Source organism: Populus euphratica, unplaced genomic scaffold, assembly GCF_000495115.2.
Source record: "Populus euphratica unplaced genomic scaffold, PopEup_1.0 scaffold385.1, whole genome shotgun sequence".
In the NCBI taxonomy this organism is placed as follows: Eukaryota; Viridiplantae; Streptophyta; class Magnoliopsida; order Malpighiales; family Salicaceae; genus Populus; species Populus euphratica.
Genome location: NW_011500276.1, coordinates 18,144 through 78,207, shown reverse-complemented (window position 1 = coordinate 78,207; position 60,064 = coordinate 18,144). Strand labels below are relative to the sequence as shown.

At 34.9% G+C, this 60,064-nt stretch overlaps 9 protein-coding genes across 16 annotated transcripts; 4 read left to right on the top strand and 5 right to left on the bottom strand.

Moving 5' to 3' along the window:
- The first annotated feature begins 9,778 nt into the window (after window positions 1-9,778).
- LOC105113049 (cytochrome P450 87A3-like) lies at window positions 9,779-12,509 on the top strand. The gene is made up of 9 exons (XM_011009048.1): window positions 9,779-10,181; window positions 10,290-10,620; window positions 10,727-10,876; window positions 10,977-11,225; window positions 11,321-11,410; window positions 11,534-11,612; window positions 11,704-11,810; window positions 11,935-12,062; window positions 12,185-12,509. The coding sequence occupies exons 1-9, from the start codon at window positions 9,982-9,984 to the stop codon at window positions 12,273-12,275; spliced, it is 1,425 nt and encodes a 474-aa protein (XP_011007350.1). The 5' UTR covers window positions 9,779-9,981; the 3' UTR covers window positions 12,276-12,509.
- A 3,794-nt stretch (window positions 12,510-16,303) lies between these two features.
- On the bottom strand, window positions 16,304-19,612 carry LOC105113048 (transcription factor bHLH130-like). Of its 2 annotated transcripts, XM_011009046.1 has the most exons (8): window positions 19,457-19,612; window positions 19,023-19,128; window positions 18,271-18,868; window positions 17,298-17,602; window positions 17,032-17,205; window positions 16,853-16,918; window positions 16,691-16,759; window positions 16,304-16,586 (listed from the first exon to the last, which is right to left on the bottom strand). In XM_011009046.1, the coding sequence occupies exons 3-8, from the start codon at window positions 18,848-18,850 to the stop codon at window positions 16,515-16,517; spliced, it is 1,266 nt and encodes a 421-aa protein (XP_011007348.1). In that variant the 5' UTR covers window positions 18,851-18,868; window positions 19,023-19,128; window positions 19,457-19,612; the 3' UTR covers window positions 16,304-16,514. The 2 variants fall into 2 exon arrangements, with proteins under 2 accessions (XP_011007348.1, XP_011007349.1); XM_011009047.1 differs by lacking the exon at window positions 19,023-19,128.
- Window positions 19,613-26,999: 7,387 nt separating this feature from the next.
- On the bottom strand, window positions 27,000-32,839 carry LOC105113047 (SURP and G-patch domain-containing protein 1-like protein). Of its 3 annotated transcripts, none has more exons than XM_011009043.1 (9): window positions 32,644-32,839; window positions 31,435-32,257; window positions 30,510-30,636; window positions 30,267-30,373; window positions 29,766-29,912; window positions 28,955-29,089; window positions 28,688-28,870; window positions 27,492-27,670; window positions 27,000-27,339 (listed from the first exon to the last, which is right to left on the bottom strand). In XM_011009043.1, exons 2-9 carry the CDS (start codon window positions 31,853-31,855, stop codon window positions 27,313-27,315), a joined length of 1,326 nt encoding a protein of 441 aa, XP_011007345.1. In that variant the 5' UTR covers window positions 31,856-32,257; window positions 32,644-32,839; the 3' UTR covers window positions 27,000-27,312. The 3 variants fall into 3 exon arrangements, with proteins under 3 accessions (XP_011007345.1, XP_011007346.1, XP_011007347.1); XM_011009044.1 differs by having other exon boundaries at window positions 31,435-31,902; XM_011009045.1 differs by having other exon boundaries at window positions 28,688-28,867; window positions 32,644-32,838.
- A 1,041-nt stretch (window positions 32,840-33,880) lies between these two features.
- AGL26 (tRNA (cytidine(34)-2'-O)-methyltransferase) lies at window positions 33,881-37,247 on the top strand. Its single transcript, XM_011009042.1, has 7 exons — window positions 33,881-34,224; window positions 34,321-34,424; window positions 35,801-35,869; window positions 35,944-36,002; window positions 36,413-36,473; window positions 36,558-36,611; window positions 36,771-37,247. Exons 1-7 carry the CDS (start codon window positions 34,059-34,061, stop codon window positions 37,050-37,052), a joined length of 795 nt encoding a protein of 264 aa, XP_011007344.1. The 5' UTR covers window positions 33,881-34,058; the 3' UTR covers window positions 37,053-37,247.
- A 4,460-nt stretch (window positions 37,248-41,707) lies between these two features.
- Window positions 41,708-43,168, top strand: LOC105113045 (DNA-damage-repair/toleration protein DRT100-like). Its single transcript, XM_011009041.1, has one exon. It carries the CDS (start codon window positions 41,855-41,857, stop codon window positions 42,950-42,952), a length of 1,098 nt encoding a protein of 365 aa, XP_011007343.1. The 5' UTR covers window positions 41,708-41,854; the 3' UTR covers window positions 42,953-43,168.
- Window positions 43,169-44,151: 983 nt separating this feature from the next.
- On the bottom strand, window positions 44,152-48,036 carry LOC105113044 (protein gamma response 1-like). 5 transcript variants are annotated; one of them, XM_011009039.1, is made up of 4 exons: window positions 47,866-48,036; window positions 46,444-47,657; window positions 45,572-46,150; window positions 44,152-44,389 (listed from the first exon to the last, which is right to left on the bottom strand). In XM_011009039.1, exons 2-4 carry the CDS (start codon window positions 47,651-47,653, stop codon window positions 44,331-44,333), a joined length of 1,848 nt encoding a protein of 615 aa, XP_011007341.1. In that variant the 5' UTR covers window positions 47,654-47,657; window positions 47,866-48,036; the 3' UTR covers window positions 44,152-44,330. The 5 variants fall into 5 exon arrangements, with proteins under 5 accessions (XP_011007341.1, XP_011007342.1, XP_011007338.1 ...); XM_011009040.1 differs by lacking the exon at window positions 44,152-44,389 and adding an exon at window positions 44,602-44,739; XM_011009036.1 differs by lacking the exon at window positions 44,152-44,389 and having other exon boundaries at window positions 45,330-46,150.
- A 990-nt stretch (window positions 48,037-49,026) lies between these two features.
- Window positions 49,027-50,457, bottom strand: LOC105113043 (60S ribosomal protein L31). Its single transcript, XM_011009035.1, has 2 exons — window positions 50,293-50,457; window positions 49,027-49,507 (listed from the first exon to the last, which is right to left on the bottom strand). Exons 1-2 carry the CDS (start codon window positions 50,376-50,378, stop codon window positions 49,225-49,227), a joined length of 369 nt encoding a protein of 122 aa, XP_011007337.1. The 5' UTR covers window positions 50,379-50,457; the 3' UTR covers window positions 49,027-49,224.
- Window positions 50,458-50,695: 238 nt separating this feature from the next.
- Window positions 50,696-53,774, top strand: LOC105113042 (U6 snRNA-associated Sm-like protein LSm7). Its single transcript, XM_011009034.1, has 6 exons — window positions 50,696-50,817; window positions 50,929-50,981; window positions 51,056-51,137; window positions 51,924-51,995; window positions 52,480-52,532; window positions 53,317-53,774. Exons 2-6 carry the CDS (start codon window positions 50,979-50,981, stop codon window positions 53,404-53,406), a joined length of 300 nt encoding a protein of 99 aa, XP_011007336.1. The 5' UTR covers window positions 50,696-50,817; window positions 50,929-50,978; the 3' UTR covers window positions 53,407-53,774.
- Window positions 53,775-57,361: 3,587 nt separating this feature from the next.
- LOC105113041 (zinc finger A20 and AN1 domain-containing stress-associated protein 5-like) lies at window positions 57,362-58,547 on the bottom strand. Its single transcript, XM_011009033.1, has one exon. The coding sequence runs from the start codon at window positions 58,393-58,395 to the stop codon at window positions 57,856-57,858; it is 540 nt and encodes a 179-aa protein (XP_011007335.1). The 5' UTR covers window positions 58,396-58,547; the 3' UTR covers window positions 57,362-57,855.
- Between the last annotated feature and the right edge of the window lie 1,517 nt (window positions 58,548-60,064).

Below are 60,064 nucleotides of genomic sequence, written 5' to 3'. Positions count from 1 at the left end.
CTATCTATCAATCTATATGAAACGGAAGCAAGTTCCTAATTTAATTCCATAAGTGTTCTCCACGTGTTACTAAAATATTGCTTTAATTTATTTATAAATACTTTCTTAAATAACAAAAAAGAGTAAAAATTTAAATTCAAATCATAAACGTTTTAATACTTTGTTGTCTAAAAAAATAAAAATAAAATATATTCTAGAATATGTAAAGGGTAATTTTTTTTCCATCGTTAATTATATATGTACATAGAGGGTATTTATGTTGAGATTAAGAGTGTGTTTGGTATTGTGGTAGCTATTATAGTTATGGTTTGAAAAAAGTTGTTTTATAAAAAGTACTTTTAGTTGAGATTAGTTTGAAAAAATAGGTATTTGGTTAAAACTGTGGTTGAAATCGAGGTTGAAGAGAAAAATAATTTAATGTGTTTAGTTAAAAAGGGAAAAATAATTTAATGTGTTTAGTTAAAAATGCTTTTAAAATTGAGGTTATAAAATAATTTAAAATAATATATATTAATATTGATGATTTTTAATTTAAATATTATGGATTTAACTATTGTTATTATATACATATGACAAGAACTACAATTTTTATAATTTTTTAGCGTATAATAAAATTAGATAAAATATTATCATTAATAAAATTCACCCTAAATTAGTTTTTTTTAACAAAAACTATTAAAAAAATTAATAACACACACACACATATATATCCACGCAGTGCAAGTGAATAGTGCAAAAAAATTGCACTATTCACTATTTTTAAGTGAATAATGCAATTCTCTTGCACTGTTTCACGTAATTATATATATATCCACACAGTGCAAGTGAATAGTTCAAAAAAATTGCACCGTTCACTATTTTTAAGTGAATAATGTAATTCTCTTGCACTGTTTCACGTAATTATACTTGTTAATGAACAATGCAATTAAATAAACAGTAAAAAAATAAGTAATTTTTGCTTTTTAAATCTTACATTTTTAACACAAAAAAAAATAAAACTCAATAAATAATATATCTTTATTTTTTTAACTAAACAACTGCAATTGTATTTTAAATAAAAATGCACCCGCAGCTGCAGAGTCAAACGGGCTCTAAAGTAGTCTTCGGCACATTGATCAGCAGGCCAGACCTGACTGTTTTGTAACTGCAAAGTCAAACGGGTTCTAAAGTAGTCTTCGGCGCATTGATCAGCAGGCCAGACCTGACTGTTTACTTTATGAAGGAAAAAAAAAAAAATCATGTTATGGGACTCAAGGTCGTGTGGTCTACCAGCCAGCTTGACGTTCATGTTATTTAATTCAATTATTCATTCTTTGTCCCGAGGCTACTTTTTTATTAATGAATTTTAAAGTTTTCAAACTTTATGTCTTGAAGAGCTAGCGGCGTAGATTATTAGATTTTTCCGCAACATGTTAAAAAAAAATGGGAAAGGAACATTTTGGTCCCTGAAGTATATAATTACTCAAGATTAGGCTCTTAAAGTGGATATAAATTAACACGGCAGATTTTGAACAAGGCGTCAATTAACGTCTGAGTTCCCAATAGGTTTGAATATTTCATATACATCGTAGCAGCGAGAATTTTAGATGAAAACGACATAAAAAAAGGAGATTGATTGATGAATGTGATTAACGCAGCAAGAAGGGTTTTGTATAAGTTATTAACACATAATTACTACTGATTAACGGTATAATTAATGAAACATGAAAGATTTATATTGATTAGTGGGATATATAGGGAAACATGGGGGAAAAATAAGTTGTAAATTATCTTTGATTTAGAAAAAAGATGTTAATTAGAAGAGTACTGTAATGCTTTATATCCATAGTCTAAACTAATTTTAGCTTTGTATGACTCCTCCTTTCTACGGACCAATAAGATACTAAGAAACCATATAATTCAGCTGAGAGAGGAATTAAGTGCATATGATATTAATGTCATAAGAAAACATAACCCACAATATTCATTAATTTAGTTTTTTTTTTTCATGTAGTTCCTCATTTTTCTAGTGCCGAGAGAGATAAAAGAGGTTTGGATGGTGGTCGGAGTCGTTCCTTGGCTAGGACTGATCATCACCTTCAATTATCTAGGCATCAATCTTCTTCCACCACATATTTCTCTTTAATTCTCCATCCTGAAAATATTCATTACCAAGGAATTTAGGTAAGAGAGAGATATATGTGAGCCTAGAGGATTATTGCGCGCGGTTTGTATAGAGAAAGAGAACAAAGCATTCTATTGCTTCAGCCCTGACTATAGAGGGGCTATCTGATCTTAGAAATGCTAATATCCCGCCGCTATCCAGCTTCTACGTTGTGCCTTCGTCATCACTAGATTATTGATCTGATCAATACTAGCTAAAGAAGTCCTTATGGTCTCTTAAATGCCACGTAAAAAGGTTTCATATGGCTCCCCCGATCCATTATGATGGGGCCTTCTACGCCTCATCTCCACTTCTTTAACAAATACGAGTGAGTTTCGTGGCTATTTTAGCGTCTAACCTAGTTTCCAAGAGATATGGATTCATAGGTCGAGTGTCACACTTCTAGAAAGTTACAAATTAAGGGTCATGCAACTAACATTAAATGTTGGTATTTACCCTGTCAAATTAATGAGGTAGCTGCGAGGATCCTCTGATTAATACGGGCGCGCGCACCGGCACATGTAAACTCGATAACGCACGTCGCCTGAGAAAGTAGCAGATGCGCGCGCGAGCGCACCGGCACATGTAAACTCGAAAACGCACGTCGCCTGAGAAAGTAGCAGATCGATGCTCTAGTTTATTATCCAGCAGCCAGAGTTGATCGAAGGGCAGTTTTACTTTTGTTTATCATCCAATGAGGACGGGTTTTGCTGGCTCGTAATGGTAGCTCCGGTCGACAGAACAGCCGAAAGACGAAATATAAAGTGGATCTGGTTGGTTTCTTGCATGGAAATAGGGGTCCGTTCAAATATCTTCAGCAGCGGAGCTCTTACGCAGAACGTGTAGAATGCTTCCAAGACCACTAGTTGCATTGCTGACATTAGAATCTCCCTTTCATCGTCTAATAAGTTCTCTGGGGCCTCATTAATTAATAATAGTTTTATCTTTACGCATATCGTCTTGTGTGCATGCCATGTGGCATGACACCCACCCACCCAAAACGATTAACATTTGGAGGATATAAAATGATTTTTAATACACGTTTCTGATTTTTTTTTTTACCCTCATCAATATCAAAGGCAATATTAATGTGTGTGTGTGTATTCCATAATTCTGTGCATTCTAAAATCGTGCATCTTTATGACGCGTTTTATAAATTATAAATTATTTCCATAAACTAAGGAAGTATATTTAATATAAATTATAAATTGTGAAAGACAATAATTAAGATTTTGACGGCCACTGTATTTTTTTGTCAAAATTATCTTCTGTCATTAATGTAATTTTTCTTTTGGCAATAACATATTTATATTATAAACAACATAGTTTATTGAAAACAAACTAATAACAATTAAAATAAAGACTCGTGAAGATTCTAATAACTTCAATTAAAGAGGAAAAAATATATTTCTCTTTAGTTAAGAATTTTATTTTTCTATTCATGTATTTCTTTTTCTTATGAAAATATGTTTTATGAAAGGATTGAAGTTTTAATTAAAAAAAATACGAAATCATTTTCCAGCACCTGAATAAATAAATCTAAGAACATATATGAGAAACTCATATAAAAAATAAAAATATAAAATAGATTTTCAATTCAATCATATAAAAAATAATAATAATAAAAATATAAAATAGATTTTCAATTCCGTTGAGGAGATTAAAAAAAATCATTCTTAGATAAATATATAATTAATCATAAAGTAATTATTAATATTATCATATGACAATATCTAATACTTTTAAGAACAATTGCATAATTAAATAATTTTTTTAATAAATTGATTTAAAGATAATTAATTTATTCTAGATTAAAAGGGGAAAAAAGGGCTAATGGTTGTTAAGAACAGGTCAAGGGTGCATGAGCCTAGAAGACGAGGCATGTGCATCTCATTTCTTTTTAAACACATTGTCTTCCTAAGTTATTTTTTTTAATAGATCAGACCACATTTTAATACTGGATAAATGATGTATCGTCTTAGACTCTCATGTGCAAATTCTAACCCCCTCTTTGGATTGAAATTTTTTTAAAATTAATTTTTTTATTTATAAATCATTTTAATATTTAGATATAAAAATATTTTTAAATATTTTTATATTTATCAAATTTGTTGGAATGGTTGTAATCCGGCCCTTTGGGGAAGTGGACGAGTGGTATATTAGGGCGAATCCATGATGGAAATTGAGGGGGTTTTTAATTTTATTTTATGTTTTTTATTCTTCGTTGGAAAAATTATGGAGGCTAAATTCCAAAAGCGTAGTCAAAGAAACATGCATTGGTAAAACATTTTCATGGAAATAATTAACTTAGAAGCCATAATTAGAGATAATTAGAGCATAACTGATGAAACAGCCGTTGAACGGAGGAGAGTAAGCTTTCGCATGTTTGTCAATGAATATTATTTATGTATCACAGTGAAAAAAGCACCAGCTATTTTTGGTATTACATTTCAAATAGAAGTTGGATAAATTTTAATTTTTTTTATATGTATTGATGTAAAAAATAATTTTTTTAAAATAAAAAACATTATTTTAATATAATATTAAATAAAAATGTTTTAAAAAACTAACGAATATTATATTTTTAAACAACGATAACATTACATTTCAGATATTTGTACCTGGATAGGACTTGTGGGCCGCCCATGACGAGGGGATGCATAAATCATTGTCTACTATTAATTACCTTGTGGACTGGGGTTCTGAGCAAGATGCATCACGGCTTTTTCAACCTTTTGTTAAGTCAATGACCGAAACAACCCTTTTCTTGTCCGTTTATGAAGCCTTTTTCTCCGGTACCCAAGTTTCTCCTGTCCACCTCTCTGAACCTCTTCTCCGTTGCCTCCACAAATCTTGAATTACCGCCGCTGCTGCGGTTGTATGGGAACTGCAATTGAGGTCAATGCGAAGGGGGAGAGGAGGGAAGAAGATGGGAGGGGCAGAGGAGAGAGACCGTGGCAGGTGTGTTTTAAAACAGCAACCAAAGCAAATCCTTTAATCAACCTTACAATTTCTTTTTCTTGAATAAAGACCTTTTTTATATATTTTTTTCAACAAAAAGAATTTATGTTAATTCTTATATTTTCATGGAGTGAATTTGATTCTTGTACAAGGCAATTATTGATTCAGGGCAACTCATCCAACATTTCATCAATTTTGATTTTAATGGATCAAAATCAAGAACACAAAGAGTAAAACCAAAAAGCATTGCTTTACATGTTTTTTACCTTTTATTTTGTTTTTCATTGGTAGAGAGAAAAAAACAACCTCTTATGAGAATTCTGATTGGTAATGTACTGATAGTTACTTATTAAAAGCTAAATAAATTAATACAATATTTAACATGATTTGACAAACCACCTCCATCTATAGAAAAAACCAATATTATTAGAGATAGATAGAGAAAGGGTTACAATATACGTGAAAAAAAAAATCACTTCACTCAAACTCTACTCTCATTGCTCACACACATTGTAACAAGGTTGTTGCCCTTGGCAGCTCTTCTTTCTCTCTTAGTCTCTCACATTATGCACTCTCACTCTCTTTCATTTTGTGCTGCTCTCTTGGTGCCTATTTATAGGTAATAATAGTGTCACCAACTCCAACTCATCTTTAATAATGGTGGTCAGTAATAATAGTGTCACCAGCTCCAACTCATCTTTAATAATGGTGGTCACCTAACTTTTTTCTACTTTGTAACTTTTGGTTGTTGCACCAACAACTCTCTTTGACAATGACAACTATCTTTTTTTAAAAATGGTGGGGTATTTGCCATAGTAATGATAATTTTCTAACAATCATCCCCTTTCACCATTTATGTGGGCAATTATACTCTTACTTTCTCAGCACAAGCTTGCATCTTGCAACTCTTCCAAGCTTACCATTTGGAAAGCATCTTTGCCCAAATTTACAGGTACTCGCCAACCCTTTCAATCATCAAAATCACCAAAACACACCCTTACTCACACTAAAGGATCACTTTAACCAGATAGTCTCTCACATCACATCTGAAGAGTGTTAACGCTTGTCTATGGGACATAACTTTTCCCTTCCAGCGTATCAACCATGCTCGATCTGGAATGATTTTTCAAACCTCACACTAAAGCTTATAACACCCCCTCAAATAGAAATTTCTATTTCCAAGTGCGATAGTCATTATTTGAGTATTTTAATATGATCATGAGCTCACCACTCTTCCAATAGTCTACTCATCTAGGAGTTGCGTCTGCCCTCTGTTCCACCCTAGAAACCACGCTTTACTTTTCCGTGAGTCTCCCGCTCTTAGTCTCAAGAATCTAAGTAGCTCTCCATCTTTAACCATGAGGGCAGCCCATTAAATGTTGATCCATATCTATCTTCATACTCTGAGTATTATAATGTCATTACCAAACTCACCACATTGACAAAAGTCAACTTGTTCCAGGAACCTGTGCTTGCCTCTGCTCATTCCTAGCAGTCGCGTCTTAATGCTCCACAAGTCACCCATTTATTGTCCAAGACAAATGTCTTTTAGCTTATTGACCTTTAGCATGAGAGCAATATCCATGAAAGTCAATCCAATATTTGTTTTCATACTCATCATAACCATTACATTGGCTATCCACATGTCCACTTATATCCATCCATCATATTAGCTCTAGGTGTTCTGTAATTAGGCTTCTATCATGGCCCTCACACCTTCTCCCGAGGTGTCTCTGCTCGTCGTCATGCGACGGTCTGAACCTAGGCTCATATTATGGCTCGCACACCTTCTCTCCAAAGTGCCTTTGCTTTTTATAAGCAGTCGCATCCTTCTTTAGCTGGGATGCTTCATCAATTCTCTATCACCATGTGAACTTAGGAGAGATTATAGCCACTAATCACATAGAAAGAGAGAGTTGCGATACACTTCTCGTAATCCTACATCTCGATTTCTATGTTTGGAGCTTCTACGCCTTTCTACTTGATAGCTCCATCCACACCAACTCTCTTTTGGTTTCTTCACCTTTTATAGACGACCATCTTTTATCACAGACATTTGCATCCCCTCAATTAGATGCTTCTGTAACAGCTCATCTTTCTATCCTCGGATACATTGGAAAGGTGTTCGCCTGTTGCCTTTAACAAGAGCACAAAAGACTTCCTATTGTATATCCTTCACACAATCTCTGCTTTAAGCTTCATCTAGGAACTCTTCTTCTCCTTACACTTGTTGTCTCATTACAGTACCTCGTTGGATCCTATAGGTATTCCTGCACAATCTTCGTGTGCCCTCGTGCAATTTCTGTTCTCCAGATTTCACCTTATTCCTTGCTTTCATGTTTGGCAGCAGTTAATCTTGTCACAACATTTATCCAAGTCAAAATAGGGTGTCAATCTTTATCCCCTTGCTGTATTTTTCTTCCATTATCAGGGTCTTTATCAATTCTCTCTTTCTCAATCACAGTCACCGAATCTACCTCTTTAGAGAAATCACCACTCCATCAGATCCTTGACCATACAGAACCCAACTGTTCCCTTGTGTCATCATCTTGCTAGTCTTCAATAGTTTCATTACAAATGGTTACATATACGAAAATAGTACCGTATGGATAATCCTTCAATTAAGCAAGTTCCCATGGAAGATTGGAAAGCTTACACCGGTCCCGCTTAAAACCCAATCTCCTAACCTGAACTTCTTAGGCTATATTTATCCATCGTTCTATCTTTTCGTATATACAACCATTTGCTACATCTGTTGCAGCTTTCCTTTACAAGTGATCTAGAATATCTTAGTTTTATACCTGATTTCTCAATATCTGGCAAAACTATCAGTGCTTAGATTTGTCAAGATTAGTCTTCATCAATTTCCACTATCTACCTCAAATTGTTCACATGATCGGATGTCCAGAGTGTCCCAATTTTACCTTCCTTTAAGGTAATTAAAATTTTCCCACATAGCAGTTCATCATATATAATTGGACAAACATGTGCACCTTCTTATTCTTCATATCCATCGACCACCATGATGACTTTCAGATGCCTCATGATCGGACAATCTCTTTTAATGATTCACCACCATAACTTCTAGTCCAAATCTCAAGGTTTGGATTGTATCATTGCATCTGGAATGATTAAATTAGCTGGAAACAAGTTTGAAATTGTTTAAATCGCATTTCATATGGCTAAGATTTGATCAAAACAATTCTGGCATGATGAGTGGCCCAGATTCAATCTCAGATCTGGTTGCACGTAGGATCAACTACATTGGATCCTATCCCTCAACTCGCAGCTCGGCTCGCTGCTGATGATGTGGCAGGTGGGTCCCACTGTGCTGACATGTCAGCTGACTGATCGCTGACATGCCAGTTGTGCATGTGGACGCCATGCTTACATCATGATGATGTCATCCTACATCTAGGTCAGCCATGTGAGTCCGGTCATTTGGTATTCGAATCGGGTCAACCCATCCGGGCGATGAAGACTCGTGGGGCACGTCTGCGGGCGTGGGCAACCACTTTGTCGATGTGTAGGGGCGCGTACAACCATATCTAACATCTGATTTTGATCCTGTTTTCACCAGTGTAATCGTCTCTTCCTCCTCTGCACGGTGGTATGATTAAAACATACTTTTAACAACTTTCAATTTTTTAGTAAAAATCAAACACTACTTTAAACCATATGCTCTGATACCAATTATTGGGGATTCCAACTGGTGATTTAGTGATAGTTGTTCATTGAAGGATTCCAACTAGTGATTTAGTGATAGTTGTTCATTGAAGGCTTAACATGCTAATACAATATTTAACGTGGTTTGACAAACTACCTACATCCACAGGAGAAGCCAATATTATTAGAGATAGATAGAAAAAGGGTTGTAACACACGTAGAGAAAGAGGATCACTTCACTCAAACTCTACGCCTATTGTTCACACACTGCTGCATATTGTAGTAGGGTTGCTGCCTTTGATATCCTCTCTTTCTCTCTTAGTCTCTCACATTCGGTATCCTCTCTTTCTCTCTTTCTCTCTTAGTCTCTCACATTCTACACTCTCACCTTTTCTTATCTTGTGGTGCTATTTTGGTGTTTATTTATAGGCAATAATAGTACCACCGGTTCTAGCTCATCTTCGATAATAATTATCGCCTAATTTTTATCTACTTTGTAATTTTTAGTTGATATACCTACAACTCTTTTTGACAATAGCAGCTATTTTTTTCAGAAATGAGGTATTTGCTACAATAATAAAAATTTCCTAATAGCCTCTGCCACCAGCTACTTTTTTTTGTTTACGGGGAAAACTGAAATAGCTACCGATGGGTAAGGGACGTATCTCTCCCTTGGCCTTTGAAGAAGACGATCATTTGCTATAAACAAAGAGGGCAAAAGGATGGTTGTTGCCTCTCTTTTATTTTCATTTCGATTTCATGACTGCTTTTTCTCTTTTTCTTTTTTTCCTACAACGCCTGGTGCAAGTTTACATTTACTAGAATTGGTGCAAAAAAGTCAAGAATTCAACATCACACCTAACTGCATTTTTGTCCTCCTACAGGACTTGAACTTTTATATATATATTTTTATTTTATGTTGGTCAAATTAATTTAGTTTCAACGAACATCCTCAGTTGCCTTAATTAAAATAAAGCACCTGAGGATTTAATCCGTTGATAATAGATATTTTCTTTCACCAGTTCTTTAATTTTAAACCAAGTCTGTTGTCGCTGTTTTGAACACGACTAAAGCTGACTACAGAACTGGTGTTGTATTTAAGGCTTGTGGTGACCCAACTCTCCATTCACCTCTTCACTTCTAGCACTGTCTCTTTATCTTTCCTTCTCTAGCTTACATCCATTGCCTCAAGGGGGAGAGAGAGCAAAAGCATGTGGGCAATTGGATTGGTTGTTGTAGCATTGGTTGTGGTGTACTATAGTCATTTGATTAGCAAATGGAAGAATCCTAAGATTGATGGGGTTCTCCCTCCAGGCTCCATGGGCTGGCCCCTCATCGGAGAAACTCTGCAGTTCATTATTCCTGGAAGATCTCTAGACCTCCATCCATTCGTCAAGAAAAGGATGCAAAAGTACGTAATATTCTAGGGGATTGCGAGGAAGAAACAAAGTCCATGCGTTACTTGCTTGCTTATTAATTTCACTACCATCGAATTGATATATGAATTCCCTTGTTTCAGGTATGGACCGATCTTTAAAACCAGCTTAGTTGGTAGGCCTATCATCGTGTCTACTGACTATGAAATGAACAAGTACATCTTGCAACATGAAGGAACTCTGGTTGAGCTATGGTATTTGGATTCATTTGCCAAGTTTTTCGCTCTTGAGGGAGAAACCAGGGTGAACGCCATCGGCAAAGTTCACCGATACTTGAGAAGCATAACTTTGAACCACTTCGGCGTTGAGAGCCTGAAGGAATCATTGCTTCCTAAAATAGAAGACATGCTCCACACCAACTTAGCAAAGTGGGCTACTCAAGGACCTGTTGACGTCAAACAAGTTATTTCAGTTGTGAGTACACCTTCTTCAGCTGGTACACTAGTATTAATTAACATTTTCTACATCTAATGCACGCGTCTGCTTAATTATAACCTGCTTCTTCTTTTTCTGGCTGTAGATGGTTTTCAATTTTACCGCGAACAAAATATTTGGTTATGATGCTGAAAACTCAAGAGAGAAGCTAAGTGAGAATTACACAAGGATCTTGAACAGTTTCATCTCCTTGCCCTTGAATATCCCTGGCACTTCCTTCCACCAGTGCATGCAGGTAAACAGAGGAGTCCCTCAAACATCCCTAGAAGTTTTTATTTTGATTTCTACTCATCAGGAATTGGGATTCATCGATGACATGTCTTCTTTTGATTCAGGACCGAGAGAAGATGTTGAAAATGTTGAAGAATACGCTGATGGAGAGGCTCAACGATCCATCAAAGCGTCGGGGAGATTTTCTTGATCAAACCATTGATGATATGGAGACAGAGAAGTTCTTGACAGTGGATTTCATCCCCCAACTCATGTTCGGGATCTTATTTGCCAGCTTCGAATCTATGTCAACCACTCTAACTCTAACATTCAAGTTTCTTTCAGAGAACCCTCGAGTAGTTGAGGAATTAGCAGTATGTGTTCACTCACCTATTATCAAAAAAAATTTTAAGCTTCCAAATTAAAAATGCCACTCTGTTCACACCCGCACACACTAATTGTTTATCAGGCTGAGCACGACGCAATTGTGAAGAAAAGAGAAAATCCAACATCCCGCCTCACTTGGGAAGAGTACAGATCAATGACTTTTACCCAAATGGTTAGCTTCCACGTTCTTGAAAATGGTCCTTTTGTGTTCCAATTTTACATCAATATTTCGACTCCCTTTTTCTTAAGATGAATCTTTTTTATCCTCATGGAATATGTGGTCAATCATCCACAGGTCGTCAATGAAACACTTAGAATTTCCAACATCCCACCTGGTCTGTTCCGAAAGGCATTGAAAGATTTCCAGGTCAAAGGTATGCCACCAAAACCAATTCTTAATTCAATATTTCTATGCTTTCTTTTTCCAGACTGTTCAATCTAATGGATTGCTTGTGAAATTTCCAGGATACACTGTTCCAGCTGGTTGGACAGTAATGATTGTTACTCCTGCTATTCAATTAAATCCTGAGACATTCAAGGATCCCGTTACATTCAACCCATGGCGGTGGAAGGTGAGAAATTCTACCTTCACAAGATCTCTGGGAGGATCAAAATCGATTCACTGTCACAATCATATATACGCTTGCCATTCCTGCTCTTAATTGATGTACACTTTTATTTTTTAATTCCTTACAGGAACTTGACCAAGTTACCATTTCCAAAAACTTCATGCCATTCGGTGGCGGCACAAGGCAATGCGCCGGGGCGGAGTACAGCAAGCTGGTCTTGTCAACTTTTCTTCATATCTTGGTCACCAAATACAGGTAGATTTGATTTTTCTCTTGATAGGCGTCATACTCGAACGTTGAGGTGACTACATGGAATATATTTTTTATCACGGAGTTTTTTTTGTTAACTGTTAGGGTTTTATTTTTTGCAATGCCAGGTTTACCAAGGTCAAGGGAGGAGACGTATCTCGCACTCCTATCATTTCATTTGGCGATGGCATCCAGATTAAGTTTACAGCCAAGAACTGAAGTAGTTTTTTCCCCTTACCTATGGAAGTGCATGTTCTTAATAACCTTTTCTTATACATGCACTTGCTTATAAGCAAATAGAAAATAATAATGATCCTTCCTCGTCAATGAAAGAGTCTCAAACCTCACACCGTGAGGAGGACGAAGTTAACCTTTTTTATGTAGAATATTACATGAACTTTCTTGTATAAGCAGAAAGTGTTCAAGAACTGCAATAAAGAATCTCTTTCCCATTTGATCCAGCCTTTTTTTTATATTTGCAAGTTATGTTAATATTTAAATAGAGCATGCAAATTCTTTAGGGTTTCTCTTACTTCATTAGCATCAGTAAAAACCGAGGCAAAGTACGTGGTTATGCCTAAGGTGTTTTTATATTTTAAAAATATTTTTAAAAATTTAAATTTTTTTATTTTTTATTTTAAATTAATTTTTATAATATATATTTAGATTTCTATGATATGTTAATATTAAAAATAAATTTTATGCTATGATATATTAATTTTAAAAATTAAAAATTATTATTTTAATATATTTTTAAATAAACAATATTTTTAAAAAATAATTATTACTACTCTCTTAAATCTTCCTCAAAAAAATATTTTAAAGATTTTTCTAGATGTAAAAATGGATGGATTGATTTGATATTTTTTAAAAATTATTTCTGTTTGTTTTTGTATTTTAAAAATATTTTTGAAAAATTTAAATTTTTTTTATTTTTTTATTATAAATTAATATTGTTTTAATATTTTTAAATAATTTTAATATGCTAATGTTAAAAATAATTTTTTAAAAATAAAATAATATTATCTTAATATATTTTTTAATAAAAAATATTTGAAAAAATAATTACAAAACAAACGGGTTGGAGGTATCATTTAACTTACCAGCAGAGGAATCACTGCTACAGTAAAAAACAAATACCACCAAAACGTGAAACACAAAATAGAGCTAAAGGAGTGTTTCTCTATGTATAAAATAAAAATAATTAAATATTTTTAAAAATATTTTTGATATAAAGGCGTCAGAAATAATAATAAAAATATAAAAAAAATTATTTAATAATTTTCAATAAAAAATAATAAATATATTATAAACAAATCATTGCAGAGCCTAAGCAAGCTAATGCTTGACAAATAGCAATGGCTTTTTTTTTTTTGAGAAGTGATGATTTTTACTTGTTTTTTTATTTTAAAAGTATTTTTAAAAATATTTTATTTTTATTTTATTTTTTAAAATTAATATTTTTTATGTTTTTAGATTATTTTAATGAACTAATAGCAAAAATAATTTTAAAAAATAAAAATATATTATTTTAATATATATAAAAATAAAAAATACTTTTAAAAAATAAACTCATTTCAATCTATTCGCGGGGCAGGTTAGATTAAATTACACTATTACAGAGTAGGGACTTCGTGCCACCTAAGGATTTCCCGTTTGCTTACGAGTCCAGCAGGAATCCTGCATTAAAAAAAGCTACAAACAATGATATTAAGTATCACTTTATTATTCAGTCCAGCGATGTAAGGAGTTTATTCTTTTTCTTTATATTTGGGTTTGAATTTTATTTTGTGTATATATATCATCCCTATGATGTCTTACTTATTTATTGGGCTTGCAGAATGTTCAGTGGACCACGAAGATTAATCATGATGCACGTAAACTGACCCAAACACCCCACATAAATAAAAATAAAATCACTTTATTATTAAATTATATTAACAAAAACAAAAATACATGGTGTCATCACTGGAAACCAACACACTCTAACACCGTACACAAGGCATTGTGATGGCAACAATATGATGTGAAAGGTCATAAAATAACCATCCCATGAATAAAAGAAATGTATGCTTTTATTGAACAAAAAATACATAAACAAAGAAAGTTAATTTTAACGGAAGAGATTTTTGGCAAATATTCATAGACAAACTATTTGCCCAACTGATTGTGTCCCGTTTGCTTACGAGTCCGGCAGGAATCCTGCATTAAAAAAAGCTACCAAAAAAAAAAGTATCACTTTATTATTAAATTATATTAACAAAAACAAAAATGCATGGTGTCATCACTAGAAACCCAACACACTCTAACACCGTACACAAGGCATTGTGAATGGCAACAATATGATGTGAAAGGTCATAAAATAACCATCCCATGAATAAAAGAAATGTATGCTTTTATTGAACAAAAAATACATAAACAAAGAAAGTTAATTTTAACGGAAGAGATTTTTGGCAAATATTCATAGACAAACTATTTGCCCAACTGATTGTGTCTTCATGATTTTTTTAATACAAAACTCTCTTTTATATATATATTAATTATACATTATTTAATTTTTTTTATTATTAATATAGGTATTCAGACAATTTATGCACATCTTAATTAATTTCAGTTTCTAAATTTTATAATTATATAAGTTTTTAGTAGATTTAAAATTGGTAAGATTTAAATTGATAATTTCTTAAAAATTGATTTAAAATTTGATCAATTAAACTATATTTTATAATTATATTATTCAATACTTTATTAATTATGAAAGTAAGTTGCTCTTATGCATCATAATGTAATCTCTATATAGAGTAAGTAAGACGGATTATGGATATGTATTAATTTTTTGTTTTTTGTTGGATAAAAAATCTTAAAATTTGAAAATTGAAATAAAAACAGCGCGAACAATTCAGCTAATAGTGACTATAAAGGCTCTGGACAATGATAAATGTATAGAAATATCATTCTATTGACGGACACCACCAGGTTAGTGGACGTGGCCTACAGAGCATTTGTCACACTGACAACGACAATGAAACATTGTCTTCTATTTCATAGATGACTTAGCTTGTGTTTCTCATGGGAGCGTCTCCCATCTGGATTTTTGTCTTTCACGTTCAACTCGAACGGAACTAGAGTTTCTAAACCATATCATTACAAGGAAGAAAAAAAGTGTGTGCTGTAGTTTCTTTGACGCAGGACATCGAGAGACAATGCATGCGAGACCCACTTAAAATGGTTGTGTACTGTTTGTTAGACATGAGCACATAAAATTGTTTGTTTTATTTTTGTGGGTTTATTTTGTCTAGTTTATCTTTTGTACTCTGTTTTTTCTTTCTTCATATAGATTTTTCACTCTTTATTAATAGTTGGAGGGAGGATGAGGAGATCGTGTAATTTATTTACTTTTAAGAGTTGGAATACAGTTTAATTAGTTAATAGGCATTAAAACTCATTAAGAAAAGATAATTCAATGTGGTTTCCATGATGATTAATAATAAATTAACTTTGTTTAAATGGAAGAGGAATGAAAAATATGATAGGCTTGCTACTATAATTGATTTTAAGGAAATTTAATTCCTTATATTTTTCGACCTCAGATTGATAAAAGGTTTTTTCTTATTGAAAAAAAAAATAGCTATGGTGAAATGGATTCACGAGTCATGACAAGGCCGAAGTCCTACCATCACTGAAGTCCACCAGAGACCACAACTAGATAGCGAAACGATAGAGGGAAGAGAAAGGGTGGCAATTAGCCCAAACCTGCAATATAAAATTAGAGAACACTACATCCGGCCGATTTACAAGAATTAGCCCAAGCTACGTGATAAGTTTTTATCTTTTGTTTTGGGTAAATGACGGGGCTTCAGGCCCTAACACCAACCCAGAGAACTAATTGCAGTTTCTAGGCTCGATAAAGTTCAGTATCATTTTAGATGAGCAGAAACTGGCTGCAAAGTTCATATTCAAAGAAGTTGCCGGTCTCGAATTTGCCCTCTCTAATTTTAAAATCTTAAATTTAATGGTTGGATAACTTCAAACCCAGTCTAGTCTTCTTAGATCACCAAATGGAACCTTGGGACTTTAAGACCGGTATGATTTCAGATTAAGAAACTAGGTGGTGTTTTTTAGACCGAAGGCTAAAAGCTGACAGAGTTGTAAGAGCAAATGCAACTCTACTGGCGTTTTGTTTTGAGAAATTGACAGATAATGCAAGAACAATGGCCCAGCTCAACAGATCAAAAGTTACAGGAAAATGCAAACAGAAGAAATTTTGAAAGGGCATTGCTTTCGGTAGAATGCCGAGATCAGCACTACAAAATATTACAGAGAAAAGTGTATCTTAAATTATCCTTAAAGCTCACTGTCTCCTGATACCTATTATTTTACGGTAGATCAAAACTAGGTAGCTATGTGCTTGTTTTTTGTCTTGCCATTGTCCTAGTGCTATCTGTACAGAAACTAAAATCAAGCTGAGGGACTTGAATATTGCTTCTGTTTACTAGAACACGTGCACTTCGCTTTAGTATCCGTGAGGGTCTGCCCAAAAATAAAAAGAGATTTTTGGTAAAGAAAGATAGAGGTACTTGAAACATGAAAGATCATGTGAATTTGATTGATGATTAGTATCTTTTGTATGTTACCTTTACTTGTTTCTGTAGATCTTTAATGTGCTCAACTGCCAAATCTAACATATCTGCCGTGTTTGTTTGCTGTCCAAGAAGAAATGGATAATTGTTTAGCATATATCTCTAATGTCAATTTGAATTACTGTTTGAGAATGACATATCTAGAGTCAGAACTACCTTGTCCATGTTTGGGAAAAGTTCTTGCAATTTTCTCATTCTTTCACTAATCCGAGTTCTTCTTACCTGCAATATACACCCAAGAAAAGCCTTTTATTAGTTGATTACGGGTTTCCTACATAACAAGGAAAGGCCATTGATACCATGGCTAAATCAACTAATTGCCATCAGGGACATACCCTCTCTGCTATGCTTCGTGGATGGGTAGCGAAACCTCTTTTGGCTCGAATCTTACATGGAACAGAATTGCCTTGAAAATCCAAAAACTTCTCGATGGTAGCCGTTTCTGAAAGAGTCTTGGGCAAGCTCAAGTGGTGAGTCAAACCAGTCACACGGTTTCCAGAATTTCCATCCTAATGGAGAATTATAATACCATTATCATTTTAACAAAGCATAAGCAGAATGAAGAAAAGCTACAAATTTATCTGCATACTGCAAATGATACCTGATTGTCCAGTGTGTTTAGGCCAGAAAACATGTTCCCATCATTATCCCTCTGTCTCTTAAGACCACTCAGAGAAGCACCGTCCCAAGAATCACTAGTGAACCTAGACATGTACCTTGCCTCGCTAACATCGCCTTCTGGACTCCTCCCACCAATACATTCTTCTCCAATTTCAGCAATCTGAGGCAACATCCTTTGCCCTGATGAGAAGTTCACATGCCTTCTTAACTTATTAGTTGGACTCGCTTCTCCATTCGTACCATTTCCAGCTCTGAAGCTGCCACCTTCTCTCATTACAACAAAGCCTGTTAACCGTTAAGAGTTGTTCAGCAAAGAATCAATCTTGAAGAGATGAACATAAGATAATTAATTAGTCGTAGAGATTGAACTAAAGATTAAAAGGAAACATGTTCAATAACCAAATTATAAGTAGACCTACTTAATTTGTCATCAAAATTAATGGTTTGGGACGGATCATTTAACATAATTCATTTGCAATGACCAATTTCGTTCCAGAACTCTGCTCGGTTCTCTGTTTCTTTCACCGACAACATGAGTGATTCAATTAGAAGAAAAGAAATGGGAAACATTTCAAAAGTCAACCTTGTATAAAGTAAAACTTTTGAGATCCCTTCAACTTTCCGGCCAAAGAAAGTGCAACAAATCCAGGAAGAGACCACAACATGTTTGGTTACTGAGAAAGTGAAGAAAAAGGTAGAATGTCTATTCTCCTTTCTTCAAAAATTTGATCTTTTTCATTTTTTCAACTTGACAAAACAAAACGCCATTTAACAGACTCCTTCAATTTTTAGACAATTTTCTTTTCCAGAAATTGATGAGACCGATCAACATAAAAAACACAACACAAGGTTCTGACTACATTTCCCAAATTTAATAAGGCGATTTTCATGGAAAAAATTCATTAATTAGAAATATAGAAATTCAAGAGAGAGAGAGGGGAAAAGAGCCACACCATTGTCAACGCCAAGGTCGGAGAAAAGTCCAGCTGGAGAGCTGTTTTGCCTAGCAAGATTAGATCCGTTCGCGGTACTCATCTTAGTTGCTTGCATAGAATTCTCTAAAGCCATTGAACTCATTACATTGAATGCGCTATCCATAGAATTCCCAACACTCACTGAATTGTCAGTAACCAAATTATGCCCCGGTAAACTTTGATAAACCATCTCCGAATCTCCTCCTTCTTGCTTTATCGCTGGTCTCTCTCCAAATTCTTGCAGATTTTGAGAACTGGAATCACCAGAACCATTACATGATGACATAAACCTCGCCAACACGGTATCCATTTCAGGGCTTGAAGATCGAAGATACCGATAATCCCCGCTTTCGATGCCACCACCATCATGGCCACTTGTACCATTCACAAGGCTCTCCAGGATTGAGCTTGGTGCAGAGCGATAACGCATCAGACCAGAATTTTGCTGGATTTGTTGTTGTTGTTGATGGTAGTGATAGGGATTTAAATCCATGAATTCTTGACTCCTTCTCAACTCTCCATCTGAATACTTGAAACTGGAACTGTACAAAAGATTCATGTCTTCTTTTGAAGATCCCTGAAAGCCACCAATACCATACATCATTGATCAACTTAATCGCTAATTGATTTCTTTTTGGCCCAGCTTAATTAAATTGCTGATAAAAAAACACGGGAACCAGATTTAAGCACTTCTAAGTAGTGAATTGCTTTGCTTGCAGCAGTACTCAGACCTCTAAACTTGGCTTAAACTTCAGAGTTGCTTGTCCTTCAATATATGGAATATAAAACCCAAGAAAAAATCAACTTTTCCTTCAAAGTAAGTCCAACCCGAAAGATCTACAGAAAAAAATCAACAAAAATTACGTCTCAGAAAAAACCCAGAGCTTGCATCTACACAGCTATAAATGGTCAACTCTTGCTTAACATACAATTCAGGAACCCAAAAAGGCAGCTTTTTAAGTGTTGGGTAATACTAGGACAGTAAATATGACACGAACAAAAAACCAAGTTTGCTTTAGCTCAGAATATTTCTTTGATTTAGGTTCACGTGCATTGAAAGTGGCATCAAAGCAAAAGAAGCCACAAGAGGGAAAAGACAGGCAGTATACATAGTGCAGTCTTGACTCAAATTAAACACCGCTTTTGAGCACTATCAGGAAAGTACCTCGGCTTTTTTTCTGGGTCTTTATACAAAATCACAGTCGTTTCGTTTTTACCTGCAAAACACAGAAATTAACAGCAACAAAAGAAACTAAAGACAGACTCCGAGAGAGAGAGTGTCTTGCAGGAGTAGAGCAATCTTGTAGCCTTCGTTCCTGTCTCTCCACATGGTATATTTATGAACCATTTTGCTATATCATAGCACTCACTTTTTTATATTATTTCATTAATGCCATTCGGTGATGTCATCTGATCCTGGATTCATGACATGGATTCATGGCCGTTGACCAAACTAGCCTGATGGTTATTGAAATTATTAATATTTAGGTTTGTTTGTCGATTTATTGGTTAAGGATTTTATTTTTTTTCAAATCTTGAAATTAGCATTTCGAATAATTAATTAAATCCTTTTAATGTTTCAATCATTTACAAAATAAATAAAAAAAGGTTAATCTTGATTAATGTTTAAACTTATCTAAAGCTGTCTCTTACCTTTAAAAAAAGTTTCAGTGATTTTTTATTTTTTTTTGGTTTTAGGGTTTTTGACAATGTTATCCAATAAGGCTTAAAAAAGGTGTCGCGTGCTTTCGACTCTAGTATGGCATGAAGAGACAAGTCAGTGTATGTGGGCTGCCGTGACTGTGGGGGCATGAAACGTGGCGTGGCAGATGGCGTGGCTGCCTTTTGGCTATGGAGCAAGGGAAGAGGCAAGTGGCTTGGCTAAGCTAGATGTGTCCACCCCTTTTGGAGGCCTAGATGTGAGAGCTGTTTAGTTTAATTAGCCAGCTAATGGGATAAAGAAATAAAGAAATACAAGTTGATAATTTCTTTTTTCCATGAAATATTATTGGTTTTTATTTTATAAATAAACAGTTTAGTTGCTAACAATGTATGAAAATGAAAATATTAGTTAAATAAAGCAGCTAATATTAGTTGCTTTGCACGATGATGAAGCTATCAAGTCGAAGGAGTTGAAATTAAATTTTATTTTAAAATATCCAATCATTGAAAATAATAAAATAGTCCATTTTACACACTAAAAAAAAAGCTGTGAGCAGTTGATTAATTCGGTAAAATATTCAGCTCATTATCATTATTTTTCAAAATATGTTTAATTAAAAATATATTTAAATAATATTTTTGATGTTAACATATAATACGTTGAGGATGAAAGTTTCCGAGTCACGTCAATACGTTGACTCATCCTTCAGCCGCAACTGCAACAGTGGCCGCTCCGGAGAAATGTAAAGTTAAAGGACCAATTTGTCCTCCAACTGTAACAGTGGCTGCAACAGTGGAATGCTAGGTCTCCAAACAAATATATATTTCCAATTACATCACTAGTCTATCGGAGAATACCCAATTAACCCCTAGCATTCCGATTTATAACAAAAACCACGTCATTTTAAGACAAATCAGTTCTCGTCTTTTATGACTTTAAAGACAAATTGATTGGATAACGTCTAGTAGTAGATGGGAACTCAATTGAGATTTCCTTTTGTTATGGGACAAATGACAATTGAATGATAATTGAGGGAAAACATGTCATTTTAGCAAGGAAAAAGAATTTCCTTTTTGTGGTAGTAAATTTGTTATTATCACTTCATTACTTATTACATAGAGACAAAAACAACTTTTTTAATGTGTCTCCTGGATGTAGTTAAAATCTTCAAAACAGCAAGCCTCTTCTTTATTCTAGAAAAAACAAGAAAGAAAAGGTTAGTATGTAAACTATTTATGACTTTATTATTATTATTGGTTTGATAATCAGGATATCTAGGTTAATTTATGTTTATTATAACTAATTCTCAGACTTACTGAATACTTTATAAATCTAGCAGATAGATAAAACGCTACTAAAATAACAAACGTGCACGTAAAGGTTTTAATCTAGAATACAAAGATAAAAATTTTCTTTTAGAATTATTAGGTCATGAACCTGAATGCATGACTTTGCTTTCTAGAAACATAAGTTATGTCAAATTTTTTTTTTTGAAAAATTTAAAATTTAGAATAATCATTCAATGAATCTTGATTCTAATTTTTTTTGGATATTCAAGATCATGTACTATACAAATCACAAATTATTAGTAATAATTTAGTGCCTGTTTATAAATTAATGACTTCACTATTAGAAAGTATATATTAGAAACTAAAAGGCATGGCAAGTATAGATAATAATCCCTATTTCAGAAGTTAGATTCTCTACAACATATTATTATATTGTAAAATAATATAAAATTTGAACCAAACGATGATAACATAAAATTCTTGAAATATAATTTTTTTTTGTGTAATCCTTAACATCATTGTTATTTTAAAAACATTAAAAAAGCAATTTAAAATTACTAAGTGATTAAGACATATTTAATGTGGTCAAATTATTCATTATAGATAGTAGTAGAATGGGAATGACGCCAATTCTTTTGTCCTCAAATGTTTTAATTATGAGCAGTTGGGGTCAAAGTAAACTTATTTGTGTCCCTAACATTCACGTGCCCTGAAAAGAATAGAATAATGGCCTTGGTAAATTTATTTTGAGAACGATCGACTTGGAATTTGATTTTTTTTCTTGTTTATTTATAGGTTCTATGTATTTGGAAATGTGATAAATTTTATTTTTTAAATATTTTTTAAGTTATTTTCAAATAAAAATTTATTTTCTTATATCAAGATATAAAAAAGCATATAGATCAAACAAAAAATTATTTTTTTATATCAAGATATAAAAAAGCATATAGAAACGATCAAAACTAAGATATTAAAAAAGTATTTTAAAGCTAAAATAAAATTTAAAATCTTTTAAAAATATTGGTGGACCGGAGTTACCGACAAAACTTTCAGCGTGTAATCCTTTCCTGTTAAAACATAAAAATTAACCTATGCAAAACTGTCTTCGCACGTGGTTTATGGGATTTTTCTACATGGTGGTTTTCCGGGGACCTTGAAGGCGTTGAAGATGAATTTCCTTCAATGTGAACATATTCTGTATAATTATTGACTCTTCCCAGGAGTTGAACCATCGGAGCCAAGTCATTTTTAAATAAATAAAAAACCCTTTCGGTTAATTCATCAGAGACTCGGGAATAAAGACAAGAACAGAGTTTCTTTGTTTCATATTTGTCAAGAAATTAAGAAAACCCTAATTGTTTTATCCAATGATAATCATCATGTACTGAGCTGGATTGTGTTTTATGATATTATTATAGCCCTTTAATGACTGGCAATATTGACCAAAGCCAGGGTAGCTGTGCCCACCACTTCAAATTCACACATGGCTACAGGAAGGCTAATTGCGAACAATGAAAGCAATCAAATATTATTTGATGGATTTAAGTAGATTAACTGTAATCAAATTCCTTGGCGACGGCCTGTTTCAGTTGCTTTATAGAATAGGTTGACCTGTAAGAAGTCCACCCTCATGTCGACAAGGTTTATCCTCCTGGGGTGGACACGGCTAAGACCATCTCCACCAAGTCAAATGACATTAATGGTCCCTGCTACTGAAAATGTGTTCTCCGGGACGCTACATGGATTTTAACTACCTCCAGTTTTTTCAAAGATTTATTAAATTTATTTGAATGTTTCAAGTTGATGTGAAGGTAGTGTCATTAAAATCATCTGAGAATGGATTTATTTCTGTATTTTTTTAATTTTAAAATAATTTTTTTAATTTAAATTAATATTTTTTTTATGTTTTTAGATAATATTGATGTGATAACATTAAAAAAAATTAGTTTAATGAATTTTTAAATAAAAAAAATAACTGTTACAAGATATTTTCAGAAACCATCTTAATCATAATTAATGTACTTATCCTCCTCGAATAACAGAGGTTAAAGAAAACAAGGTTAGAGAAAGAAAACTACTGTCAAAATGGATGTTCAAATAGAAAAAGGCATGGAAATTAAATAATTTTTTTAATAACTTGATGGGTTAGTCGAATTAAAGAAAGCTCGTTTCCTTCCTTAGATTTTTTTTAGTCAAACTTGCATGTATTTTAAAATATACTAGACTAATTAATGCACAAAATAGATTTTTAAGATTGTCTGAAAAGAATACTTAGTCCAAATCAATGCATGAATGACATAGGATATTTTAACCATAAAAAAATAAATCACTAAAAAATAATGAAGAAGATATTACTAGCAACTGATAAATGTTCTCTTCTGAAAGGAAAAAGGGACTGTTCCAGTGGATAGAAGGCAGGAAGAATTTGGCCATTCCGATGCTTTCACTAAAGAACTATTCCCTTCGAGCGGAGGAGGTGACTATCCAGTATGACCGTCAAAGCTGAGCATCTCTTCTCTATTCCTTGGTCCCTACCCCGCTTGGCCTCGTCATGTCAGCGTCGGCGTATAACCTAATTAACCTTTCTTGTTACTGTAATTTCTCTTCAACAAAATCATAATTTGCACCCATCTTGTAAAACAGGTTAGCGTAGCGCTGCTGAAAATGATTAACTAAGAACTTGCCTTGGTTCTCAATTCATCGATCCTAATGTCATTTTTATTTAATTATCTGGGAAATTTCTTTCTCGTTTTCTTGCTGTAAATTCTAATAGGAAATAAACCTAGCTACTTGAGAAGCACGTGACCCAGCAATCTTCCTAGTTTCACTGATGATTTTCATGAAAAACCCATCATGGAACCGGTCTCTATAATTGATTAATTTCGTGCTGTTTATATATATCCCTTTCCTTATCAAAGCTAAATCGTAAATCACTCCCACCAACCAAAGACCCGAAATGAGCCTCATTAGACGTTTGGAAGCTTGTGGTTCTCAGTTCTCACCAACACTGACCTAAAACTGCCATTTTGGGGGTCACTGATTGGAGCACCACATAAATGCACTTTCATCTATCCGTCCCCTCTTATCAGACGACGGGGAAGCTGTTCTTGATAAAAAAAAGAAAAGGTACGATCTTGTTAATTGGAATCTTTCTATATATATATATCGTGTGTGTGTTTGTGTGGAATCAAATAAATACTTTGTTCTCAAATGCCAAAGCATCAGGGACGAATCTACGATTTAGATGGAAGTAAAGAATAATATTTTAGAAAGAAGGAAGAAAAATCCTTTCACTATCGTTCTTTTATTCTTCTATTGTGCAAGAACCTTTTATTTTCTTCCCCTTTTGGTACTAGATAAGCACATTTTAAGCCCGCTAATTAATTTGGACAAACTATAATGTGATAAATCGGCAACTCCTTATCTTAGGAGCCTTTGTTTATGATCAGCTAGCTGTGCTCTAGCTGGTGGAAAGAGGGGCAACTCCCAGTAGCTAGCATGGTAATAATATATATATATTCAGTATGATATAAATAATCCACAACTGTGAAATGGGATAAAAAGCAAACCCTACTTTATTGTGTGATATGCCCCAAACAAAAGGTTGTGGAGTAATTTATTCGGGAAAATCTGGACATGTATCAACCCAATCCACCTCTTAATTGGTGGTTGCTTCAGTTTGGATTGTATATATGGTCTGTATGGCTTAATGGATGGTGCCTTTTGTGTTCATGCGTTCTTTTAATCCGAGTCTTTAAAAGTGAATGACCGGTGGTTGTGAAGTTATCAGTTAATATTTACTGTAAGAAAATAAAAAAGAAAAACCGTAATATTCTTTAGAATATTGTGAAAGAATCCAGCCACAATGCCTCTAAAATCTGCATCAACTACAATCTAGGCATGCTGATGCGCGCACAGACAGGAATATCCGAACCTATGATTCGTTCTTAACTGTCCTTCGGTGCACTGTTTGTCTATGAATTGGCCATTTTAATCAACAAAATAAAATCGTTTTGCTTCTATAGAGTTCTAGTAAAAAAGAAAACAGTTCTGCGTATCAAAGAAAGAAAAGAAAGACTCTGCTATCTGTGGTTTAAGTGAGGATTTTCACTGGTAAATAACTTCAAGGAATATGCTAGTATAATTGAAAAAGCATGAAGAGGAAGGAACAAGCTTTTCAAGTTAAATGGCAAAAACCAAAAAAGAAAAAAAGGAAAAAAGGTGGCAGCTGTTTGTTCTGAGGAGGGAAACAGAGACACGTTAGTGTATTTTCGCTTCGATGGTTGGTTATTCACTCCAAGATTAAGGTACCCCGAAGAATAAGTTCCTGCCTCGAAAAGAGGAGTTTTGCAAGAACCTTGGGTGCTCTGGTATTAATCTTAATTTGAGAAGCAACTTGACCTGTATTATTACAGTTTTTAAGGATCTTAAAAATACGTAATATAATATTCCAAATCATGGCACTTGTTCTAATATTCTTGTCACGTATACATGTGCCGATAAGGATTCACTGCTTGGATTCCGCATATTGCCCTAACTTTTGGCTGCCATGATCGGTAATTTGAAATGTGAAATACGGATGCCTCCATTCTCAAAGAAAAAGGGCACGGCTGATGGCTGGCTGTTCCGAGCTCAGTACACTGGATGTGGCCCTGAACACGGTGGCTCCCTGGATGTGGTCCCCACGGTTATAGCGCAAGGTACCTAGAGTCCTTTGCTCCGAGCCTCCAACTAGACGTAGCCATCACTATCGAACACACGGCGGAAAATGAGACAGCCTTACTTTCAGAGGCCCACCTACCCAGGGGTCCGGGCCTAGATCCAAGGTTCAACTTACCCAGCGAAGAAAAAAATATATATATATCCGAGGGCAGTGCTTTATTGAAGTTCTTGATGGTTGGACGACTTGACGACACGACAATCAATCTGAGCTCATCGGGATTCTATCATGGTGAGAAAAATGATAAAATATCAAATGCAAAAAATATCTAGAAAAATATCACTTAAAGCGAGCAGTAAATATCATATGCTACTATCAAGTTATGAAGTTAATGGCCACGATTCAATAAAGAGAGATGAAAGAGGGGAGAAGGCAGACTAACGAAAGAAAAAAAGAAAAAGAAAATATTTTTTTATTATTGGATTCTATCCTGTCAAGATTTTTTTAATCATCCCGGTAGCATTGTTATCAAAGCTTTAATCTATTATTTGTTCTCTTCTCTTTGTAATTAGTAAAAAGAAGACAAGATAAAAAAAATAAAATAAAATAAAATAAAATAATTTAAATTTTACCATGTACTTTGATAACAACATTATTAATATCATTACAAATATTTCAACAATACAAAAAAAAATTCACTCAATTGCCTTTAAATCACTCTTATAACCCACTTCAATTGCTATTACTAATCTTTTTAAATAACAATAAATTTATCTCATCCAGATATTTCTAAAACAATACTGATAAAATTATCATTAGAGTTTCAATACTTCCTTTATTCTTCTTTTCTTCTCTCTCCTCCCTTTATTGTCAATTTAAGAGTGTATAAGACAATTGCAACTCTTAAATAACAAAAATCATCTACGACTTTCCAAACTCTGATATTTTCCTGTGTTTTTTTATTTTACCATGTTATTATATTCCCAAAGAACTCCAATCAATCTACCATTCTGTCCCTCAGGTCACAGTCCATACCAGTCCAGATTCTTCTATAACTTAATTTATTTTGTGCACGTAGAGCGAAATGGTAAGAGGATTAACAAGAAGAAAAATAAAATGAAGGCAGATCGTTTCCTTCCCAATACTGCACGCAAACTAAAATGAATGAATTTAGATCGTTTCCTTCCCAATACTGCACCCCCTAATATGAAAGCAGAAAAAAGAACAAAAAAGAAAAGAAAAGTAATTTATCATTGAACACTGATTTCACAAATATCAAACTCTAGACAACTTCCATTCTGTCTGGGGACAATCCAATACTCTTCTTCAGCATAATAAGCAGTTTCGACGACCTCTGTTTATTTCTTTAAGACAAAGTCTACAAACAAAAAGCTCGCATGAAATGTTGATCAGTAGTACGCTTTTCGAGGGTTGTTCTGTCAAGATGAAAAGGTAGACCATCAGAACAAGGCTAGCCTTGTAATAATTGAACTTGCAATTCTACGGAGGATACGGTGGACAGTTTATTAAACTAATAACCAATATCAAATACATGAAGGAAAGGATCAAGAGAAGCAAGGGATAATACCAGAGGGTTTGGTCTGTGACGGTAACCAAGCATCATTCGCTTCTTGTACTGCTCGTATATATCATCATCAGGAGTCACCTCCCCAGGATTGTGAGCACCAACACCCAAGTGATCCTTCTTTACATTGCCAGCCATGATCGGATTTGAAATACCACTTCTGGAGCTCCCCAGACCCTCACCTGAAAGCCAAACACAATATTATCAGGCTTCTACTCCACATTACAAAGCAAAAACAAATTATTAAACAAATAGAGAAAATAGAGAAGTCCAACTACGTTCTCAGAAATAATTACAATCTGCTCAAGTATAACACACATTCCAAGTCAGGCTGAGAATGAGGAATTCAACAAAACCACAAATGATTCCAACTGTAATCTCATGCTCTGTTTGAGAAGGAGAGACGCACTGGAATAGTATGCATATCATGCATCTCAATTTAAGTATTCCAACACTTATGGTTATTATAAGGATGTTCTAGCAGATCCATTGTGGCCCCGCTTTCTAGTCCTTTGGTGAATAATGATCAAATCAACAAAATTCTTTAGTTCGTGTTTTGATTCAAGAAAAAGGTAGTATTCATGACCACACTTTGTTCACATTTCCTTGCTGACCATCATGCAAAAGGTAAGCTGTAGAGTAAGTACACTTTATTAATAGAATAGTAAAGGCTCTAATTTTATTACTTTGACTGATTGTTTACATCAGATCTCAGGTTCTCTACACTCCCTATCAAGGGTTCCATCAACAGCCCCTCAAGCAACTAATTAGAACTCCATCTCAATTTTCACAAAAGGTAATGCAAAATGCTATTGATAAATTCCCTGAACTGCTATCAGTAACTCATGAGCACACTTTGATCCGATTTCCAAACTAACTCATTATGCAAAATGTAGCTGTAAGAGCAATTATGGTTTTACTAAAAGAGTAATATTAACTGCTATCGGTACAACACATGATACAAATCAGGCACAGCTAAATAAACTAATGCAGGCCAAACGAACTAGAAGAAACATACTAAGAATAATTTATTCATTCTCTAGCAGGGAAAACAATTCAAATCCTGCCATTCACAGCAATCACATAGTTGAATATCCCATCAAGACAGAATTATTTGATTCATGATTTATAACTTCAGAGAAAATCAGAATTTCATGTGTGCACATGCGTGTGAGAGAGGGGGAGACAAGACTCAGAACCTTCTTTCCAACCCATTTTGGACAAGAGTTTATGGCCAACATTATCTGCCTGGATTCTAGCCCTTTCTGCAGCCTCTTTAGCAGCTTTTGTTGCAGCTACATCATTACAAGTAGCCAAGAATTTCTCAAGCTCTTCTGGTGGGATGTAATCACCCATGTGATGACCTTTTATGGAAGAAGCTGCAGTGCCACCAAAATTTCAAAATAAGACCATTATATGAAGAAAGCATTTGGAGACCACAATTGTTCTGCACATAAAGCATATACCTTGAAGAGAGGCAGGAGGGGGCATCTCATCCTTAGACTGTTTAGGCTGTCTCCTCCTCTCTTCCTGAGCAGCTTTCTTCATGTAGAACTCCATCATTTCTATAGGATCTGTACCTGCTGGTGCACTAGATTCACCTGCAATATGAAAAATAAGTAAATGCAACACCCAACAGATGGATACAGTTATACATAACATCACATAATTGGTGTGTGTCCTGACATAATGTGGGACTTAACATGCAGACAATTCATCTGTTCACACACGAGAAAGCAGTGATGTACCAAATAGATACCTCTACGCAACAATGACATGATCAAAAAAGGCAACTGCTAAAAATCATGCGAGGCTACAACAATTTCTAGACAATCATTTTGATCTGATTAGGAAATCATTGTAGAATATAACCAATACATATATTCTTTAAACATTGACCAGTGACTTTGGAACAGGGTGATTAATCCAGCATTAATTGGCTTTCAACATCATGCAAACAAATTCACTAAAAGAGCCATGAAATGAAGTCTGTTTAGTAGACATTCTGGTGTAGAGACAGATTGATGGATTTGAATGAAATCGAGTCTGAAAGGTTTGCCCAGGTACAGAATTGGGTGATCTAACATTCAAAGGATCTAATTCGATACAATCTACAGACTCCATTCAGTTGACTTTCATCAAGTGCGAACATCTCCAGAGTGCTCAAGTAGCTTCTGTTTTTAAAAGAACTTAAAGAACAGATTTGTTTTTCCCGTGGGTTAAAAATAGAAATAAACTTCCAAATACATCCATTGTATACTGATAATGTGCTATTACCAGCTATTCCTGAAGATGTTGACAATGAACCCTTGGGCTCTTCAGCAGCTTCGTATAAAGCTGAAGCGGGAATTTGGTAATTTGATTGCTGCTGCTGTGACCTTCGAGAGCTACCTGTGGATTTAGATGCCGAAGTACTTGTACCACCTATGAAGACAAAAGTGTGCTTGGCATGAAAATTTCACTCTAATATCAACAAAATTTGAAGGAAAATTAAACAGAGCAACACAAACAGAGACTCCCAACAATACAAACAAAGAAATGAAGATCCTTCTTCTAAAGTCACATTACATTACTACTTTAATATGTCGAGCATTTTTATCAGTCATAAGATCAGATAAATGCAGTCTTAAGATGTGACATCGTGTCAAGATCTTCAAGTGTGAACTTTGTTACTAGACTTGAGGGCAAGAAACAAAATGCAACCAGGGAAGCTTTAGACAGTCTTAGCTCCCAGACAATAAATATAACAGCTACAAGGATAGCAATCGAAGGACTGACCACTAGAAGAGATATGAGAATCCCTGTTCTGTGAAAGAGCCTTTTCTTCTTCGGCAAGCCTATACTGATAATACTTGAAGTCTGGGCAATTCTCATCAAATAAAAATCTGCAGATAACACAAGCAACACTTATAAATAAAACATTTAAGTCTCCAATGCACAACTTGAAGCAAAGGAAAAGGATGCCATCAGAATTAAAAGGAAAATCAATGTGTAATGAGACCAGTGTTACTCATGACTCACTTGAAAGGTGTATCTCCAGGATTCTTTTGGCGTGTAACATTCTCAAATTGCCTTCCATGTTTAGCAACAAAACTTGCTAGTTTGTCTGCAACATTCTTCACAGTGGGATCACTTGGGGGAGGTGGTGCTGCACATCACTTATAAAACTGATTAATACCAGGAGCATGAACAAGGGAATGCAAATTACTCTTGTAGCATGCGTGCCACAAATGCCAAATCTTTCATTGAACATCTCTTTCCACCAATGTTCGTTGGTACTTAAGATATAAGCTGCATTCATGAGACAAGAAACATTCAAGAACGATTTGTTCTCCTCGTTTGCTGGTCAAGATCAGAGTACGCATTACCCAGATGATGGTTTCAATCGCTCTATACTTAACTGGGGGAAGAAACTTTATTCCACAGCTAAAGACTCCTTTTTGAAAGAGATGCGTCCATGTAAAGCTTTAAAAACATGAAGACCATAGGAAATAATGAAGATTGACAACTACTGACAGTCCAACTGTGTGTGAAGGAAGGGGTAAGAAGAAAAATCATTTACAAAAACTTTAACTCTAGTCATCTGTTTTGCAAATGAGTAGATCAAAGGAAACATCGACTTGTGACATACATGAATACCTTAATGTAAATTCAAACAATAAAAATCAAAAGCCAATAGAGAATGGAGAATAGAGTATGAAAATCTAGCAAGAAATAGGTATAAGCAGAAGCATTCTAGCAGCTGTGTGTGCAAGTGTGATAACTAAGGTCATATCTGACACTACAGCAGCAGACATCTTGTCAGGATGTAAAGCCGCATTCATAAATGACAAATATCTTCTCAAGTATCATCTATCAATCAAGAAGTTAAAACACCAAATAAATCACAAGAAGCTTTCATTGCAACTCAACCAGCTCAGAGAATATCTATTTTAGTAGTAATTACCAACATCCAATCGTTTCGATGATTGTTCAGATGCATCCAGTTGACCGAACTTCTGCCTCTTTGCAGACACACCACCTGAAGTATTTACAGCATCTGCCTCATCTTCATCCTCGTCATCTTCACCCAACTTAACTGCAGGTGCCACAAGCTTTGACTTCTGTTTCAAGCTGAAAGCAAGTTTGCCACTGGAAGCAGTCTGGGATGTCTTCGATGCATCATTAGTCTTAAACTGCATAGTTACTTTACCAAAAGAAGGTTTAGGTGTCACAGTCCCTGAAACAATTGTTTTGGGTTTAGAATCCTTTTCTGCAGCCCCCTTATCCTTTTCCTCTTCCTTCCCATTCCCTTGCTGAAGTTGTTTAAACTTCTCCATGAATGAACCATCATTAACAAACAGACTGGACGGTGCTCCTTTGTCCATTTGCTAAAGAGCCAAATATCCTCAGGTTGTTTACAGGAAGTTACTGTCTGACAAGTAAGCTTTCAAGCAATTTAGACATACGTAGAGACCTTTGGGTCTGATCTTTACGACTGTGAGTCGTGCATTTCTTAATATAACAATGATAGTAAACAAAAAGGAACATGAACAACTACATTATCAATAATCCACCCAAATCCTTTACCAGAAAAATTATATCTTCTGCCTCTCAAATAAGACCGGTAATTATCGACCATCCAAACCTGCCTATAATAAATTAATAATCCACACTAACTAGACCAAACCTGCCCAATTACTTCGCAGCTACCGAACCCCTCAACCCTAACCGCTTATAGCCCAAATCCCATTTTTAGCACTCTCAAATTCGTTCAGCCCCTATAAAAACTTTTTTTTTTTAAAAAAAAAAAGTTCAGCTTTCAAATTATAAAATTTCACTCCTTTAGAGGTTTTCAGGAAAATAATAAAACTCCAAATCATAGAAGAACCCAAATACTTGAGAAATTCTATAATTGATATAGAAACGAAATTTCCCAATCGTCTCACGACAATAATCAATCCCTAACTCTAATTAACTGACATTAAGTCAATTCAATTCAAAGCACAGACAATATAGGAGCCAAAGAATTCCAATTTTTTTTAGATCCGCAAAAATAAGTAATTTAAACAGATAATCTAAAACCCTAAAACTCAAACCTGCCAAACAATAATCAATAAGCTTTAAAATCCACAAAATCAAAATTCGACGAGATTTTAAACTTTTGTATAGATACCTTAATGATTTATCCGAAGCGTTGATGTCAATTTGTGAAAGTTATTTAAGCAATGATCGTGATGATTTTTTGGGCTGGATAGAGAAGAAGAAAGAAAGGCTTTTTTCCTTCTAAATTGGGGAAAGGGAAGGAGAGAGAGGCTAGGACTTGAGGCATGAACGAGAGGATTTGCTTTGCCGTATATGGTTGGGCAAATTGACATTATTGTCCTTGGCGTTTGAGAAAATATGTATTATGGTAGCGTTACTTTATTTACTTTGGAGTTTAGACCCTGGATGTAAGGAGAAAACAAGAAAAAGACCATATTGCCACTTTACTGGTTTTGCGTGATGAGAATGGAAAGCGCATTTAATAAAATTTATGTAAAAAAGAAGTGTTCGAAAAGTATTTGATAACATTTATAAAAATATATTGTTGGATAAAATATCAAAAACTTTGAATGATAATTATATTTTTAATACAATATTAATATTATAACATGTATTGAATACTATTTTGATTTATTAGAATAAAGATTTTTAAAATCTTTATATATTGTGTACAAGTTCCATTCATACATATTATATATAATTAAAATTAAAAAAATATTAAATAGGTGATCCAGTATTAAATATTTAAAATTAAAATATTTACTCTTCTATAATTTTATATTCGGGTCTTATAGTTATTAATATTAACTATTGAAAACTTATATTATTAATCTCAAGATTTATACAGTCTAATTAAAATACGTGTAAATTATTTTTAATATTTTATATTAAAATAAAAAAATATTTTTTAAATAAAAATATTTATTTTAATGTTGTATTATATTGCTAAAAATTAGTAGGACTCTGGCTGAAAACTTTTGTTCGTATAATGGACTCTCCATGCTTATTAATATAAATTCATGTTATTTAAACAAACAATCAAACTCTTTTTTTTTTTTTCCTTGCAAGAAAAGGCATTAAATTTTCTTATAACAACACGTGATATAGAAAAATATTTTTTAATATCCAACTATGCTGATAAATAAATTGATACAAATTTAATGGTGATTATTATTTTCAAGAGTTCTAATTATAAATAATCACACACGCATTTATATATCAACTACCAGATCCCTCTTCGACACTACAATCCATGATGTTGGAAGAGAATTCCCATGACTTAATTTTTTTTTTTTTTCCATGTTCTGATGTCTACTGAAAAAAATCGATTAAATAGACGAACAAAATCTTCTTTCTGTATGAACAAACAAAAACAAGCAAGGAGCTTACACTACCAATTCAACAATTTAGAGGAGCAACATAAAATAAAAACAAACATTACTATCCCCAAATTCCATTACAGCTCCATCCAAGCAGTGCAGCAGAAAGCAAGAAGCTAGACAACCCGCCAGTACTGCAACATAACACAGAGGGAATTCCGTTCCCATGGACACAATTAGGAGCTTAAAAACATTAAACATCACAACCCCTTTACCTTTCAACTTCCGTTCAAGAGCCTCTCTTTTACGTCCTTTCTGCTTATCACAACTCAAGAAGCATTTCAACCCTTCTCTTCCACTGTCTCAGTGCTACTCTCCTATTTGCTCTCAATGTAATACCCTCGTTAACTATCTTTCGCGATATGCTTATGATTTTTTTTTTTTAATAATGTTTTGGGGGTGCTTACTGTTTAATTTTGTGGGTGTAGCTGGAAGAGGAAATGGGAATTCTTTGCCAGATGGAGTGGGTAAGGGAGTTAACGAAGTCTCTCGCAATAAGAAGCTTCTTCAAGTGGTACTAGTTTCTCCTCAGGTACTAGCTATAATCTAAATTTCACACCTTTTTTATTCAAGATATAGTATCGTTGCTGGCTAAATGCAGTGTTTGTGTTATTTTGGCTCTTAATCATCTAATTTTTTAAGTCAACTCATTGATTTTATTAAAGACGAAGTTAATCCATTGGAATTCGGGCGTGTTTATGTGAATTATATGTAGTTGTTTTAGTTTGAGGTGTAATTAGATTGCCAATATATCATGTCGGGTGTAAGCCACTGGGGCAGTTAAAATTGAGGCAAGTTTAGATTGTTCAATCTTTGTTATTGTTGCTGTTCATGTTATTCGGTTCAGACATGACAATGGTCCATACAACGAGGGTTGACCCCTCCGGTAACTGCAGACATCCCAGAGAATTGTGATGGTGAAGATGCAACATTAATAGTCTAGAGTATTGGTTATAGACAGTCATGCAAAAATAGACTCACTTTCAAGCAAAAGAAAGAAGATCACCAGAGCATTATCTTTTGTACTTTATGGAGTAAAAGCATAGAGTTGTAGAGCCATTTAGTTTGAAATTGATAACACTAAATAACCTTTCATATACGACCCTGTCTGTGCATGCCTACTACAGTCCCTTTAATTAAAAAGATGATCAATGAGAATATATGGTTGGGAGTTAGGGGTTGTAAACCATCCGGGTTAAGCTTGTGATGTTCTTGCTGTTGCTTGCTCAATGTGTCCAAAATCAACCATTGAATATGATATATTTTGTGTAGTCTGTAAGCATTATCTGCTATAAATGTTCTGAAATCTGATGCTCCTATCTCTCATTGTTAGTTGAAGAGAAAACACAAAACAAGTTGAGCAGAATCCTTAAGTTCCTAGTAATTTGTGGTCAACTTGATGTTTCATGTAAAACGATCTGTTGTTGCTCATAAATTGGGTTGCTTCAATTGTTTGAACCTGAATTTTGAAATTGTGGGTTGGTCGGTTGGACTATATAGTTTGCATTCTGCTTGTTCGTTGTGAACAGTGCCTCTATGGTACCCTGTGTTTGAAACTGTTGTGGAATTTGCTCGTGCTGTTTGAGTTGTGACAAGAAGTAACCTTTTGTTTCTTGCTAAGTAGCTCTTGTGCGTTTGTGTTCACAAACAGAAGGAATATTAACGACTGTAGATTTTCATATATGGAGTAAATTAAATGGCTGTGCATCACGTGAGAGCTCAATATATTTTCCCAGTTATTATTATTTTTTTAATCTTTCATTTCCCCTGTTATCAATTTCTCCAAATGTTAGAAGTATTTTGGTATCATCAAATTCAATAGCAATTAAAACATATTTTTCCTGTTTCTTTTGGGTTGCAGACAACCTCAATTTCTCAAGGCAGCCTCATTTTTGTTGTCCTTGGCAGATTCCTGGAAATACAGGTTGCATTGCAAGAACATGTGCGGCAACGGCGGTTGGCCTACACTTGGTTGGGGTACTAATTACAATTGATCATTTACTTTGTGATTATCACCTACTGCTCATTTGACATGCCTCTTTCTCTCTCAGCCCTTAGGATTCCAAGTTGATGATGCAAAACTAAAGCGTGCTGGACTAGATTACTGGCCGTATCCTTGCACATCATCTGTCAAGGGATCTTTTAGCTAGACATTTTGTCAGTGTAGTTACTTGTTCCATATCAATATCCCTTGATACGGGACTAAAGATTTATATGTTTCTGTCTTTCTAAGGTTCAGACTAAATGAGCTGCTTGTGGAACTGCATGTTTTCTTCTTCTTTGACCTTAAGAAGATGGAAGAACAAACAAAAAAATGGTAATTTGATAGTGTTTACTACTGGAAGAGCTTGACTTTTGTTCGTTGCACCAGACCCAGCCTTTTTTAGTTGTTTCTGATTTTAGAGATAGAAACAACATAGATCTCTTAGAAGCTTTATTCTGCAAGATCATTTAATATTCAAATTCTATTAGCATTAACTTCATATGGATGCGTTTCCTTTTATCAAGTTTCAATCTTAGATATGTGGTTGTGAAAGTTCATGACTCCTGGGCAGAGTTTCAAGACTATTTCAGGCAGCAGGTTTTGCTCATTTCTGATGGTGTATTTTGGAAAACACGTTTTCTTTCTTTGATTAAGCATGTTACTGTCCCTTGATGCATGCAGGAAGGGGATAAACGTCTGCTGGCATTTACTAAAAGAGGAACAACAACTCATTCAGTAAGTCTTTCTTCTTGCCACGACTCATTAAGCAATTTTGCCATTCTTAAGGATCTCATTTGCAATGAGTGAATAACTGATGCATCTCATTGGTTTCAAAATCTATGACAGTCCCATAAATGCTTAAAATGAGCTACAGATTTGTATCTCCGTTTGCAGGAATTCTCCTATCGGAAAGGCGATTATCTAGTATTTGGCTCAGAAACATCTGGCTTACCGCCTGAAGCCTTGCTGGACTGCAAAAGCGAAATGTTTGGTGGTGGGATGATCAGGATACCTATGGTTGAAACATACGTTAGATGCCTAAATCTCTCTGTGAGTGTTGGCATCGCTTTGTATGAAGCTTCTAGACAGTTAAACTATGAGCAGCTTCAATTCCCCTCAGAAGATTTTGTGAACGGTGGCGAACAGTCATTTATCACCGAGGATATTTTTGCTTGATATTAATACATCACCAGCAAACCAGTGAGACCATCAATGATTATTTGGAAATTTTGGATAACAACTTGAACTTTTTTGGTTAACAGGGATTTGTAGGAGAGGTAACATTCAATTTACAAACCAAAACAGTATTTAACGTTGTTTTGGTTGAAACTCGTTGCGATGGACCATGCAAAACGTGCACTTCAGCAGAAATGTTCGTGGATTGTGTTTTTGAGAGTGTGTTGTGTGTGTTTCGCCACCGGAACTCTTCAATCGTCATAATCCAGAGTTATGTTTTGTGGGCCGCCGACTATAACCTTCTCATCCAGTTAAATGCTTCTTTGCTCTTCATGAAACACCAAATTACATGCAGGACGACTGACACTCCCAGATGAATTGCTGACTTCGTTCAATTTTCTCTCAAGATTGGTGTTCACCAGAAACTTGCATTGCAATTCAGAAATTGTAAAAGTTAATAAGTGAAGCTTTTTGTCCAGAAACGGATAAACATGCACGTGCTGGAATCTGAATATCCCAGAAACATGTATTTTTCATCAGCCTTGTCACAACCACCAAGAAGAAAACAAACGATAATAACCGGGTAAACAGCAGAGCAAACTTAAAAATAATTAAATGAATCAGGTGATTAAGCAAGTAGCTACTGAGACTGTGACTCCACCGACATGAAACGGTTAAATTATCTGTCATTATTTCACGATCCAAAATCTCATGGCATTGTCTCCTATTTTTTTTTATGAGTAGAGGTGTCTGTTGGAGGTTGGCCGTTTCACATGACAAGTCTCAAACTTTCAATGATTTTCTAATTAGGACAACGCCATGTTCTTGCATGATTGATCATAATCCACTTATCCTTCGTTAGGCCGTTTATACGTTTGGATCTTTATGATCAATGTCTCTCTCTCGCTCTTTTTTCTTACTTTGTTCTTCTTTTATATTCCCTTGAAAACTTCTCTAAATGTGACCATATTCCACAAGAGGTCTTAAGCATTCAAAGAACTTAAACCGATAATTAAAAAGGTGGGTTCTTCATAGGCTTTCACTACCCACTTAATTAACAATTACAAGCCGAAATGAAACTCTTTGGGATCTAGATGGTCAATGTTAAGAAGATTTTAAACTATAAACTGCTGAATACAGGGGATAAAATTATTTAAATTCATCCTTTACTTTACCATGTTCATAAACAATTCTGGGAAAAAATTAACAGTGCTGATGATAATTTGTTCTACATCCAACAAAATGCACCTACCCATGTGTGCATAGACATGTGCTTTCGTCCTCATACAGCATATAAGATTATTTACCCGATATTGTGAGCGCAGTGGGCCAGTACATTTGATTGATACACTATCTAAAATATCTCTTTGCTTTTTATCACATGATATACACACAAGTTGCTTGTATATGGTGGGGTCATAATTTAATTATCTTGTTCACGGATACACCTTGCCATGTTTCGTATTGCGTGAAAATAAAAATCGGTTAATTTTTTTTTATAATTTTTTTATATTTTTTTAATATGTTAATATTAAAAATAAATTTTAAAAAATAAAAAATATTATTTTAATATATTTTTCAACTACTGCTACAATTACAAGCACCCCTTTGTCCTCGGGCTTTTCATAAAAGAAGAAGGAAGAAGAAATCAACTGTAAAGCAAGAATGGAAGAGAGAAGCAAGATTATGCTGTAGAGCTCCAAGATTACAGAAGCCAGATAGATAACTATGGATTGCATTATCATAATAAATAAATGAAGGAGTCCCTTTTAAGTTTAAAATCCCATCAATATTTTTGATCAATTGATTACCGAGGAAGTGAAGCACAAGGATCAGGAACAGAAGTGAGAGGCACGGCACATTCGAAGATTTTGAAGATCCTGTTAGCATGTGTTTGTCTTATAATTTAAGGATTTTTTATGTAAATTTTTTTTACTCTGATGGACATACATTTTCTATACATGGACCTAATTTATGAAACATTTACTAACTTGCGTCCTCGCCTGGGTCCCTTCAACAGAACACACTGGCTCCACCATGCCAACCAATCAAAAGCTTAATTTCTTCTTCCAGGGAAGTCGAGGAGGAGGAAGAACAGTTGATGTGTGATGAGAGGGATCTGAACCAGAACTACATGTCACTCAAACCCAGTCCTGTACAAGTCACAGCCCGATTTTATCCTTGTAATGACTTTGAATATAGCACATTGCTTTCGTTGCAGGGACCTTCACTTAGGACGACGCATAACGTCTCCTGTTAGTTGATACAGTACTTTCTTACTTCTTCGCCCTGTCTTTAAATGGTCGCCTCCCTTTCTTCTTCTTCTTCTTTCTAGGGTCTATATCTTTCATAACTATTACATGGTTACATTCTTACATCATAGCTTGTTCGAAACACTGCCGAAGCTTGATTTGTATGTACATTTGAGGAGCAGTGACAATATTGCAGAGGCAAAAGATATTCGGACACGGGCCTGCCAGTCACGGAAAAAAGCTTTTTGGTATAGCTGGTGGGGGTTATCCTGGATGAGTCCTTTCGATATCATCATATCTTGTGCCAAAAGTGAGTGCAGAAATCCCCTCATGGAGGAGAGCCCTGTGAGCTGTAAGACTTATTCAATAGTAAAAAGGAAAAAGGAATTATTAGAATAATAATGAATGTTTTTAAAAGTATTTTTATTTGAAATTATATAAAAATAATATCTTTTTATTTCTAAAATTTGCCTTGATAACATCATATTATAATAATTTTAAAACATTAAAAAAATTTACAGAACTACTGCAACACGACAAACACTTTCTGAAGCCCAAATGAAATTCAAGAACTTACGTGCAAAACATAAAATTGAGGTAAGGTTACCATTTAAGAAGATATTAGTTTTTTTTGTACATAAATGCGGTTCCTCGTCATGGCATTAGTTTCGGTAAGAATATGGAGATTCTTTCAGGAGGGTTTAAGAAGAAACAAGTTCTCTCACTCCCACATAAACACAGGAATTCGTTGTATCAGCATCACTCATTAATTTTGGGACAATAATTAGGTTGAAGAATTCTCCTCGATGTACTAATGAATTAGCACCGATTATGTCGTTGATTACTGTACTCTATAAATCTTGGTTTATTCGGTAAGATCTGCTTTTGTAAAGTAAAAATTGAAAACAAGAAAAAGTCTTAATCATGAGGGCTGTGATTCTTGTTCTGAAATGATGGTAGGGTCTCTGTAACGTTAATGTTAGATAGATGATCTAGCCGCTGTCTATCGTGAACTAGAAATTTTTTTTATTAAACTAGGAAAATAAAAATACTAATTAAACAAACCAAACCGGCTAAAAATAAAAGAAGTAAATAGGGTTTGGTATCGGTTTAAGATTTTCCAAATCAATTGAAAAAATAATTATAAAAGATGTTTCATTTTCTTAGAAGCTTGCTATTCATGATGATTTTTTTTTTCCTTCCAAAACCTTTAAGACTTTTATATTTTTATTAAAATATAAAATTTATATTATTTCTAATGTATAAAGAAGGACATGTTGAATGTTTGGATAGGTTTTATTTGCAACAACTTTTGTGATTATATTTATATATTTTATTTGGATAGGTTAATATTTTTTCTACCTTTTTTTATATTTATGTGATTATATTTATATAAATTATCAAGTATATATAAATATCTAATCTATTTTATGAATTAATTTCAATTTACTTTTTATTTTATAAAAATCAACCAGATTCAGCCATAAAAACTAAAAAAACTCCAAAAAAAATCTAAAAAATTAATAGGTTTTGTTGGTTTTACTTTTTAGAAAACCAAACTAAATTAAAATGGGTCGGCTTAAACTGATCTTCAATTAGATTCAATTCTAAACATATATTTTTTTTATAAAAAAAAAAAACCGAACATGAACTTTTGCATATGATGTCTTTATTAGATCCAAGTTTTTGTTTTTTTTGGCATTTCCCAGCAGATAATGTCTTGCGCATAGAGAGCACACAGCTGGAGGGAGGAGGGCCATTTATATTTTTCCTGCCCGATAACAGAGGAGGCTGTCTCAGGGCCCCGCGGTCTCGCTCACCTATACAGTTGTTCATGGAGGCCTTAACTGGATATTCGATTGCAATGTAATAGTGACTGGGGAGAAGAGAGCACAGAAACCATAATTGGAAACAGAACCGGAAACTGTGATTGTTTTTGAATTTTTCTTACCGAGAAGAAGGCAAAACTTAAGAGTAAAGACCAATGTCCCACTTTTCTGAAGAGATTTGACAAACAAGTGTTAGTTTCGTGAATTTCTTTTCCTTTTTTTTTTTTCAAATTTGTTCTTTAAAAACAGAAAACTAAAATATATTAAATAATCCTTAAATCCTTACCTGGAGTTAGGATTTATAACCTAAACTTACCAGTGCATTTTCTAGCAACAAGTCACGTTATTTAATTATCTAAGAAAAATTATAGAGTAATATATGTGAGCATTCTCAAATGATTATAATTAACTAATCAATATTTATTTTTTATAAATGGGCACTTGAACTCTTTAAAAGAAAAAAAGAAACTAAATCATGGGGATTGAAGTTGAACCGTAAATTAGACAATAGATCAAGGACATGCTCGTCCAAAACAATATATATATAACGAACCTCATCTTCCAATTTCCAGAGCCTCCTCCCCTCCTTCTCTCTCTCTCTCTGTCTCTGACACAACACTCTCTGCTTTCATTGCCGACATCCTCCTCTTAAAAACACAAAAGTTAACACATTCTAGCAATTAAAGACGCTTGCTCCGAGCAAAACTCAAAATCGCCAGAGATGAGTGCGTTACTCACAAAACTAGCTCTCCTCTTCACCCTCATCTACGCAGCCACTTCCAGCTGCACTCCATCAGACCTAGCAGCATTACTAGCCTTCAAGTCTTCCCTCAATGAACCATACTTAGGCATCTTCAACACATGGTCAGGCACTAACTGCTGCTCCAACTGGTACGGCATCAGCTGTGACCCCACCACAGGCAGGGTCGCAGACATCAACCTGCGAGGTGAATCCGAAGACCCCATCTTTGAGAAGGCTGGCAGGTCAGGCTACATGACAGGTTCCATCAACCCTTCAATATGTAAACTTGACAGGCTCTCTACGCTCATTCTGGCAGACTGGAAAGGTGTTTCGGGTGAAATTCCTGGATGTGTTGCTTCTTTAAGTAATCTCCGAATCTTGGATCTTATAGGTAACAAAATATCTGGCAAGATTCCTGCAAATATAGGGAATCTACAGAGACTTACTGTTTTAAACCTTGCTGATAATGGACTCACTGGAGAGATCCCTGCTTCTCTCACTGCTTTGGCAAATATGAAGCATTTGGATCTTAGCAGCAATAAGTTGACTGGTCAGTTGCCAGCTGATTTTGGCAACTTGAAAATGCTTAGCCGTGCATTGTTGAGTAAAAACCAGCTGAGCGGAGCAATACCAAACTCTATATCGGGCATGTATCGGCTAGCAGACTTGGATTTGTCTGTTAATAAAATCTCGGGTTCGGTACCGGGCTGGATAGGCAGCATGCGGGTTCTTTCTACGCTTAATCTGGATAGTAACATGCTTTCCGGTCAATTGCCAGCATCTTTGTTGAGCAGTACCGGTTTGGGGATATTGAACTTGAGCCGGAATGCTATTGAAGGTAACATACCGGATGCTTTCGGGCCGAAATCTTACTTCATGGCTCTTGACTTGTCTTACAACAAACTGAAGGGTCCGATACCCGGTTCACTTTCGTCGGCAGCATATGTGGGGCATTTGGATTTAAGCCACAATCATCTTTGCGGACCAATTCCTGTTGGGACACCATTTGATCACCTTGAAGCATCCTCGTTTAGTTCTAATGATTGTCTTTGCGGGAATCCATTAAGGACTTGTTAATGTATTAATAAGCCGATAAAGGGTAAAACGGGGCGTCTCGTTTTTCTCCCGAAATACCGGGTTGTTCTAGAGGTGTGCTCAAGTGTCATTATTGTAAAAGTGGATCATCATATTAAGTGTGAGTTATTTCTATATTTTATTAATGTAATTGCAATGTGATGTATGATGATGTGGATCCTAAGCTGAAATGGACAAAATTTAAAATAGTTGCATGCACGTGATAACACAGCATGAGCTCGATTGACAGAGATTCCTGGGAATGTGTGATCAAGATCATGCAGATAATTAATGTATACAAAATTACCAATAAGAATACTCCAGGTACGTACTGATAGTTCTATTAAATTGTTTACTGAAACAATGCTTCGTGATAATGATCTATCAACATCAATATTTAGCCGAATAAACAATATAATAACAGTAATATAACTATTTATGTGCTTTACTAAACGGAAACTCTTAAGTAACGAAAGGAAGATTTTCGGGAAAACTTGTGATGGGAATATGCAGATTAATGAGTAAAAATTGAAGTGCGGTCAACATGCACTTCTTTTTGACAGAAATAAAATTACACAGTTCTAGTGCTGTGAAATTCTATCAAAAGCATAATAAAGAGTGTTTGAAGTGTGGTAGTAATTATTTTTTATATAAGTATATTAAAATAATTTAAAAACAAAACAAAAATATTTAAATTAAAAAATTAATCTTTTCCAAAAACATTTTTAAAATCAAAAGCAATACTAAAGGAAATCCAAAGCACTTTCCTTTTTGTTTTTTCTGCTTTTGGATATGCAAAAACAGCATCCACGTGATCAACAACAGCAGGATCATAAAGAGATTCGCATTATTTGTATGAAAAGATTTGCTTTACTTATTATTTTCATAGATGTGTGGTCTATCTTCAAGGCCTTCGGTACCTGGAGGAACAGAAGTGAAGGCTATTTATCTTTCTGCACTTTAAAAAGAAATAATCAATGAATACATAAAGTTCGTCAATTTCTTTAACTGCTAGCACTGTGCACGAAGCGCAGAAACAAATCAACTTCCATTGTTTGCGAGGAGGTTAGACAATAGTTATGATCTGCTGCCCTATTTAAGATACCCTAGCACAATGCATTGGATTTGAGCAAGCTCTTAACAAGCAGCGGCATGAACCAGTTATTGTTTGCATAAAGATAGCGCATACCCATACTTTTTTCGCGTGCATTTATCGAAGATAGAACTTAAATTTCTCACACAGCATTAATTTATGATATTGTTAGGTGGGAAGAGAAGCAAACACAGTAGCAGAAGTCAGACTCTCATACAGCAATGCATGTTCCAATGTAATAAATGTTGCGTACCTCATTGATTACAATACAACAATGCTGCTCCCTTCTCACTGATGGTGCCAAATAGCGATATGGGCGTTGGTTTGCTGGCGTACACTGCATGTTTCTGCTTCTTTGATGAAAACTCGGCTAGTCTTTATCCTCACAAAACAGAAGAGAAGAGGTAAAATGAACATTTACCTTCCAAAAAATGGCATACTCCACTGTTCAATGGAAGGTCGTTAAAAGTTCGTGATAGAAACAGCTTCCAACAACACTGGACGAAACTTGCTATTTCTAAGTTTCTTCTTGGATTTCGGCTCAAATCCAGTTAAGCAAACCATTCACTCGTGAAACCAAGTTACCCCTGGTGTCTTGATTTCTCTCAATGACATCCAGCAAAGTGCATTAAGCAGCACTTTTCTAGTGACTGTTAATGTTGTTGATAGAAGTCCACCAGCATTGATCTTAGAACCCCTGTTGCGAAACAGGTAGATGATTTTCCGGAACATTTTCTATAATATTTCGAACAGTCATATATAATCCAGAACAAACCACAAGACATGTACTTCTTATCATCATCATTAAGCTGAATGTTGCAACATCTAGTTAAGTGTTTTCGGCCTTGACTGAATTTCGCGAATATCCAGTCATTCCATGATTCGATCGGTCATGACGAAGAAAAATTTAACCAGATTGAAACATCCAATTAAACAACAGGACAGTCACTTGGGTTTTAAAGATGACTAAGTTGTTTTTGCGTGTTTTTGAAATAAAATAAAATAATTTTTTTTTATATATTTTCAAATCATTTTTACATGTTAATATAAAAATATATTTTAAAAAATAAAAAAATATTATTTCAATACAGTTAAAACAAAACACACACAATTACCACAAACAAGAATCAGCTAGATCCTTGAATCGATAATTTAATCTGCCTGGAACAGTAAATTCCCCTATTGGATGTGTCTTTCAACGGTGAACATAAAAAGGAACCTGATGTTATGAAAAGATAATCTTACCTTTGATACACATCAGGTAACAGGGAAGGAGGGCCTTGCAAATGCTCGAAGATATGTTATTTTAACTTCCATTTATTAGTTATTTACCAGATTTGATTTAAAACCAAAAATAACGTGACAAACAGTAAAGGCATCTCAAGCTCAAGAAAATCACATTTCAGATTCAAATCCAATATTCCAAAATCCCTCAGGCGTCATGGGAGGTGCATACTTGTATCGATGCCTAGAAACACCATCATGATGTTCACACCGAACGTTCTGATTATTACCATCAGCAGACTTACCTCCATTATTGGGAAGAACTGCATCATAGAATTTTTTGCACTGCTTGCATTGAACTCCTTTCAAGTTTTGCCGCTCAGCTTTCTTTCGAACTGGTTCAACATACTTGAAACCTCTTTTTCCACCTATTGGAACTGGCATCCGCTGCTCCCCAGGGCTACGATCAACATTTGTATCCTGCGTTTCATCATCTGAACTGCCAGGGTCCATGTTTTTTTCTTTCTGAACTACAACGTGAGGATCATGAACTTCTTCCTTCATGGCTTTGTCCAAGTCTGCCCTCAGGTTCTCCAATGGGGTATCAAGGAAATCATCGTGAGGGTCAGGCCCATCTTTTCCTTGACGAGATCTAGTATCTATCCAACTAGATGCAGGTCGCTTTGTGCCAATTATTCGAGCGGATTTTACAGTGGGAGGACATTTTGGTGCAGCATAACCAGAAGTTGGAGATTTGATGTTTGCGATTGGAATTGATTTCACAACTTCATTGTCCACCAAGACATTGCTAAATTCATTTTCAGTCTTGACTTCCTTCATCTCACAAGGCGCGGCAGATGCATCAACATTTTTGTTCCCACGGTCTAAAATACCAAGCAATAGAAGATCGGTTAGGATCAGGAAGAAATGCACATACAATTTATGAGAAACTACATACGCCCTTGAGGTTTTTTTTCTGGCAGGATTTTATAAAGCACAAACATCATAAATTCAGGAAAAAAAAAACAGATTAAACATTCGAAGTACCTACCAGGAAAATTTAGCAATTTATCTGTGATCTACGAAGCTACAACTACTAACGAATCACCACGGAATTAAATTGTCTAGTTCTCTTTACTTTATAGAAACATGAAGTAAAGAATCCATAAAACCTTACCAGTTGAAGTTGTCAGTTGATGTTTCAAGGAACCACTTTCATCTTCTAATCTGTCATTAAGCACATTCTTCATAGTAAGACCAGACTTTGTGCAGAGATATTTATATTGAGACCTCAACTTTATGTAAAGACCATGCAAATCCCTCATCTTCCTCTTCTCAGCCAGCAACTCACAATCCTTCAATTCAATTCGGTGAAGCAAGTTTTCATACGAAACCTTTCTTTCAGCCTCTTTAACGCTGCTACTGAGATTTGCCCGTAGCTCATTGACCTTCTCCTCTAACCCATTCACTTTGTCTAAAAGTACCATTTTATCATTCTCAGACTTCTCCAACTGTTCTTTTTGCTTCAAGATTTCCACAGCATTTATTTCAATTTGTTGAAGTAATTCAGCTTGCAATACTCTCCCGTCTTCAATTTCTTCCGTTTTTTCCCTTAACTTTTTTTTAAGTCCACCAAGATTCTCCTCCAGACATTCCACTTTGTACACAAGTTGTTCCTTCTCCTTTTCATGCTCAGTCCTGAACTTCTCGTTATCCTCAATCAGTTTCAATAGAGACAAAGCTTTCTTGCTCAAACTGTTTGCCAACTCTGTTTTCTCTGCTACCTTTTCTGTCTTCGTCCTAACCTCCTCTTGTAGCTCTTCAGCATGTTTCTCTAAGCTCTTCACTTTAGCAAGCAGCTCATTGGTCTTCTCGTCCTTCGTTTTCAGTTCCCTTTCTTTATCCACAATCATAGCTGCCTTCGTTTGAACCAACTGAAGTAACGTATTCTGCAATTCCATCCCCTCATCAACTTCCTTATACTTCTTCATAACCTCCTGCTCCAGCTCATCAATTTTCGATTCTCGATTTCTTAGTATAGCAAGCAGCACATTTGCCTTCTCATTCGGCTCCCCCGCCGACTTTTCCTTCCCAGCCTTTAGAAGCTTGTTTTCTTCAACAACTTCCTGCTTCTCAGCCCGAAGCTTCTCAATAAGCTCCATGAGATGTTTTTCCTTTTCTTTCCACACCCCTTCCGCATCCGAATAAATTTTCAGCAAGCTCTTGGATTTCGTTTGATAATTCGGGTAAAGCTGGTTACAGAATATGTATTCTATTTGAGAAATTCTGTCTTTTGCTTCTTGAATTGTTGCTACCAGTATAGCACTCAGCCCCGAGACATCACCGGCTTCTAGTTTCGGGCAACACTCCAGGAGCTCTCCCTTCATCTTTCTAAAACGAAATTTTGTGAATTTTAATTACAAGATCCGCAAAGAACAGAAACCAAATTAGTTTCATGATGGATTGGAATGCAGATAAAAGCTTCATTAGGAGAAACTAAGCAACTTAAACCTGAAGTTTTTATATTCTGCAAACGGGGGGATTTTTTATCCTCGTTTGGAAATGTAAAGAAAAAAATAAGGAGAGAATTTGGGAATACCTTATATGATTGAAGTGGATGGATAGATCTGAATAGAAGTGGCGTTGTGAATTTGTTGAGCAGGCGATGGCGGCTTAATTGTCCTTTCAAAAAATCAAAACGAAAAGCTTCGCGGACATGACATTTGCTTTCATGCAGCAATGGACTGGGCCTTTTCGTTAATTGATAGTCCACTGGATGCTATGTAAATTGTATTTTTTAAAATTTTAATTTGTTTTTATTATTAAAACTTATTAATATTATTTTAATATACTACTATCAAAAATAAATTTTAAAAAATGAAAAATATATTAAAGCATAATTATTATTATAATTTTAAACACGTAACTTCTTTCGAATATTTGTGTGTGTCTCTCTCTTTCTATATATATATATATATATATATATATATATAATACAGGTATTTTCAGCAATAAAAAAGTTTTTTCACGGTATTTTCTTAGGGAGCGTCAAATCAAAATGATTTTATATTAATTGATTAATACATTTTTTTCATTATCTTGAAATTCAAATTATAAAAAATAGATAATGAGAATCAAAATTTTAATTATTATATCAAATACGTAGTTTATATCAAGATCATCTTATTAATAAAGAATGTTTTTTTATATTATTTAAAGCGTGTAATTCAGAGTACAGACGGGCCGATTGTCAGAAAGCTGCCTCGTTGCAAAAACCTGAACAAGCTTTAACTAGGCTCAAAATCCCTAAGAACATGCCCATCTCATAAGAAAACAGGAGCCTACAACTGGGCATCAGAGGCGGGTCTCTTGCACTACAAAGATCTCCATACCTCTAAAAAAGCTGAGAGCCAAACTTTCTCAATCCCTAATTCTGTTGGCACAAATAGGTGGAAAAGTTGAGTTCGTGCTAAAATGTACAAAACGTTTCAGACACCAGATTAACATGGACAGTCAGCTCTTGGCGCAACTGAATGACATTGGAAGCATACACGTTATGAACAGCTAAAAACCTCTATTCCACTCTGTTCTCAAGTAAAACAGCCATCGATTTTCTTGTATGAAGCCAAGCATAGCCCTTGTCGATTTTCTTGTATATACGAAGCCAAGCATAGCCCTTGTATGGTTATGGTTATTATGTTGTAAGCCCTCAGTTCGGATGCATCAGCAGATACACAAGCACTTGTTGCCTTTGCAGGGGTAATGGACAATAGAGATGAAATGCTAGATTAAACATCAACTACGAGATACTTAAAACTATCAATGCATAAATAAAAAGTCAAGGATATTCTCTGGTAAAGATGCTCCCTTGAAAAACTCGAAAACAAAATGAAATTCGCTAGAATGCTCAAAAAATATGGCCAAAACTGAAATCAAAACACAACGGAGGCAGGTTACTTCACTCTTCTTTGTCATCAATGACCATGGTACCCAGTCCCTTGAAACCCTCTAGAGGTAGCTCTGAAACAGTTACAAGGGAGTAAAATTCTTCCTTGGCATCTTGATCATCATTCCTCTTACGTGCAACGCGAACACGAACTCTCCTTGGGACACTCCTAATACCACGGCTCCAGATATGCTTGTTTAGCTTAACATCAACTCTAACATCAGTAGTCCCCATGGCCTTCTGAGCAAACTTCCTTATTTCCTTAATGGCCTTTGGAGCCTTCTTCTTGAAGGTGCTGCATATAGAAATCAAACATTTTTTTCAAAACAAATCATATCAACCACCCAACCAAGAAGAAAGATGGAGTTGGCTATCAATGAATGAGCACTACTTTCCAAAATCTATTCAATTGAATTAATTACATGCCTAGCAAAGTTTGAACTTCTTAACCCTCGCAGGTCAAAGCTTAAATTACATCAGTTTTAAGAAGATATCCTAGAATGTGAAAATGTCTGCGATAAAGGTTTGAGACAAATAACGCAGCAAGGAGATATAAAATGTACAACAAATGCCCAAGATTTGTAATCCGGCATGGCGAAAAATCATTTTATGTAAGCAGGTACAAGAAAATTAACCTCGCAACTCTGAAGAAAATATTTTCACATTTATTTCAAGAGGAAAAGGCTGTAAAACGAAGATGAAAACCGAAATCTCAAGTCAATTAAAAGCAATATAAAATGAAGTCGAACTAAAAAAGAAATAGGTTACAAGAAAACAATGCGCAAGAGCATAAGGACTCTCTTCTAAGAATAGGATATATATATATATATATAGCCCTATGATTGTTTCTTCAAGTTCTCTTAGAAGATTCATAAAAGCAACTAATCAAGTTCTTCTTTCAATTCAATAGTAGATAGCCTCTCTTCACGATAAACCAAAAAAAATAACTTCAACCTTCCAATCTAATTTGTTGTTTTTCCCGGGAAAAAACACACCTTCCAGTATAGAAATACTTCAATACCTCAAAAACCTAACAAATTCTTAAATCACATCTAAATGAAGAGGAAGAAAGTCAAGTACCATCCATGCAAGCGTTTATGGAGGTTGATGGTGTACTCTCTGGTGACAACCTCCTCCTTTCTTCCTTTCCCTGGTTTCTCTGGCATCTTTGCAGCGCACCTATTCACAGAAAGGTCACAACCTTCCTCTTTCTTTCGGCTGCTACAACTAAACCCTAGCTACTGCTCCACTATTAATACGCTGACACTCTATAATAAAATATCCTCGTCTTTCCGCAAAACTACCTATATACCCTTTCGTCGAGGCTTTTTTTGTCATTTGGATTTCTATATTTGTTTTTAAAAGAAAGGCGCTGGACTTTGTTTCCTGTGTCGGCTCAAGTCTGGCCCTGAGGGGAATTGACATATGGGCTTCGTTGCTTGGGACCAAGTAAAAATGGACCAACAGTCCAGACCTTTTTGTTCAAGTTTGACAAGAACTAATGTTGTTTTAGCTTCGGTGTAAAAAAGCAAAGCGGGAAAAGCACAGCAGAACAGAAGAAGAGAGAAAATCCAGGGCACACTTCACTTCCCTAAAGAAAGCGAGGTTCTTGCTTCTTCTTCTTTTGTTAATTTATATTTAGTTTTTTTAATAGTTGTCATCATGGATGTGTTTCTCGTTTCCGTGGATGATCTTTTTCTTTTTGTATCACTCTAGGGGATTTCGGATTTCTGTGTAAAGAGGAGCTGCATCATTGATTATATAAGATGGTAATTGAGATTATGTGTTAAAATTTTTAATCTTGTGATTAAGGTTTAATGTGTGTGATCAAATGTGATTTCAGTCCGGAAGGAAAGAAACAGTATTGGATTTGGCTAAGTTTGTGGACAAGGGTGTTCAAGTCAAGCTCACTGGTGGTAGACAAGGTCGATACTTTTTACCTTTCTGCTTCTATTTCTATATGTAGATATTTGGGATATGGATTCTGGATTATGATTTGTTTTTGCATTGTTTTGGAGTTCAGTTTGGTTGTTTGGGGTGATTAGGTTAAAGAAAAGAGAAATGAGAGGACTTGAAGTGTATTTACTAAAAGTGAATGTTAGGTGCAATGTTGTAATAGTCAAATTTTCTCAAGTTGGGTGTAAAGGGTCAAACAAGGATTTCCTTCTTTTTTTTTTTAGGCATTAGCTGGAAGGCAGATGACTAGTATGGACTATGGAAGGACCATGTTTAAAATGTGGCTCTGGAAATCACCTTGCATTGTAGAAGGTGTATTTCAGGGGATGATAATTGATCGTGTAATAGATGGTCACTTTTGCAATTAGAGATCTGCTAGCTTTTATGTGGTGTTCCTAAGTGTTGTGATTTTAGGTTTTGAATTAGAAGATTTAGGATATAGGTTCGTCATTTTTCATAAGAATATAATGCATTGGGGCACAAGCCATGCTTGAAATTGTTTAGTGGAGACGGTTGTGAAACAGATATATGAGAATGAGATTGTGGATATCGAATTAATGGCTAATTTTTGGTCAACAAGTAAGAAATATTTTTGTGTAATTTTTGTTGTTGTTTGCGTATACCTGGCAGATTTTAGAAAATTTTCTTTCTGCCACTACTTAATTGAGATAGAGATTCCAGATCTTTCATAAATAAAACATTGTCACTTTCTAACTGTGGCATATAAGGCTAACCTCTTGCTCTTTTGGGCTCAGTGACTGGGACTTTGAAGGGATATGATCAATTGCTAAACCTTGTCCTGGATGAAGCAGTAGAATTTCTAAGAGGTAACCATTTTACGTTGTTCTAGCAATGTATCATGGTAGTTTAGCATCAATTTTTTAGTGCATCTACCCAACATATGTGTGGACTTGTTTTAGAGCATCTCTCCAGGTAGTTCTGTTATCCAGTCACCTAAGTCATGGAAACTAACCATTTTATTCTATTTAATTCATGTTAACAACAGCCATCTCCTTTACACTATCATTTCATTTGGATGGGCTGGATTATGTAATAGTGTTAGCTCTAGAATTGCACTTTGGGGGTGCAAAGAGCTCGTCATTGAGATCATCTTGAAATGTATAATAGTTTAGTATCAAGCATCAACTTGTTTTAACTTCTGCTAGATTTTTTTTTAATTGTGCAACTGAAGTTGCATTGGCACTCACTGAATGCTGAAGTTTTATCTATATAGTTATGTGTGTGCTATTTACAGTTTCTGAGAGAGAATGCATAAGGATTGATTTTGATTTCTTTTCACTTGGGTTGCAGATGCTGATGATCCACTAAAGACCACTGACCAGACAAGGCGCCTTGGCCTGATTGTATGTTTTCTTCCAATCTCATTTATTCTATTTATACATTCACAAAAAGGGTCTAATTTTGTATGAACCCAAACTGGCGCTTATGTTTTGAAATGTATTATGACCAGACGTGTGGTGTAGGATTGCTAGTGAATTATTTGACCCAAAATCATCGTATAGAATGAGTTTGGACCAATATTTCTTTTGAAAGTCCAAATGATATCGGTACAAATTTTTCTAAAATTTTGGCATGTGCTGGGCAAGATGTATCGAGCTGAACCTTCAGAGCAGTATTATTTTCTCAAGTTGATATAAAGGCAGGGCTTATTGTTGTTGAAATGATTTTTTTTTTAAAGACAAAAGGTTGTTTAAATTGGACTCTTGAAGAGGTTTAACTCCACACTAATCCAGATCTTTTATATTTTAGAGATTTGTCTTTGTTAGATGCTATACTGATGCTCTTATTACTACAAACTACTCGAGTAGTTAAGGTTCCTATTGGATCTGATAGTTTTTTCATAAATTTGTTGTCATTGTGACAAGCCCGTAATTTCTGCAATTTATGTCTCCTGTGAGATTTTCGTAACAATTGCCTGTGTTTTCACTGCCACCATCATTCTGTTGTCACCTGTACTTCGTGACATTTCATCACTAGCTGAACAAAAGATTGGTGAAAATTTTATTTTCTACATTTTCAGAGCATTCAGACACGTAGAATTTAAAGTAGAGTCCTTGGCCTAGCATTTTTTATTCTCTCACATTGGAAGTATGAATATAATGAGTACAATGTTTTATTGCGCAACAGGTTTGCAGGGGAACTGCAGTGATGCTGGTGTCACCTACTGATGGTACAGATGAGATTGCCAACCCTTTCGTCCAGCCAGATGGAGCCTAGTTATATCGTTGTTTATATTCAAAGCCGCTAAGTTTGAATCTCGATGCTCTTTTGGCTTGCTTCTCATTTTAATTTTGAAAATTGCCACACTACTGGGTAGGGAGTTCGTGGTGAGCTTTTGTTTAGTCTACCCGTGCTCTTGATTTTTTTTTTTTTTAATCTTCAATGAACTCGAATGGTAAAACTGTTATCTCGCCCTTTTACTTAGTTGGCTGAGTTGACTAAGATACCGTATATTGCACGCAGTAGTTGTTAGTTGTGCTTACCAAGTTATCCTTCTTACCCAGAAAAGGACAGTGAAAAATATGTGCAAGTGTTATTGAAATCCTTGATGTTATTTTAATCTAGTTGAAACATGAAAAGTTATTGATCAGGTGGTTTGAATTTTTCTTTTCCCTGTTAAATCTTTGTTTGTTCTCAAGAGTTACATGCAAGGATTCGTTTTTGGGCCCTTCGGCTTTTGTTTGGTACACTTCCATTGGACAATTGAAAAAAAAAAAACCTCAGGACGACATCATCCACCCAGTGAAAAATTGTGGGTTTTCCTGTCCATATAATTTATGGCAAGGTTATTAGGATTTTATTGGCTTAAAGATCCGACCAGAAAAATCAAGCTGAGCCAAAATCCTGATTTTTCTATTAAATGGCTAAGATAAAACCAAGGTAGTGGCTAATGCATCTAAAGACTTGTAAAAGGCAATTTTAAGGTGGTTAATTATATGATCTCGTGATGCTTTTATTCATTGAAACCGAGTAAGGGTCACATGTGGGCTTATGGTGGGGGTAACCCACCACCTCCTCACACTTTCGGTCATCTTAAGCTATCTTTCTGCAATTGAAAATTGCTGCCTAGTTGTGATGTGGCCATTTCCTCTTGATTTTCTTTTCGATTCTCGTTCAATGTTTATATAATTAAATCAGTGTTGATTTTTATTTTATTTTTACTTCTTCCAACTGGCCACGCGACTTCGTAAGCTTCAACTTCTTCGATGAATTATGAAATTTCCATCGTAAATCTTATACCTCCCTGAATATCCTGATTTATTTACTTTATTTTCTTGGGTCTGTTTAGTATGTATATATTTTTTTGGTCATGAATGATGAATTCTTGTCTTTGAGATGTCGTAGCTTCTAGTATGCTGAAATTTAAGAGTGTTATAGTTACCAAATTCGAAACAATCTTCTTTGCCGAACAGTTGATGGCAACATCATCGGCAATCTTCTCAGCTCAATTGAGAAATATTCCTCTCAGCCTTGGTGCCACTATTTTCCTGATCGCCAATATTTTATTCCCCGACGGACATTCCAATGCTTAAAATTTGGCGTTGCTCTTTAAAATATTTAACCTTAATTATATATTGGAGTACAGATTTAGGTTGGTGGGAAAGCTACCTCTCGGCTTCATGGCAAAGCGAAGAGAAATCCTCGCCCATTCTACCTTGACATTGTTGAGGGATGCTCCTTGCCGTCAAGACAGCTCAGATCCATGCTGACCATAAAAATCCCAGGTTCTTGAAATGCACAAACAGGTCTGATTTGTACAGTCGACCTATCGCAACTATACCTTGCACGAGCCAAAATAATTATCAATAAATTGTTTTTTTAACCTACACATATATCATCTTAGGACAGATTAAGAAAATCTATTAAATTATTATAAAGATATAAGACTCATTGCCATGCATTTTTCCATACAATTCCATGCTTGCTTCAAGCATATGAAGGAGTCTTCGTTGTACTGCTTTGAAAAATGCAGAAGTCATTGAGTTAGCGCCTGACCTAAGAAATATGAGTCATTCACCTTGTCTCGTGCTCGTTCTTTCATGTCCGCCTCAACAAGCTTTTGTCTTTCTAACATACTTTTAGACCCTAATTTTTCTCCCCCTTCTTGGCATCGCAGGGGATATTTTCATATTAGAAACTAGAAAGCAAATCCCCACTCACCCACCCCATCCTTTTTCTTTTGGGCATAAAAAATCTCTAGATAATCAGTCGGCCACAGGACAACATAAAGAAAACAAACAGGGCCGATCCCGTTCTTGTCATCGTTCAATCACACACCAAACAAGTTCTCTGTGACTACAACAAGACCTGACAGGCAGAAAAATTATTGTCGCCCCATCGATACCATACATATTTAGCCTCTTTTCTTGTCTTCCTCTCACTTCCCACTGTTTTTTTATCGGGAGTAGGAATACCGAACAAGCAAGAACCTTTCTCAGCTATGTCTTAATGTGTATGTTTAACATCATCCCCTTTCAGTTAGGACCACGTATCAGCATTTTATACCACGAACTGAAAAAGATAAAGGAATGGGATCGAATTTTCCTACACTTTTAACTCTTATTTTTATGACTCGAAACAAGGAAATTGGTAAATCCACAGAATGGGTTCGAAGTCCATGACGAAGGAAAGCGACTTGATTCTTATCAGAGATATCAGTTCCCTAGAGATCATCTTACGTGTTTGGATCTAATCTTAAGTGGAACATGTGGGATATCTACGAGGCCTATCTGTCACCTCTTTTGTGGTTGGTTTTGGAGTCGCCGAGCAAGTTTTAGCATCACGGAACCAAACCGAATTTCCTTCTTGCTTTCAGCAAAAAGTGGGCAGTCTTTTCGTTTTCCAGGCAGATGCCTGTTTGTGTGAAAAAATATTTAATCGATATTTTTTAAACTTGTATAGTGTTTTCCGACACCTAGTTATAGCAATCGCTGAAAACTATTAGTATTGTTTTATGAATAGTTCTAATTAATTCAATTTAGACGAAACAAATAATTCAATTCGGGATGAAATTTCACCTCATCAGGTAGAAACTAGAGACCCGCCCCAAACTATTGAAAGAACCTGATTTTTATGACGAAGTTGGAGGTATTTTTGTACTAGTTTGATTCTGCGTAATACGCTGAGAGATGAAGTATTTTTATTTTTTTTATCAATGCATAAAAACAGTGCGGACATGGTTAAAAAAATTATCATGAAAAAAAAGTTAACTTTAGACTAAAAAGTTTATAGGTGTATTCGATAAAATAAATTAATAATTATATATATCATTAATAATAATAAATATGTTGATTCAACTAAAAATTGAGTAGAAAAGTAAGATAAATATATTGAGTTTTTTTAAATTTTAGCTTGTTTAAATAAATAAATTGAATTTTTCTTTTACAAACCAAACATTAATTTAATATTAAAATTTATTTTTAATATCATAAGAGGCTAATATAAAACCAACCGAAATAAAACTTTAAACTCAATTGCAAGTCCACTTATTATAATAAAAGAACTAAAGCATGAATAGAAAAATCATAATATATATATATCATTGAAAGTCAACTCAAGAATTATATGTATCATCTCTAATATATTTTTGTGGTTTTGATATTAATATATCAAGAAAGAAAAACAATATTTCTGTCCATCGAAAAGCATTTTAAATCTCATCACTAGATGCAATCTCCTCCAGGACACTTACGGGGTTTTGGTGAGAGGCAAACCCCACCGGACTCATAGCCATCATAGAATATCCTCCCGCAACCAAACTAAAAAATAAATAAAAAATCGTCACCACCAGAGCCAATAGCAAATGTGACATTCTTATTGGTTTATATTCTGGACAGCTTTACAGGGCATCGAAAGGACACCTACCCCGCCAACCCCCCCAAAAAATAAAAAAAAACAATTTGGGCTCTAATTCCTAGTCCATTCCATCCTGTACCCGCGCCTCCATGAAGTCAGTTACAAGCCAATCAACCACAGCCATCCGATCATTACTTCTTCTCGAGATCTCAACACCTCAATATTATTTGGCAAACAAACACAACAACTTGCGCAAATGTCCCCGTCACGCCCAACTCCACCTCACAGCCTTTTTTCTTGCTTTTCACAATGCCAATCATGTCAAGTGTCAACTAAAGTAAACTTATCACGCTATTTTGCCACTACCCCCACTGGCTTATTAAAATCTCACGATATATTAAAAGAACACAACAACACATGTCATTACACGTGGGGCCCAGAACTTTCCAAACCTTACAACTGCAAATTCCAAGTCCACATGTAAAATAAATTGACATAAAAGCCCTCACGTTTTCACCCCAATTTACATTCACATGACATTGCCATCATCGACTTTCCAGAAACAATCATGTCCAATCCAAGCTCTAACAAAAACAAAAACAAAAACATCAAGCACAATAATAAGCATCATAATATTAATAATATTAATCTTTAATTTCTAAAAAAAAAGTAAAAAAAAGTGAATGAAAATCTATAGATTGATCCAACAACACGAAGAATTTGATCTTGATCTCGGTGTTTAAACTTCTTGATAATCTTGAAACCCATGATGATTCAACGATATCTCTTGGTAGAACGTACTCGGTCGAGATCTCTTTGGTTTGTATCGAGAGAATCGATCACCCTGAAATGCACGTCTTTTTTCTTGATTCAAACTCTAACAATTTTGGCAGCTTTAACAACAGGATTCTCTCTCGCGATAGCTTCGCGACCTGCAGTTTTGTAATCGTAGCTACAATCATGTCGATCTGAGTACCGATGCTCCCAGCAAAACAGCTCCCCACACCGACACCGGAATCCAGTCAATCCCACCCTTCTTCGGCACCCTGAGCACCTGTTCACCTCTTTCTTCGCCACATGAGAAGCACAGGATCTTTCTTTATCCGATGCTTTTTCAGGTGACTTTTGTGGATCTTTCACCAGCGAACGAGATATGCTGGATCTCGCCGACTTCTCGCCGGTGAATTTTAAGATCTCGTTGTTAGATACGCTGGTTGCTGTTGCTGCAAACGTCATGCTAGTGGCGGTGGAAGAGGAAGAAGAATTAGACGTGCTGGTGGTCGCGTTGAAACATTTCTGACACATGTTGTTAGTTGCAGGATTACCCGTAACTCCACAATTATTGATACATGAAGTCAAGGTTTCTGGTACCTTGAACTCGGTCTCTTCTTTCTCTGCTCTTTGAGCCATTTCTTGATGATTTTTTTTGCTTTTCAAGAATTCGGAATCGAAGAACTCTTGAGCTGTTGTGAGGGTTTCTCGTTTTAGTTTTGAGAGAGAAAGAAGAGAGAAAGGTTGGGGTTGGGTGCTAGTGAAGAGAGAGATGGGGGGGGATTTGAAGGGATTGAAAGGTCGGTTATGGCGAGGAAGAATATGGGCCTCATAGAGACGCGTATCAAACATTTCTTTTTGGACTTTTTTTTTTTGTAGTCTCGTGACAGATATGCCCTTTTGAATTGTGTGGAATCACAACTCAAGAGATGTTAATACCACCATCGAGAAAGTACATGATGTGGCTCTGCTTATTTTATGCAAATCAGTGTGGACCTGTAATTCAACTACTTGGATGTCCTGCTTCTGCTTCGTTAATTCTCTATGCAAATTGCTCATTCAAAAAGCTTTCTTTGCTGGCTGGCTAGACTCGTTTTTGTTAAATATTGCAATAGTTTCCGATAGATCAGCATGATATATCAGCATTTATTGTTTTTGTTTGAATCTGTCTTTTAAAAAGAATGATTAAAGACAGAGTAACAATTCATTATTTCTAGACTTAATCAAGTGTTGAGTTCATATATATATATATATATATATATATATATATATTCAGTGAATTATTATATCTATTATATCTAAATTCAATCAAAAATTAAACTCGTGTTTTTTATAACTTCAAATAATCTTAAACTCTTTATTTAAAATATAAGTTAATAATATTTTATTATAATAAATCAAAGATATTTTATTGATACTTTAATCCTTTCTCTTCAATAAAAAGTACTTATAGACTATATATATAAGAGATACCTTAGGTTCAGTTTTTCTTCATTATGAAAAGCATATTTATTTTTATGATTTTTTCTAAATTATAACTATTTTTTATCTTAAACGATACTCATTTATTCTCCAGTAAAAAAAAATTATTTTTTACAGATATCAAACATGATCCATCAGCCACCTAGCTTAAAAATAATAGATCATATTATCAAATCAAGAGATTAACTGAATATTCCAAATATCAATTTAGCTTACAAGCCCGGGGATAAATTTGGATCTCATCAATGACACCATTCACAAGAAATGATCGAAAAACCATTGGTTATTCTTTCAAAAATCAAGCTATTATCATCCCTAATTACCATTAAAGTTGGAGCCTTAAGGTTTTGAAAATGTTTCAGCAACTTCAAGAGTTATTCCAAGTCGAGGACTTTATTCAAGTTTATAAACCTGGCAGGGTAGATTATCCCTTGCTAGTCTTATTTTCACAACAATCCAAAGAATTATGTTGATATATGAGAAATCTTTTTAGCAATTACCTAGAAAACATCTATTAAATAAATGTCATTATCTCCTCTCTTTAGGGCCGAGACTTTAAAATATTATTTTGGTTTATTATTCCTCAAAGGAAGATAAAAATGTATTACAATCAATGACTAAGAATGTAAGTTTCTTGTGTATGAATTAAATTGTTCAAAGTAAGCTTTCCACTCTTCAAGTTCTCCTTATGACACAAGCCTCCCGACCTTCCAATGATAGGATGGACTCATTATTTCTAGTGCAATAACACATTTATTTTGGAAAGAATTATCATTTTTTTAATGCTACAAAACAATTTACCATGGAAGGAATTGACATAGTATTC

Bases quoted from the DNA above. Each gene is read 5' to 3' on its own strand.
- LOC105113049 (XM_011009048.1), top strand. From the start codon at position 9,982: ATGTGGGCAATTGGATTGGTTGTTGTAGCATTGGTTGTGGTGTACTAT. The intron at 10,182-10,289 runs GTACGTAATATT...CCCTTGTTTCAG, and splicing joins GTCAAGAAAAGGATGCAAAA to GTATGGACCGATCTTTAAAA. The intron at 10,877-10,976 runs GTAAACAGAGGA...CTTTTGATTCAG, and splicing joins CCTTCCACCAGTGCATGCAG to GACCGAGAGAAGATGTTGAA.
- LOC105113048 (XM_011009046.1), bottom strand. From the start codon at position 18,850: ATGAATCTTTTGTACAGTTCCAGTTTCAAGTATTCAGATGGAGAGTTG. The intron at 17,603-18,270 runs GTGTGGCTCTTT...AACGGTTAACAG, and splicing joins CGACCTTGGCGTTGACAATG to GCTTTGTTGTAATGAGAGAA. The intron at 16,760-16,852 runs GTAGTTCTGACT...CTTCTTGGACAG, and splicing joins TTTTCCCAAACATGGACAAG to CAAACAAACACGGCAGATAT.
- LOC105113047 (XM_011009043.1), bottom strand. From the start codon at position 31,855: ATGGACAAAGGAGCACCGTCCAGTCTGTTTGTTAATGATGGTTCATTC. The intron at 28,871-28,954 runs GTATATGCTTTA...TTGGTGGCACTG, and splicing joins CCCTCCTGCCTCTCTTCAAG to CAGCTTCTTCCATAAAAGGT. The intron at 27,340-27,491 runs GTATTATCCCTT...TCATCTTGACAG, and splicing joins GTCACAGACCAAACCCTCTG to AACAACCCTCGAAAAGCGTA.
- AGL26 (XM_011009042.1), top strand. From the start codon at position 34,059: ATGGACACAATTAGGAGCTTAAAAACATTAAACATCACAACCCCTTTA. The intron at 35,870-35,943 runs GTACTAATTACA...TTTCTCTCTCAG, and splicing joins TTGGCCTACACTTGGTTGGG to CCCTTAGGATTCCAAGTTGA. The intron at 36,474-36,557 runs GTTTTGCTCATT...TGATGCATGCAG, and splicing joins AAGACTATTTCAGGCAGCAG to GAAGGGGATAAACGTCTGCT.
- LOC105113045 (XM_011009041.1), top strand. From the start codon at position 41,855: ATGAGTGCGTTACTCACAAAACTAGCTCTCCTCTTCACCCTCATCTAC.
- LOC105113044 (XM_011009036.1), bottom strand. From the start codon at position 47,653: ATGAAGGGAGAGCTCCTGGAGTGTTGCCCGAAACTAGAAGCCGGTGAT. The intron at 46,151-46,443 runs GTAAGGTTTTAT...TTGGTATTTTAG, and splicing joins TCAACTGACAACTTCAACTG to ACCGTGGGAACAAAAATGTT.
- LOC105113043 (XM_011009035.1), bottom strand. From the start codon at position 50,378: ATGCCAGAGAAACCAGGGAAAGGAAGAAAGGAGGAGGTTGTCACCAGA. The intron at 49,508-50,292 runs GTACTTGACTTT...TTCTATATGCAG, and splicing joins CATAAACGCTTGCATGGATG to CACCTTCAAGAAGAAGGCTC.
- LOC105113042 (XM_011009034.1), top strand. The intron at 51,996-52,479 runs GTAACCATTTTA...CTTGGGTTGCAG, and splicing joins AGCAGTAGAATTTCTAAGAG to ATGCTGATGATCCACTAAAG. The intron at 52,533-53,316 runs GTATGTTTTCTT...ATTGCGCAACAG, and splicing joins CAAGGCGCCTTGGCCTGATT to GTTTGCAGGGGAACTGCAGT.
- LOC105113041 (XM_011009033.1), bottom strand. From the start codon at position 58,395: ATGGCTCAAAGAGCAGAGAAAGAAGAGACCGAGTTCAAGGTACCAGAA.